This window comes from Rhamphochromis sp. 'chilingali' (genome assembly GCF_963969265.1).
Source record: "Rhamphochromis sp. 'chilingali' genome assembly, chromosome: 12".
NCBI classification, from domain to species: Eukaryota; Metazoa; Chordata; class Actinopteri; order Cichliformes; family Cichlidae; genus Rhamphochromis; species Rhamphochromis sp. 'chilingali'.
The window spans coordinates 35,098,828-35,170,916 of NC_137939.1; the positions used below are offsets into that span (position 1 = coordinate 35,098,828).

General features: G+C 42.0%; 2 protein-coding genes and 1 long non-coding RNA gene across 3 annotated transcripts; 1 reads left to right on the plus strand and 2 right to left on the minus strand.

Annotated features, from left to right (window-relative positions):
* The first annotated feature begins 1,093 nt into the window (after nt 1-1,093).
* Nucleotides 1,094-20,922, plus strand: LOC308406946 (suppressor of tumorigenicity 14 protein-like). The gene is made up of 19 exons (XM_080898277.1): nt 1,094-1,450; nt 4,284-4,431; nt 6,725-6,855; nt 7,454-7,524; nt 7,797-7,990; nt 8,858-8,893; nt 9,045-9,273; nt 9,723-9,859; nt 10,557-10,654; nt 11,281-11,381; nt 13,521-13,654; nt 13,739-13,843; nt 13,967-14,074; nt 14,827-14,940; nt 15,080-15,205; nt 15,289-15,460; nt 16,463-16,734; nt 17,451-17,587; nt 18,343-20,922. The coding sequence occupies exons 1-19, from the start codon at nt 1,409-1,411 to the stop codon at nt 18,502-18,504; spliced, it is 2,517 nt and encodes an 838-aa protein (XP_080754403.1). The 5' UTR covers nt 1,094-1,408; the 3' UTR covers nt 18,505-20,922.
* A 3,387-nt stretch (nt 20,923-24,309) lies between these two features.
* Nucleotides 24,310-28,680, minus strand: LOC308407340 (uncharacterized protein; the record flags this gene model as incomplete). Its single annotated transcript, XM_080898905.1, has 2 exons — nt 24,310-24,852; nt 27,655-28,680. The coding sequence occupies 2 exons, from the start codon at nt 28,678-28,680 to the stop codon at nt 24,349-24,351; spliced, it is 1,530 nt and encodes a 509-aa protein (XP_080755031.1). The 3' UTR covers nt 24,310-24,348.
* Nucleotides 28,681-60,997: 32,317 nt separating this feature from the next.
* LOC308407638 lies at nt 60,998-67,448 on the minus strand. Its single transcript, XR_013973705.1, has 4 exons — nt 66,845-67,448; nt 66,359-66,730; nt 65,910-65,943; nt 60,998-63,396 (listed from the first exon to the last, which is right to left on the minus strand). It is a non-coding gene; the product is annotated as an uncharacterized lncRNA (long non-coding RNA).
* Between the last annotated feature and the right edge of the window lie 4,641 nt (nt 67,449-72,089).

Genomic DNA, 72,089 nt, shown 5'->3' on the forward strand with positions numbered 1-72,089 from the left:
AACTGAGGAATAGAGCAACATTTTCACCTGCAGATCGCTCTGTACTTGAGGAGGCAATATATAAATAACACAATCATTAAAATCACAGTTAAAAAAATAACTTCTCCGAATTACTTTTATTAATGGTTGCTTTAGGGTTATTACATCAGTATATTAATATGATTTAGTCCCTTTTATAATTGGCTGAATAAATAACCCAACAATATGTTTTACATTTATTGATCAAATAAATGAATTTAGCTTTAATAGCAACTATTTTTTGATTTATTTAATTTTAAATGTCAGATTTTCCTTTTGGTTTTGAATCAAATATGGATTTTTTTGTTTTGTTTTTATTTTTATTGTGATGCAGTTTCCATCAGGAGTAGCTTAGACTCTACCAGCTGCAGTACTGTCCCGCTAACAGCTTTAAAGTAATCAGGTTTAATCATCTGGAGGCAAACGGGACACACACCAGATGTGTTCATTGTACAATGGCTACGACAGAATAAATGAAAAGGACAAAAATGCTTTCTTGACGTGATCATTTGTGTCACAGTATCAGGGACATGACCTGAATAAACACTGACCTCTAGTGTTCCTTATTCATATTACAACATTTTACTTGCTGTACATACAACTGGTTGGTTTTTAATACCTCATTTTGAAGTGAAATGCTGCGTGCACATGGGAGATCATCTGATTATTGGATTGAATTTAATGTAATATCATAATAACGCAGGATCTGTTGAATACTGCAGAATAAAGTGCATTGCTGTTTTAGCGCTGTATAAATAAGGTACACTGTACACACTGTATAAAAGATAAGATAAGATAAACCTTTATTAGTCCCACAACTGTGAAATGTGCTTGGTCACGGCAGAAAGCGGACGGCACAAAGTTAAGAGCAGCATAAAATAACAAAAACAATAGAATAGAATAAAATAAATACTATGTCAAAACTGCAATGAAGCCAGATACGAGGTGCATACGCTGATGAGTTTAGCCGCGGCTGATGGGAAGTCTGTAGATGAAGTAACAGGTGTGTGCTCCACCCGCAGCACACAGTCTCCTCCTCTCTGGCCCCCCCATTGATCTCCGCCCTGCCCTGTTTCCTCATTCTCGCTGTAGAACCCGCTCTGACACCGACCCAGAAACACCACCGACTCTGGCCAGGCTACAGCATCTTTAACTAACCTGTCAGAAAAAGACAAAAATCCAAAGAAGAAGAAGAAGAAGAAGAAGACAGCTGTTTACGTTTCTGCTCAGCTGGGAAGAGAGAGCGAGAGAGAGAGGGAGAGAGAGAGAGACACCTGCCGCTGCTCACCTGTCGCCGCCATGACCGCGCTGCGATTTTAGTGTTGGAGAAAAATCGATAAGCGACAAAAGAGGGAAAAAAACGAAAGAAAAGAAAAAGTCAAAGGGACTAATGGATTCCCTGGATTCAGGACAAAAGTTCCGTCCCAAACGGGTAAGTCCAACACCTGTTATGGTAACCTCTCAGTGACGTCACACCAGGAACAGGTTTTAAAAAACATAAATATGATTGATTTATATCGGAATTATGAACGTACTGATATGCACAATGTGCAGAAGGATTTCTGGATTAGCTTTACAACACAGGCTGAACCTGTTCCCACGTCACACTGCGGGTTTTATTAGTTTAAGTGCGATCTGTTCGAGTAATGTGAGCACTGGTTTCTGTTGAACTCCACTGAAACCTGGCGCGCCTCTGGCATTGAACCTGCATATTTTCACTCTTTGAGGGTGGATTTTGGTTTTATTGATTAGTTGTTTAAATGACAGAACGGCGCCTGGTTCAGTTTTAATAATCAAAGAGCTGGAAACGACATCAGCGTTTGTTCTTTTCTGATTTCTGGTGTTTTATATGATAATGAGCTGATTAACATTTTCTGATCAAACATTTACCTTGAGAAACCGACATGGAGATGGATTGAAGCAATCAATCTCAAATTTCCACCCCAAAAGCAGTTATGTTCCAGTGCCTGATTAATGTGGCAACATTATACAGTTTCACTGTAAATGTGTTTGTATGTTTGTTAATGTGAAACCAGAAGTAGACTAAACACTGCTCAGGCATCGAAAGAATGTAGATGGTTTCACCTCCTCCACACCTGTCAGTAAATAATCTGTGGACACAGTTGAAGGTCCCCTGTGATCAGTGACCTGGGCACAAACAACCCCACTGTTAGGCACCCGGTCCAGGGTGTGCACCGTCAGGGTGTGCAACCTTACAACTCTTATCTCACCACCAGTGTTTCTGCAGGTGTGTGGACGTCAGTGGAGTGATTAGTATTTGGACTAGATTGGTTATTTCTTGCCCTTTGCCAGTTGTAACATTAAAAAAATAAGGCTCACAAAGTATTTTCCCCCATGAAAGTAGTAACTAATTAGTAAAGTAATACTGACCTTAACCTCTTTACCAAATGGCTTCAAAAATCCAGAATAGAGCTGGAGCTCATTCAAGAACCTGGTAGAAAAGCTGCGCAAAACTATACTGATATCAATTCTATCTTCTGAAGACAAACAGTGTTTGTTTGGTCAGTCATTCTGGATCTTCTATGTAAGCGTGTAATATCTAGTTTATTAAAGAGATTAATGTTAATCACACATTGTGGTTAGATGTGCACATTATGTCAGGGTTTGTGGAAGGGTTAGTTCACAGTTGCTAGTTGCATAGTTGCTTCACACAATTTTGCCTTTGAGACAAATGATTTTTTGGATTGTTTGAAGGGAGAGCATTTATGTCGCACCCTATAATGAGGCACCAACCAGCTCTTTAAAGCACCGCATTAGAGATCTAATGGTGTGTCCAGGATACAACATGCTGGCATTTCATAACAGTCATAGAGACATTCCTGTGCAGCAACACCCTGCTTGACACAGCTGAACAGGTTTACAGTGCATTGGAAAACACACTGTGTCCTCATTTGCTGCCTTTACAGTCATAAGTACAACTAAAAACTGAAGGTAACACCTTTTCACAAATTTATCATCAACTTTGAACTAAAGTATCAGGTTGGGGCGATGCCCCTGGTGCTTACAGTCTGCTGTGCTCACTGTATATTCTGACTCCACTTTGTTGTAGCACTAGTTAATAGTTCTAGATGTTTTCTCCCATTCACACTGCTGGATCATTTTATTTTCAAAATGTCAGCAGTGACATGAGGGGAGGAAAAAGTTAATGTATGCATATTTGCTTAAGACTGATGGGAAGGAATGGAGGTACATATGCACATGCTGCCTCAAGTTTCTCTTTTTTGTAGTTTTGTGTAAAATGTGCATCAAACATGTTTGTTGAACAAAACAGGCAGTTTTGAAAAGTAATCTGAAAAGCTGTGGCTGTACAAACACAAAGCCTGTGAAAAAAAAAAAACCAAGTTGACAGAAGTCAAATTTACATGAGATGAACTTGGATGAACTTATGTATCTGTCACTAACCTGCAAACAGGAAGCACAGTTGAACCAGGTGCCAAAATACTAAGTCAGTCGCCACAGACTCCCGTATTAAAGAGCACAACTATACAACAGAAATAAACACGTTTACATCTGTTATACAAAATCTGGTTTACCCTGTGGGGCTAGTTTTCTAGTTGTCATAATAGCTGTTTTTATAACTCCTCTTTTTGTTAACTTTAATACTTGAAATTAGGGATCAGATGGAGCACTCCATTTTGCTTGGTGCCTTTTACTGACTATTGTTAATGGACCAGTCAAGGGTGTAAGAGCTGGGATGGGCTCCAGCTGCCCGGAATAAGGATGAGCAAAAGAAGATGGCTGGATTCTCAGTCAGGCTGTGACATGGATATAATAACTTACTCAGGTCACTATGTTTCCCATTAAGTTAGGAGTCCACTCTGTGGTCCAATTTGGACATTTTAATCCTTAAAAACTGCAAACTGCTGGTTCAGGCTTCAAATCTCACAGTGAGTCTTCTACATTTTTATATAGAGTCTGTAGTGAATACAAACATGCTGAACAGCAGCATCTTCAAAAAGCTGGGGGACTGTTGAATTTAGACCGAGCGCTGTGCTGCTGTCACTGGAAAACACCATCCAATACTGCAGTCGAGTAAATAGCCCACAGTCTGCTGTCTACTAACCTGCTATTCCTACCTGATAACGTTGCACGCCAGACTGAGTAAAAAAACACACACAAAAAAACAAAGATAAAAAACAAACTTTGGCCTTGAACAAAACAAAAATGTTGAGGCCACTTTGAGATTTTGTACAGTCCTGAACCAATTGATAAACTTTGTCTTCTCCAACTATCTCTGTATGCAGGACAATGACGTTGAGGAAGCATTTCTGCAGGCTCCAGATCCCAAGGACGTGGAGAAGAAGTCATGCAACAAGAAGGGGGCAGGGATAGGAGTCGCCTTGGTGATTGGTGTTCTGGCTGTGATTGCATTGCTGGTCGGGCTGTTTTGCCGTAAGCTGACTTCATCAAACTACATTCAGCTAACCTGATGCTGGGGGTTGGATTTGAAAATACATATCTGAGCGCCTTGATGTCAGACAGGATATAAGATAAGAGAGAGAAGATAAGATAGAACTTTATTAATCCCTCGGGTGGGTTCCTCTGGGAAATTCAACTTCCAAAAAAAAGCACAGCAACGACCGAAGTTACAGTTACAGAATTGTTATATATATATATATATATATATATATATATATATATATATATATATATATATATATATATACACACACACACACACATATATATAAATACAGAGACAAATATAAATAAAATATACAAAGGGGATAAATAGAATAAATAGGAATAAAAAATAAAAATACAAGTGAATTGCACATTTCAAGTATTGAGTCTATTGCACTATTGACTATTTACAAAAAGTATTGCACAAGGTATTGTACAGTGAGGTGAAGAGGCACTACAGCTTAGTTGTTCCTCCTCCTTTGTCCTCCTGTTTCCCCTCCCTCTCCCCTCCAGAGAGGAGTTAAACAGTCTGATGGCGTGTGGGACAAAGGAGTTTTTAAGTCTGTTAGTTCTTGTCTTTGTGAGAAGCAACTCTTCTGGTTGTTTATGGCCGTGTGCAGAGGATGCCTGGCATTGTTCATAATGTCCATCAGTTTCTTTAATGTCCTTTTCTCTGCCACTGTCACCAGAGTGTCCAGCTTCATGCCGACCACAGAGCTAGCCCTCCTGATCAGTTTCTCCAGCCTGGATGAGTCCTTCTTTGCTGTGCTGCTCCCCCAGCACACCACAGCATAGAAAAGTACTCCAGCAACCACCGACTGGTAAAACATCCTCAGGAGCTTCCTGCAGATGTTAAAAGACCTCAGCCTCCTGAGGAAGTACAGTCGGCTTTGGGCTTTTTTATACAGGTGCTCTGTGTTGCATGACCAGTCCAGTTTATTATCCACCCACAGCCCGAGGTACTTGTACTTGTTGACCACCTCCACCTCCTCCCCCTCTATCTGAACTGGCAGTGGACCTTCTCTGGACCTCCCGAAGTCCACAACCAGTTCCTTAGTCTTTGAGGTGTTGAGTTGCAGGTGGTTTGTGTGACTCCATGCGACAAAGTTCCTCACCAGACTTCTGTACTCCTCTTCCTGATCATCCCAGATACACCCCATGATGGCCGTGTCATCTGCAAACTTCTGAATATGGCATAATTCAGAGTTGTAGCAGAAGTCAGAGGTGTACAGGGTGAAGAGAAGAGGGGACAGCACAGTTCCCTGTGGTGCTCCTGTGCTGCTGACCACAGTGTCAGACGTGATGTCCTTCAGCCTGACGTACTGTGGTCTGTCGGTGAGGTAGTCGGAGATCCAAGCCACCAGGCAGGGGTCCACCTCCATCCTGTTCAGTTTTTCCTGAAGCATACAGGGCCGGATGGTATTAAAGGCACTGGAAAAGTCAAGAAACAGTATCCTGACCGTGCCTTTTCCCCCATCCAGGTGTGAGTGGGCTCTGTGTAGGAGGTACAGGATGGCATCCTCCACTCCGACACCCGCCTTGTATGCAAACTGTAGTGGGTCCTGGGCATGTTGTACCTGTGGTCGGAGGAAGTTGAGGAAGAGCCGCTCTAGAGTCTTCATAAGATGTGACGTCAGTGCCACCGGTCGGAAGTCATTCAGCTCATTGGGCCGGTTCTTTTTGGGGACCGGGACGATGCAGGATGTCTTCCATAGGGCGGGCACTCTCCCCAGTCGCAGACTGAGGTTGAAGACTCGTTGTAGCGGCTCCCCAAGTTCAGCAGCACACGCCTTAAGCATCCTAGGACACACCTTGTCTGGCAGGTGTAAGGTCTAATTGAAACAGAGCAGCTACCTGGACTGGATTATCTCATTAATAGTGTTACGTCCTCGCTGCGTATGACTCTGGATACTGTGGCTCCTATGAAAACAAAAGCTTCAAATTCAGAATAATTGACTCCCTGATATAAATCTCAATTACACAGCTTGATGCAGATAATGGAGAGGAAATGGTGTCTCGCTAATTTAGAAGATCTTCATTTATTGGAAAGAAGAGTTTGTCACTATAAAAATACCCTCGGCAAAGCCAGGACGTCTCACTAATGAGTGAAGAAACTACCCCAGCTTTCCTCTCACGACTGTAACAGTGTTATTTGTCCTGTAAGAGAGAGAGGTCCAGTCCACAAGGGAAACTCACCCATAAAATTGTCATAACAATTATATACAGTTGTGATCAGAATGTTGTGTATAAAGATATTGGAAACATCTCTGTGTGTCTTCAGAGCCCCAGCATGTGAAAATGAAGAGAATTTATATCGGCTCCATGGAAATCAACAACAAGCAATTCCTGCCACAGTATGAGGAGCCTGGCAGTTCTGAGTTCACTAACCTGGCTGCTCAGGTCTGCAAACAGGTGAGACCTGACAGTTCCAAAGCATCATGGGAATTTTCCATATATGCGGTGTTATACATTCATCATGAGACCTTCAGGTTTGCTCTGTGATAGAAATAAATATTTAGAAGACATACAAGAACAATCTGAAATATAGATGCATGTATAGTGGTGTGTGTGTGTGTGTGTGTGTGTGTGTGTGTGTGTGTGTGTGTGTGTGTGTGTGTGTGTGTGTGTGTGTGTGTGTGTGTGTGTGTAATTGGTATCTTGGAGTGCAGCTGTCTTCATTCACCAGCATCCATTACACCCTCAACTTAGAAACACAAATTTCTAACATAGAACCCTCCAACAACTATCAGCACTATCAGTAGGCAGAGGTGATAGCACTCCTACACTTCCAGTGAGACTAATCTTTTCAGGCCTTTTAATAGGACCTACTTCCCCAAAATCCATTACAGCACACTCTGCGTCACTACATGATTGTGTGCTGCGAGTCTGAGTTGTAACCTTGATGTTACTTCTAACCACTTCTGCTCTGTGTCTTCCTCTGTCACCTGTTTCTCTATTTGTTGAGGCCATAAAGGTAATAGGTGCCATAATGTGACCTTTTTCTCTTCAGCTCAAACTGATGTACTCCAAAAACTCATTGCTGGACAGATACTTCAACCATTCGTCCGTTCAGGCCTTCAGGTACTGTGAAAGAGACAGCGTGTACCAGCCAGCCACAACAATATCACCAGTGACGGGAAAAGTGAATATCAATGAAGATCTTTTAAGGGGTCAGAAATAAAGGCAATAAGTGCAGTCCACGCTCTGATAGTTCAGAGAGCAAATGGACCTACACAGTACTAATCTGATTGTTGTATTGAGGCGGCTGATTGGTACATAGCTGTAATGCGCAGTTGCTTCTCTGTTGCACTGAATGAAGCCTGTACAAATCCTCTGTGTGTCCTGTTGTGCAGTGAGGGCGACAGAGGGTCGAACACCATTGTGGCTTATTACGAATCAGAGTTTGATGTCCCCCCACCCCAGCAAGCCTCGCTGGATGAAGCCATCGACTCTATGCAGCCTCCAGCAGGAAGTCAGGAGGGCGGAAAAGGACGATTCCTGCTGAAACCCACAGACGCCCTGAGTGTCAACGACATCGTGACACAAGGTTTGACGGCTCACAGATTAGTTTTCTACAAGGTTGTTCATCCAAAACAATTTTCAAGCTTTTTTTTTTACATCAAATTATTATTAGCTTTGTATTCACTATGGGCACTTAACCACCAGCTGTTCTCCATATGTCTGTTCTTCATCTGCCTGCACTGAAAAGTAAAATCTACGCTCTGATATGACCCTTTAAACCTGGAGCACTGTGCTGTCGTTGACAACTCTTGGAAAAATTAGTTAATTAATTAAAAAAAAATTTATTAAATTAATTTAAAAAGTATATTTAACTTACATGCAGACATTTTAACGATGAATGGTTCTTCTTCTAATGGTTAATGGATTCTTCAACTCAGCTCTTATCTTTTCTTATGGGGAAACATCTTCTAGAAGCTTCTTTGTCTCATACAAACATGATGCTGGACACTGTTAAAGACTGAGGAGCGAATAGATTCCTAAAGTGGTGAAACTGCATAAACCCTTGGAGGATATATAGTTATATGTAGTAAGAGTCATAGTCCTGGTGTATATGTATAATCATAACTATAACATTTGGTGACAGACAGGAGCTTACTTGTGTCTCACTGCGATTCACAAATGATCAAAAAACTGCAGCACTGCTGCTTGTACAGCAAAACTAAGCAGTAAGCTTTTGTTTCCAATGACGACAGTGAGACATCAAGACGTCCCGCTACGATACGTCTGTTCTCAAATATTGACGCTACATCTGCTCTGAATTCTTCCTCCAAGGTTTTGTTAAAAATATCGAGTAAAGTTTAATCAAAAACGCAAAAATGATTATTGTTGTTTTAATTAGTAACGAGGAACTGATATATGTGGTTTACTAACACATTTATCTTTGTGTTTACAGCTATAGATCCACGCTTGACCAAAACCAAGCTTTCAGGTATAAACCAGTTTCGTGGTGGGAACTTCTTTTTTTTCTGTAATTCTCTATGTAAAGTTTGACTTGTTAAAATGTTCCAAAAAAATTAAAGTTGCTTGTTTCACAACTGGTATACTTCATCCAAAACATGTTCTTCTCGTCATATTTTCAGAGAGGAAAAGCATCGACATCCACATCGAAAACTCCGGGCACGTTGAGTCTCCGGGATTTCCAAACTCTCCGTACCCTTCAAACGCCTACCTGCAGTGGAAGTTTCGGGCAGACCCGCAACACCGAATCCAGCTCGACTTTGATGACTTGATCCTGGAGGACGACTGTCAGCGAGACTTCATCAAAATCTACGACTCGCTCGTCCCCATAGAGAAACGCGCTATGACAGAGTGAGACGAACGATCTCTTCCTAGAATTTAAAGTGTCAGCTATCTCAGAGAAAACAAGACAAAACAGGCTGATATTCTTATTCTGTGTTTTAATAGCTGCTCATTTTTAACACAAAGGGATGTTCAGACTAAAGTAACCGGGTTCCTGAATATTGTTTACCCTGAAACACTGGCTCAGGTTAAAAAATTGGCAGAGACTATGGAACGAATGTAAAGATATGGAGATATATATTTAGTTGTTTCAGAGTGACCATAATTGGACAGGATACGGAATGAGGAAATCAGAGGGACATGTCAGGCATACGCAGAGGAGGGAGAGGGCATGCCTCGTACAACACCAGTTTGTGTTGGGGAAAAGGCATTAAAACGTTTTTGTGCCGACACATGCGTTATGCACCCGGCCCCAGGAGCACTAAAGGTTTCTTTCTGTCTCTCCCTTGTCCGCTCAGACAGTGTGGATACCCTCACCAGCCGCTGTCCTTCATCTCCTCTGGAAACGTCATGCTGCTGATGCTGGTCACTAATGAGGAGAAAAACTTCCCCGGCTTCAGAGCAAACTACTCTCCGATTCCTCAGACTACACTAAGTAAATCAAACGTCTTCTGAACAGCTGTCAGCTCTTTGTGAAATATTTCCACAGGGCATGAAAGACTTGAAATGTGTGACTTAAATGTGTGTTGGGAAAAAAATGCAACAGCAGCAGAAATCTTAAGACTGCCTAATGTTTCCAGCCCAGAGATTACAGTAATAATTTTTCAATCAGTACATAATAATAATAGTAATTGTGTTAAAGGCAGCACGGTGGCACGGTGGTTAGCACTGTTGCCTCACAGCAAGAAGGTCCTGAGTTCAATTCCACCATCAGGCCGGGTTCTTTCTGTGTGGAGTTTGCATGTTCTCCCCGTGTTTGCGTGGGTTCCCTCCGGGTACTCCGGCTTCCTCCCACCGTCCAAAGACATGCAGCTTGTGGGGATAGGTTAATTGGATAATCCAAATTGCCACTAGGTGTGAATGTGAGTGTGAATGGTTGTCTGTCCCTGTGTGTTGGCCCTGCGACAGACTGGCGACCTGTCCAGGGTGTACCCCGCCTCTCGCCCTATGACAGCTGGGATAGGCTCCAGCGCCCCCCGCGACCCTGAAAAGGATAAGCGGAAATGAATGAATGGATGGATGTGTTAAAGGTCAGATCTAAAGGATGCTATCTCGACATAAACTTTATTAATTCTGCAGCTAAAGTCTTTGTAGATGATCTAACATGTCAGTATGAACTGTGCGTCCCTCAGACTGTGGCGGCACGCTGACTGGAGAGAAAGGCTCCATCTCTTCACCGTTCTTCCCGTCCAACTACCCTCCTCGCACCACATGTGTGTGGAACATCGAGGTGAGCCTTCATTTTACTGAGGCTTCTGCACAGCATCCTATTTGTTCCTACGACCGCACTCCAGCAGACTCATGGTAACAGACACCTGAACAACCAGCAAAGACCAGCAAACTGCCAAAACACCTGTTTTTATAGAGGCGCTCACTCTGGATGATGCTCAATTACTCGAGTACTCACTCTCTTAATAGGAGTGTACTTATTTTTCTATGCACTCTTGCATTTTGGCTTGATTATTGTTTAATTAATAATTTGCAGGACATTTAGTGATTGTATGCAACTTTAAATTCTGCCTCCAGGTGCAAATGCTTCACTGCCAACCTGAACACAAACTGAATTTCATTCCCTCCACTGAAAGGACACTTTTCAGTTAGCTGACCTAGAACCAAACGAACTTTTCTCTTACACTGACCAACTGAGTCTTTAGCAAAACAATATAATTATTATTTATAAAGATAAACCCCATAGATGATGATGATGACGACAATGACATTTTTCCATCATTGCTCATTTTAAATTTATTAAAAGCACAAATCAGAAAATCTATTTATTGGACTTATTTTTATTAGTTGATCATGTTTTAAATATTTTACACTCCTGTTTCATTTGTTTTTTACTTTGTTTTTCAGGTTGCAAACAACAAATTTCTGAAGGTTCTGTTCAATAAGTTCTCGCTGGGAAATAAAACTGAAGGTTGCGGCCATGACTATGTTGAGATCAATGGTGAAAGGTCAGTAACGAGCAGTGTTATGCCTTTTAAAGAAAGATTATTCTTAGTATACAGTGCTGTTAAAAGGTCTTACATTACCACCAATGTCCTTATATTTAGCTTGAAGAATGGGAAATAGCTGAAGTGAAATACATGGAAATACAGTATATAGCTACGTTCACTCTGCAGGTCTTCGTGCTCTATTCCGATTCTTTGATCAAATCTGATTTTTTGTCTGCTTCTTCACACTACAAATAAAATGTGACAGCAAACGCGCTCTAGTGTGAACCCTCAGAGAGCTCCGCATGCTCAAAAGAAGACGTCACACACAACGCGCTCTGTTTGGACCCAGACCAAAACAGCATTGTGTGACTGATGGCCCTTAATATAAAGACTTGTTTCGGATTTTACGTTTCCCAATTTTGCTTTAAGTTATAAAGTTATTTTGTTATTTACATATGGCCTAATAATGATCATTATTGCTGTTTTAGAGGAGCGGTGCTTCACAGGATAGTTGCAGATTTCTGTCAGAATCTGCAGATTATATACAAAGAAAATGTTTGCATTTCTCCAACGTTGTCTTCGCAACAATTTCACTGGATGGCCAGGAAGCGTTCACGATGTTTTCTCAGGTGCTGATAATTGGTGTCTGTCTTGTGTCGGTGACGTAAAAGACGGATTTAATGCGACACCACCTCCACAGGACAAGACTCAGCAGTCCATCTGCATCTTAAGGTCAAAGGTCACTCTTTTGAGGATGCCAATGTCCACATTTTGGACAGAGAGGACAGATGGTTTGAAAGAGGAGTGAAAGAAGCCATCTATGTCCACTGTGAGCAACCATCTTTGAACAGAGGCGGGGTTTACGACACCAACTGTCTGCAATCTATAATCCAGTTTTGAGATCCCTCCCCAGACGCCTTAACGCCCACTCACATCCTGGGCCATCTGACCTCAGGAAATCACATGATAAGGTGGGGCCAGGTTTCACAATGAGCTCACCCGAAACTCTGGCTGATTGGGACCCACACTCGCTTTCACACCTTGGCTCAGGCGATTAGAGGATCATCAGGGGTCCTTTTGTCCCTCTGTGGGGGGTCACTCCCACTAGGTTTATATCTGGGACTCTCCACCATTTGACCTTAGAACTGAAGAAGCTTCTCGGATGAGAGGTGAAACGTCTTCAAGTAACTTAAAGAAGTCCAGACGCTTTTCTTTCCAAACTCCTTAGACAGATATGTATCGGATTCAGCACCACATACGAAAGTGACCCAGGTCGAATTTGAAAATCAGATTTGTGCCGTTCACGATGTCACACCATGATCGGGTATGGTCAAAAAAGTCGGATTTGACACGCTTTCGCCTGCAGTGTGAACGTAGCCTATGAGGCAAAAACCTGGAATGGCTACTTTTTATTCTTGGGCAAGTGTTTTTATCATTTCTTGAAGTCGTCTTCAGGAATAGTTCTCCAGGCTTCCTGAAGATCATTTCAGAGGTCTTTGGATACTTGCTGATTATTCTGATTTCTGTCCAAATGTTTACTGACTGTTGCAGTAATGTTGCTGCATGAGTTTGTTGCCTTGATGTTTGAATGGTTGATGAGTTAGTCATGATTAGTCACTTATGATTAATGAGTGGCTTAATAAACCAAAACATTTTGTCCCAATGGTCGGGTACAAGGACCGGACTGAGAATGACAGAAAAAGTAGATAAGTGTACTACTGTAAATGCTGTGTAGACAATCATACTGTCCAATACAATAATTACAGTTTTATAACTGTTTACAACTGTTTAACCATATGTATAACCTGTACATAGCTTGTACACTCACTACAGCTACAGCCGGTACATACTTAAAGTTATAGTATCTTCATAACATACCTTCATATGTGTAACATACCTATAATAGATCTATATCCTGTATTATATCTATATTATTGCAAAAGCCCTTTCTGGATGGATGCAAACTGCAATTTGTTGCCTCACACTTGTGACATGTGCAATGACAATAAAGTAGAATTCTGTGTGTGTGTGTGTGTGTGTGTGTGTGTGTGTGTGTGTGTGTGTGTGTGTGTGTGTGTGTGTGTGTGTGTGTGTGTGTGTGTGTGTGTGTGTAAAATATGTAACCTAGTTACATTGTTTTGTGTTTTTTTGTTATAGGCTGTGTGGCAGCGACTTGAAGAGCCCAGTGTTCACCATCAACAGCAACAAGATGACCATTACATTTAAGTCGGACTCCTCCTACGTTGATCAGGGCTTCACTGCTGAGTACGAGGCCTTCACCCCGAACAATCGTAAGGATACATGCTTAATTTAAGGACTGTAGCGTTCTCTGAAGCCGGCGAACAAATGAGGTAATATTATGTTTGTCCTATCAGCTTGTCCAGGAAGGTTCACGTGCAGCAACAACCTGTGCATCAATAACACTCTGCGGTGTGACGGCTGGGGCGACTGTGGAGATGACAGCGATGAGATCAACTGCAGTGAGTCCAAACCGTCAAACTTCTTTCTGTCTGAAAAGAATGAAATTAAAGGAGCACATCGAAAATGGTCTTTCACCTTTTCTGTCCCTAACAATGTTGGGTTCTCTTTGTGTGCCTCATTAGAGTGTGATGCGTCTCAGATACAGTGTAAAAATGGTCACTGTAAACCAAAATTTTGGCTGTGTGATGGGGTGGACGACTGTGGAGACAACACGGACGAAGAAAACTGTGGTGAGTGCAGCGAAACAATAAACTGGAGCTATTTCAGCAGTTGATGTTTATTTTAAACATCGCTTAAAGTTTATTGCACTAAAAACTCAGGCAGTGTTGTCAGTGACAGAGGATATCCCAAATATGCTCTTGTTAGATAAGTAGGTCTGACTGCATTTGCACTAGCCCCACCTGCCTGCCAATCAAATCCTTTATATTTGGGAGGGGCAGCCAATCAGAAGAAACCTGAGGAGATTAAAAAAAGGAGAATAAACTGAGGGTCTGCATTAAAAAAATGTATAAAGACATTCAAGTTGAGGGAAATAATAAAAGCCAAAAAGATGTCTTTTTTCAATAAGTACTGATACAAAGAATTAGTTGAAACTTCACCAAAGCAACAGGCAAATTTTATCACTCTTTTCTCCATACATTTTAAAGTAATATGTGCATAAACAGTACTGTAATAAAAACTGGACTATAAATGCAAGGTGGCAGATAATGCAAGAGGTTGTTCTGCCGGTAAAGCCAGTTTTGTTGAGGAATGTAGGAAGCCCAGCAGGCAAATCAGACCAGAGGGTTGTGCAATCACATTTCCATAAGAATCTGTTGACATGCAGAGGCAGTGTATGTGGAAGAAAGGTGGAAGACTAGCCTGTGTTTGTCTTTGTTGAAACTGACTCCTTTAAAAGAGCTCTGGAATTAAAATAGCAACAGGTCAAATTAAACACTCGAGTGGAGGGTAGTAAATAAGTGATTTTTCTCTTGTTTTACAGAAACATGCAAAGGGCAGTTTTCCTGCAAAAATGGCCGCTGTATTGCAGAGAATTTGAAGTGCAATGGAAAAGATGACTGCGGTGATGCGTCTGATGAGTCCAAATGTGAAAAATGTAAGAAGTAAAGTTCAAATAAGAACTTCTGAAAATGTATGGTTTTCATGAAAATCTTTAATCAAACAGCATTTTGAGGTAAAGGATACCTGTGGGTCAGAGTTGCTCACTGATACTGCACGTGTCTCTCGTCTTTCAGCTTTGGTGCTGCAGACATGCTCAGAGTTCACCTTCCAATGCAAAAACAAACTCTGCATCAGTAAAATGAACCCAGAGTGTGATGGAGTGCAGGACTGTACCGACGACTCTGATGAGGATAACTGTGGTAAGTTAACCACACACTTGCCTACAGATGGTTGTGGTATGGAGTTTAGCGGCGGTAACGCCTGCACATATGTGTGCTTTCAGAGTGCGGGATAAGGCCGTACCGCAGCTCTCGCATCGTGGGAGGACAAGCATCTCGGGAGGGCGAGTGGCCCTGGCAGGTCAGCCTCCACTTCAAGGGAATGGGACATGTGTGTGGAGCCTCTGTGCTGAGCAACCGCTGGCTGCTGACCGCCGCCCACTGCGTTCAGGACAAGTAGGAGCTCCTCTATCTGAAATGACGGGGCTGAGTGTTTACTGATATGAAGTGTGATTAAAAAGTTCCAGAAACAGACCTCAGAAAAACCAAAAACCTTATTTAAATTTTGCCCATCTCTCTCTCCTGTTCTCACCACTTACACTGAGTGCTCTCTATTTTTAATGTGGACGTCAGACTTGTGCAGACATCAGCTTTTGTTTCAGACCAAAATTCTCTGTTAAGCATCACCGTTGATGAGAATTCAATCTCCAACTATAACAGAGACATTTTGTCCTTAGAGGCTGAATTCAGACTTTCAAAGTGTGAATATGTCATTACAAGTGAGCAGCAAGACCAGCGGCCTGTGGAGCACTCATCATCCGTGGCACTTTGTACTGTGAATCCCTGTTTAGATTGTGAACACTGTGTCAGAGATGAACTTTAGGTAGAAACGACTGGGACTGTGGTTGTGCCGTCATCTGTCAGCTTAGAGTGCACTGAAAACACGAGAGCCTTACTGATACTGAATCAATCTTTGCTCACCACCAGTGCTGTTCACCACATTTGAGTCACTGTGACTTTTTCACCGCTGTTGAAATAAAGGACACTCCTTCAACTAGATTGCATACACTTTGTAGAGGCATGGGTATAAGTGGGGGACATGTGTAGAGTGATCGAAAACTATGAGATGCACTCAACTGTTTCTTTGCAGTTCAGAACCCAATAACTTCATATATATCACAGAAGCATGATTACAGACCGGCTGTTTCAGTATCACTAACTACAAAATAATGTCTTTTCCTGTATATTATACATCCTGCTCATTTGATCTCTAACTACTCCTCCCAAAACCAGACACAAGTCACATCCTTTCTAGTGGAGCTCTAGCTTTGAATTTTGTGTACCACAAATTTTACAGTTTTTTGTTTTTTTTAATGTACTTGTATATGCTTTTTAATGTAAAATCAGACAAATGACATAAATGAACTGAAAGAATTCCTTGGCTGTTTTTTCATGTAGATTCTCTCAGGCTAACCAATGGGAGGCTCTTCTGGGTCTTCACGAGCAGAGTCAGACCAGCAAGTGGACCATGAAGCGGGGCGTGAAGCGGATCATCGTTCACCCGGGCTACGACCCTGAGACCTACGATAATGATATCACTCTCATGGAACTGGACAACAGCGTCACGCTCAACCAGAACATCTGGCCCATCTGCCTGCCCTCCCCCGCGCATGACTTCCCAGTAGGAGAAGAGGCTTGGATCACTGGCTGGGGAGCTACCAGGGAGGGAGGTGAGATGATGAGAATGACGAGAACACAGCTTGTCTGAAACGTCCGAATATCCCACACTGGAAGTGTTGTGGAAGTTTTTAAATGTGTCTGCAATGAAACGTTCCCACAAACAAACTTAACTGATCCCACAGATGTGTCTGCCCAGCCAGCCAGTGGATTCAACACTAAGCATTGTTCTGAAAGACCTAATAGTAAAGATAACAATGTTCCTCAACATAAAATTCACCCTACCACAGCACTTCACTCTCAGACTGCTGGTTCAAATGTGCGATATTTACATGTAAAATGAGATGCACAGCCTTCATTTTTCAGGCCCTCTTCCACGGACCTTTCAGTTTGCAGACACACTCTCTGCTTTTAAGATTAGGCTTAAAACGTTCCCTTTAGACAAAACCTAAAGTTAGAGAGAGAGCCTAAACTCTCCCTCACTGCAATAGGACTGCTGGGAGCTTCTCAAGTTGCCCTGTGTTTATACACCACTTTACATTTTACAGGTATAAGAGTATTTTTGTACCCTAAAAACTGTTAGCCGAAAATTTAACATGGCACGGTGCACAGTGTGTCCGTTAAAATGTTTTTGGGTAACTGGATAAGATGAATAAAAGAGGTGACTGATCTAAAAAACAAAAAAATAAACAACAAACTTTAAGCATCTGAAAGTCAGATCATGACAAAGAACCAGAGCGCTGTTAGAAGTAATTTTGCTGTCTATCAGGTTCCGGGGCGGCTGTACTGCAGAAGGCAGCAGTCCGGATCATCAACAGCACAGTGTGCAAGAGTCTCCTGACAGACTCGGTGACCGACAACATGCTGTGTGCTGGAGTCCTCAAAGGAGGCGTGGACGCCTGCCAGGTACAAACTCGAATGCTTGTAATAGACAGATGTTTTATTTAAAACAAATAAACTACATTTCTGTGTTTGTCACACTTTAATGTTTCAGATCAAACGAATTTGAATATTAGACAAGATAACACACAAAATGCAGTCTGTAAATAAAGGTGTTAATTATTAAGGGGAAAGTCCAAACCTGCATGGCCCTGTGTGAAACAGTGAACCTAGTAACTGGTTGGGCCACCCATGGCAGCAGCAGCTGTAATCAAGCATTTGCAATTAATGGCAATCAAAGTAATTTACAGCGCTGTGGAGGAAACCTGGCTCTCTTATCTTTGCAGAATTGTGGTAATTCAGCTACACTGGAGGGTTTTCAAGTAGGAAATGCCTTTCTAAGGTCACGCCACAGCATGTCAGTCAGATTCATGTCAGGACTTTGACTACTCCACTCCACAGTCTTCACTTTGTTTGTCTTAAGACATTCAGAGGTGGACTTGCTGGTTTATCTTGGATCATTGTCCTGCAAAACCCAAAAGTACTGGTATAATGTTCCTTTTCTGAAATGCTGTTACTTTAACGCCAGATGTTATGGGACACACGCCTCCCAAAAAGTTCAGTTTATGTCTCATCAGTCCACAGAGTGTTTTTCCAAAAGTCCCAAAAAAGGGGATCATGTCGGTTATCGGGGATCGGTTAATATGTCCTTTTTTAATGCTTATTGGGACTCACAGAAAACCTTCAAGCTGAAAATAATCTCTCTCCTCTCTGATTCTCAGGGTGACTCTGGTGGACCCCTGTCTTTCACCAGCACCAAGGGGCGGGTCTTCCTGGCTGGTGTGACGAGCTGGGGCGAAGGCTGCGCTCGCAAGAACAAACCTGGCATCTATACCCAAGTTACCAAATATCGCAACTGGATAAAAGAAAATAGTGGAGTGTAGGAACAGGAACGTGCACAGGTTCTCTGGATTACGGGTGTTTCTCTTGGATTCACTGTGGAATGCGCAGCACCAAAACGGCTCTGCATGTATTTTCTCTGCAGCACATGCACAAAACTTTGCAACATCCAACATAAACTGTCTTGTTGAGAATTGCGAGTTCCTATCAGGACTTTACCCTTACATCAGAACATATCCATTCTCATCCACTGCCTGTTTTTATATGAACTGCCTTGTTGTTTCCAGAGTGTAAAAGCTGCACTTTCACCATGTTATTTTTGTAAGGATATTAATCACCCATCAGGTCTGCTCTTCTGTGCCCTGCTAATTTGCACTGCTTTTGGTAAATTGTGGTGGAAGTTTGTGATGCATCCTGGTCCCACATATGTTCTTTGTGAAGGTGAGCTGGCTTGTAAAAAATGGTGCTTGAAATATTCTCGGGGCTTAATAGGATATTCATAATGGAATATTGTGAATATTCATTGCTTACTTACATTCAAATTGCAAATATCTTCAAGGCTCAGGATTTCTATTTTAATTATAACAGAATTACAAATTTAACTGATTTAGTTGAACAGGATAAAGGCTTGAAGGTAAGGCCAAATCAGAAATATGATCTCATAATAAAAGGTTTACTTTGGGGGCTCAGGGTTTTTTGTCATTAGCTAACCCAGTTCTTCAAATTCATCTAGAAGTCTAATTTATTTATTAGGGAGAAAAAGTTCTCTGTTAATGTTAATTAACTTTTAAATTAACATTTGAAGTAAATATAATGAGAGGTGGCACTGGAATAGAATAGAATAGAATAGAATAGAATAGCACTTTACTGTACTGTACATGTATAACAAAATTATAGGTGCTCAATGCCAACTGTGTAGTTTAGAGCACTGTGCCGCTACATACGTCCGAATGCTTCGACATCTTGAACATAAAGAGGTTCTTCTACAGGTGGAGTTTATATTGCAGCTACACAACATTTAATTGAGGAATAAATTTAAAAATGTTCCAAATAAGCAGTAAAATGCTGTAAGTTTGGAATTCAGATGAAAACTTGAAAGATAAAACACAGCAAAAATAAATGCATTCAAAATTTTGAATGAGGGGATAAAAACTTTCATCTAAAAACTTTGATCTAAACAAAATGCTACATCCAGAGTCAGCTTTCTGGGAACTCTGATGTATTTGTGTATCAGAGGTGAGCTTTAACAGAAAAGGAGCTGACAGAACAAAACCTCCAAAATTCTCATTTTAAATGTTGTTTTTCTCTAGATTAGAGCAGTTAGTAATGTGAGATAGTAGAAGTTACCTTTAAAAACCTTTGTACTTGTCATTTTTGGGGGCATTTTATAAGTTTGTGTTGTTTTTTAAGGTTGTTAAAAATTAAAGCCTTTGTTGTCTTTCTTTAAGCAGCACTTCCCTAAAGAAGCTGATTTTGCCACAGTCTTATCTTTTGTATTTACACTCTTTGCTGTGACGTGTCTTTTGCTGGCTGTATTTATATATGCAGCGTATATATACATCTCAGTATAACAATAATAATAATAACAATAACAATGATGATAGTAAAGAATATCACTTAGCAGCATTACTCCACAATGTAAATGCTCAGATGTGCCCACTCCAGATCGGGGATGAGTTCCTGCCCCAAGTGCAGGAGTTCAAGTATGTCGGGGTTTGTTCGCAAGTGATGGGAGAAGGGAGCCGGAGGTCGACAGATGGATTGGTGCTGCAGCCACAGTGATGCAGACGCTGCACCGGTCCGTCGTGGTGAAAAGAGAGCTGAGCGTAAAAGCGAAGCTCTCAATTTACCGGTCGATCTACGTTCCTCACCTATGGTCACGAGCTGTGGGTAGTGACCGAAAGGACGAGATCGCGGATACAAACGGTGGAAATGAGCTTCCTCCGAAGGGTGGCTGGCCTCTCCCTTAGAGATAGGGAGAGAAGTTCCTCCACATCAAAAGGAGCCAGCTGAGGTGGTTCAGGCATCTGACAAGGATGCCTCCTGGCCGCCTCCTGGAGGTGTTCGAGCATGTCCCACCGAGAGGAGGCCCCAGGGCGGACCCACGACATGCTGGAGAGATTATATCTCTCGACTGGCCTGGGAACGCCTTGGTATTTCCCTGGATAAGCTAGAGGAAGTGGCTGGGGAGAGGGAGGTCTGGGCTTCTCTGATTGGGCTGCTGCCCCCGCGACCCGGCCCCGGATAAGCGGAAGAAGATGGATGGATGGATGTTTTATAAAGAACAGAGAAAAAATGTGGTTGGTCTTGTTTTGTCAGCCTAAAAATTTGTTTTTCTTTTGAAGAATAATGTTTTTTCTTTCTTTTTCAGTTTTAAGCTGTAATAAACTCACATGGGGATTGTTCATGTCAGTGTTTACTTTTAGGAAACAGCTGCCAATAATCATGCAATAAAAACTTTAATGAACATATATATTTATACTATGTGGCTCTTTTGTTTTTCTTTATAGTTAAATATAATATGAATTTAAAGCTACACCACACCCACTGTTGTTAAGCAAATTAATACGCTCACCTTATTTCCATGCACAGTTCCAAACCATATCAACTTAAATGTTTACTGGAATTTAATGGACATATAAGCCAAATTCAGCTGGTAGTTATAAGCTGCTGACATCTACTAAAGTATCCAAGAGTACAAGGTGAGAAGTCGTCCACTAAATGGAAAACTGGAGAAAACTCCCTGACAAATATAAACCAGCTGAAGGCTCAGGATTAAAGATTTTAAGCATGCTGAGGCGATTGCGGTTGGGGTTTTGTGCTATATGAATAAAATTGAAGTGAATAGAATAGACTGGGAGATTTCTTAAAATCTTTTCTGAACGGATTCAATAATAATGAATTGCATTTATATAACACTTTTCCACTATTCATTCACACACTGGCGGAGGCAAACCACAGTTGTAGCCACAGCTGCCCTGGGGCGGACTGACAGAAGCGAGGCTGTCATATCGCGCCATCGGCCCCTCTGGCCAAATGTCCATAAATGTTTATCTTGTTTGGCCCGCGACCTAAAATGTGCCATTGAGTTTGACACCCCTGCTTAAGCAGTGGTACTTGAAGAAGTATGGAGCATTTTAAGAAAGCGATGAACTCTGTAGAAGAGGGCAATGTACCATCGCATGTATCCAAGTATTCAACTGCTTTGCAGGCCAGAAAAAGCTTTTGAGGCGACTGTGAATACAAAGACACAGCACTGAGTGACTCATGCCCTCTCCTTTTCCATGGATGACTCAAAGCCAGCGAGACCTTGCCGCCTTGGGTCATGTTGTTTCCTGCGACTCCTTGTTTCCCAAAGGTTGGTACGATGCATGAAGCAGCAAAAGTTACAACAAAGGGAAAATCAAAAATATATGTAGTGCACAAAATTGACTTGGGTAACAATGTGCATGACTTCCAGGTTTTTGTGAAGGTTGATGCTCCGACAGTGTGGGTTACACGGAGCTTAAAAACTGTCCAAACAAATACATTTTGTATGAAAAACTAGAAGGTGGATCGCACAAATTTCTTGAATAGTATGTACCCCACAGCAAGCCATATTATGTCTGATAATCCGAGTAATCACACTGCTAACTTTAAGCCTTAAAATACCTAAATGAATGGCACATATCCCACATGCAATTATTCAAATGGGAGAAATTGAAATTAAAATCATTTTGGACCAGGCTGTAAGTGTGTTTATTCTAGTGTAAATGTCAAGATGGGATTCTGTAGTGATTTATGGAGCCAGCCGATATTTGACCATTCCACCCTGGGAGTCATCATCTCTGCTTCTCTCTTATTATTCACAGCTGAACCGTGCACTGTATGTAGCAAAAGTCTCATTGTTATTCTATTAATAACAGAATGCGGGTGTTAAAGACAAATGTAATGTGATTACAATAACGTGTTTACCTCCAGCACTGTCAGCAAACATCGACTCTTTACTGGAGCAGATCATGAATTATATGAAACTGAATGCTTCACACTCTCTGGTTCTGCTGCCTCAAATTTCAAACTCTGTTGAGAAGTCATGGTACAAATTTATGTCACATAAAAATGTGCTGGTTTACTTTGTTTGAAGAACTCATAACTGTTTATGATTGTCTAAAGGTGCAAAACAATGTCTTATAATCAGGATGTTTGCAGTTTTATATGTGCACATACTTTGAAAACAGGAAGTGCTTGGTTTCCTGTTAGTACTGTATATTTTCAGAGGGTATAAGCAGGATACCAGCAGATCGAATCAGAGATGGAGGCCTTAATCACAAATCTTGCTTCGGGAAAACGGCGTACCTACATTGTCATCATTGTGATCTTTACCATTTCTGTTTTATTTAGCGGCAACTTTGAATGCACTTGCAAATCACAAGTGTCTGACTGCAGCATTTACATGTTTCTGCCTTCTATAATAATATTTCTCTTAATGCTGTGGACCAGCAGCTCCTTTCAGAGAGTCTCTAGATTCACATGTGATGGTACATGTGGCTCTAAATGCTGCAGGTTTTGCGGTTCGTTTCTCCGTCGCTTTTTAAAGGCATCTTTGGTTAGTGTGCTGTGGGCTGCATATCTGTTTTTCAGTGGAGACTGGTATGTCTGCTGTATGAGCCATCTCTCTAACAGAACAGAAGAGGCACAGTTACCCTGCAAAGACAAGTGGAAGCTCACTATTGAGGAGCGACTACGCATCACTGAGCTGAACAATGAGTCCAGGGTTAGTGGTATTTTCTTCCTTTTTCATCTGTTTGAACCTGTCATATTAACACAACAATATGAATGCATTTTGTGTTTCTTTTTCAGAGAGTTGGCTACTTTTTGCTCATGTTTGTCAATGGAGCAACAGCACTGATATCATTAATTAACTGGAGAAAATGCTGTAAAAAAATATCAAGTTGCTTTGACAGAAGAAAAACCTATTACAAACTGATTTTGGAGGAGGAGGGCTTGGTGCGGAAAGACCTTTTAAGGAAAAAGGCCAAAGAAAAGCTGACTGATTTCCTGAAGACAATGATTGAGGAAGGACAATGGGAAAAGTGTTTCAATGCTGCAGAAGAACTGATTAAAAGGGAAGAGAACTCACCATTTGAACTGGAGGAGGTCGGAACAGTACAATTTCAGGTAAACGCACTTTAGTTCATTTTTTACACGACAAAACAAATGATTAAACGCAAAGTGGTGTATAAGTGTTTGGCATTTTATAAACCTTCCTCCCGAAATCTGAGTTAGTAAGTGGTTACAGGATTCTCAATGCAGTAATCCATACTTTTGATGAAATTTTACCGCAGAAACATCATTGGAATCAGAGAAATAGCAGAGAAATATATAGATATATTAGGGGTGCAACGATACTCGTATCGATATTGAACCGTTCGATACAGTGCTTTCGGTTCGGTACGCATATGTATCGAACAATACAAAATTTTGTAATTTATTTTATCAACTTTCCTTCTGACGATGCTGTCAGATGTGGCGTTTGGAACTATTTTGGTCTTCATGTGACGTATGACCCTGAAGGTAAGCGCGTTATGGACATGGGTGGGAACTAGTGTGTTAGCGCAGTTAGCTCGTTAACGTGTTGGCCGTCCAGCCCCACGCACGGGGCGATCCGCGGTAGCTCGTTAACTGAGATTTGCCGTGTTGTGGTGTGTGGAATACACCAGGCACAGACACACGCACACACAGGTAGGTACAGCCAACTTCCACATTTATTCAAGTGTTTGTTGTTTTGACAGCTGACTCAGTCACACAGTCTGACAGCTCACGAGCCCAGCTGATCTCTCCCCTGGTCGCTCCTCCTCGTCTCACTATAAACACAGCGGAGGGAGACCATCATCAGTCCATAAACAACATCAGCTGTTCTTACCGGCCTCGCAGCGCCGCCCTGATGAGCCTTCCGCTCCACTCCTCCCCTGCAGCTGCGCCCGGGGCCACGCCTCCGCCACACACCCCCACCACCCGTTCGAGGCCGGGGAGCCGTCCGGCCGAGCCAACTCCCCCCCCCCCCGCGAGCGAGAGAGGAAATCGGCCACTGCCATCTGCGCCCCCGGCCTATGGATCACCTTGAACTTAAAGGGCTGCAACGCCAGATACCACCGGGTGATCCGGGCGTTGGCATCCTTCATGCGGTGGAGCCACTGCAGCGGGGCGTGGTCCGAACAGAGGGTGAATGAGCGTCCCAGGAGGTAATAGCGCAGGGAGCCGACCGCCCACCGGATGGCCAGGCACTCCTTCTCCACGGTGCTGTACCGGCGCTCGCGCTCTGCTAGCTTCCGGCTGATGTATAGGACAGGGCGGTCGGCCCCCCTTACCTGCTGGGACAAAACGGCTCCCAGCCCTCTGTCCGAGGCGTCAGTCTGCAGAACAAAAGGGAGGGAAAAGTTAGGAGTGTGAAGCAGCGGCTCCCCACAGAGAGCCTTTTTCACCTGCACAAACGCCGCCTGGCACGGCCCCGTCCACTGGACCAGATCCGGGGCACCCTTTCGAGTGAGATCGGTCAGGGGGCTGGTTAGCTGCGCAAACCCCGGCACAAAGCGACGATAGTAACCCGCCAACCCCAAGAACCGTCTCACCTCCTTTTTCGTCCTGGGGCGCGGGCAGGATGCGATAGCCGCCGTCTTCTCCACCTGTGGACGCACCTGCCCGCCCCCCAGGTGGTACCCCAGATACTGCACCTCCCTCCGTCCAACCGCGCACTTCTTCGGATTGGCCGTGAGCCCCGCCCCCCTCAGGGACTCCAGGACCGCGGCCACCCGCAGCACATGCTCCGCCCAGGTGTCGCTGTGGATGATCACGTCATCCAGGTAGGCGGCAGCATACGCTGCGTGCGGACGCAGTACCCGGTCCATGAGACGCTGGAAAGTGGCCGGGGCCCCGAACAGGCCAAACGGAAGTGTCACGAACTGGTACAAACCGTACGGAGTGGAGAAGGCCGTTTTCTCCCTGGCCTCGGCAGACAAGGGAATCTGCCAATAGCCCTTGGTTAAGTCCAGTGTCGTGAAAAAGCGGGCCGTGCCTAACCGGTCCAGGAGCTCGTCGACCCGAGGCATGGGGTAGGCATCAAAGCGTGACACTTCGTTCACCCTGCGATAGTCGACACAGAACCGTATAGACCCATCCTTCTTCGCCACCAGAACGATGGGGCTACACCAGGCGCTGTGCGACTCTTCTATTACTCCCATCCTCAGCATTTCCGCCAATTCCCTCTGCACGATTTTTCGCTTGTGCTCCGGGAGCCTGTAGGGCCGTGAACGCACCGTCACGCCAGGCTGCGTCACGAAATGGTGCTCGATGAGGGACGTCCGGCCGGGCAGGGGGGAGAACACGTCCGCAAAACGCTGTTGCAACGCGACAACATCCGCTCTCTGGGCCTGTGTGAGATGGTCATCACAAGCGAGGGAGGCGGGAATGATAGAATTTGGCACCTCAGGCCCCAACTCATCTCTCTCCTTCACCAAGCTCACCAGAGAAGCGGTTTCAACCTCTCGCCACAGTTTGAGGAGATTGAGGTGATAAATCTGCGTGGCTCCTCCCCTGTCTGACCGAGCGACCTCATAGTCCACGTCCCCGACTCGCCGTGTGACCACAAAGGGTCCTTGCCACTTGGCGAGCAACTTCGAGCTGGAAGTAGGGAGTAACACAAGCACTTTATCTCCCGGTGAAAATTGCCTGAGCCTAGCCCCTCTGTCATACAGGCGTTGCTGACGCTGCTGAGCCTGGAGCAAATTCTCCCGTGACAACCTCCCCAAAGTGTGGAGTTTTGCTCTCAGGTCCAACACGTACTGAATCTCATTTTTGGCGGGGCTCGGACCGTCCTCCCAGCTTTCTTTAATCAGGTCGAGCACCCCACGTGGCCTCCTGCCGAACAGCAGTTCAAAGGGAGAAAATCCCGTGGAGGCCTGGGGCACCTCCCGCACTGCGAATAACAGAGGGTCTAGCCAGTGATCCCAATTGCGTTCATCCTCGTTAATGAACTTCCGAATCATGGACTTTAAAGTCTTATTCAGCCGCTCCACCAGCCCGTCAGTCTGAGGGTGGTAGACGCTGGTCCGAATAGATTTAATGCCCAGTAATTCGTACAGTTCCCGCAGTGTACGAGACATAAACGACGTGCCCTGGTCAGTCAGTATCTCTTTCGGGATTCCGACTCGGGAGATGACCTGAAACAGTGCCTGCGCCACACTCTTTGCAGAGATGGTGCGCAGCGGAACTGCTTCCGGGTACCGCGTTGCGTAATCCACCAAGACTAACACAAAGCGGTAGCCGCGTGCACTCCGGTGAAACGGCCCGATGAGGTCCATGCCGATGCGCTCAAACGGGACCTCAATGAGGGGGAGAGGGCGCAGCGGCGCCTTCGGTATGGCCGGCTGGTTAACAAGTTGGCAGTCCGGGCAGGACGCGCACCAGCGGCGCACATCCGCTCGGATGCCCGGCCAATAAAATCGGGCCGTTATTCGCTCCAGAGTTTTCTCATAGCCCATATGCCCTGCCATGGGGTTATAGTGGGCCGCCTGGAAAAGCGTTTCCCGGCGGCCCTGCGGCACCAACAACTGGGTGTGTGTTTCCTCTGTCTGAGTGTCACGACTCACTCGATATAATCGGTCGTTTAATAAGACGAAACGCGGGTAGGTCTGCGCGGCCTCAGGGCGCACCACGTGACCATCAATAGCCATCACTTGGTCAAAGGCTGAGCGTAGGGTGCCGTCACGAGACTGCTCCAGTGGGAAATCACCCATGGGGGACACTTCCGGGGCCGGCGGGACGTCCCGTGAGGGACCCGCCGGCTCCTCCCCCCCGGAGTCAGTGTCGGACGACCCCGCGTCACCGCTGCACGCCGCGCACACGCTACACCCCGCTTCCGGTCGTGATCGCACCCCCGCGTACTGTCCCAGTAGCTGATGAAACCCCGGCCAATTGGTACCCAGAATCAGGGGGTGCGACAGGCGCGGGCTAACCGCCGCCGTTACTCTATGCGTTTTGCCCTTATACTTTAATAACAGCGGCACTATGGGATACCTGTGAACGTCACCATGCACACACCTCACCTCCACCCATTCTGCCTCCAGCAATGCCCCGGGGCGAACCAAGCTTTGGTGTACGAGGGTCTGCGTGCAGCCCGTGTCCACCAACGCCTGGCGTATACCCCCTCGAGTCCTTACCGGAATACTGTATGTCCCTCCTGGACCGGGGGAGGGTGCTGGGGCGCCAGCAACACGAAACACCTGCCCCACTTCCATAAGCGGACAATCCCTCCTCAGGTGCCCCGGCTGCCCGCACTTCCAACACTCCGGCCCCGGCGTCTGTGCTGCTCTCCGTGGCTCGGGGGCGGCTCCACTTGGCTCGGCTGCCCTGGACGGCACCAACGCCGCGAAAGGGTTAGTGGGGCTCAGCGCCGGCAGCCGCTCTGCCTGCCCTGGTGCCGGCACACGGCGCCTCGGGGCCGGCACCGGGGCCTGTTTGTTCGGCCTCCGTCCGGCGTCCCCGGGTTCCCCTGCTCCAGCGGCAAGGTGGTCCTCCGCCAGCGTCACCGCTACCTCCAAGCTTGCGGGCCGGTGGCACCGGACCCATCTCGCCGTCTCCGCTGGCAATCCCTCCGTGAACTGCTCCAGCACCACCTTGTCCACCAGCTTCGTCTCCCCCTCCGATGTTCCCGGTTGCAGCCAGCGTACCGCCGCGTCGCGCAGCTGCCGGGCCCAGGCGAATGGTCGGTCCGTTGTAGCCAGCCGACAGGCCCGGAACCGCCGGCGGTGGTCTTCGGCGGTGAGCCCTAGCCTGTCCACCACCGCCCGGCTCACGTCCGCGAAGCTGCTCCTCGACGCCGGAGGCAGACTCAGGGCCGCTGTTTGTGCCTCCCCGGACAGCAGGGGGAGCAGCCGCGGAGCCCACTCCTCCCGCGGCCATTGGCAAGCCTCCGCCGTGGCACGGAAGGTCTCAAAAAGAACCTGTGGGTCGTCCCCGTCCCCCATCCGGGGCACCGCCACCGACAGTGGCGAGGGCTTCGGCGTGGCAGCGGCCCCGACCAGCCGCTCCAGAACTTGCATCTGCCGGTCCGTCTGCTCCCGCAGCGCGGCCAGGTGGGCACGCTGGTCGGCCGCCTGATCCCGGCTCATCGTTGCCATCTCCGCCAGCATCTGCGCCAAGAATTGCAGAGGCTGGGCGGGTGGCGCGGCCTGTGGGTCGGACATTTCCCCACCGGCACTTTCCTGGGTTTCGGCACCACTTGTGGAATACACCAGGCACAGACACACGCACACACAGGTAGGTACAGCCAACTTCCACATTTATTCAAGTGTTTGTTGTTTTGACAGCTGACTCAGTCACACAGTCTGACAGCTCACGAGCCCAGCTGATCTCTCCCCTGGCCGCTCCTCCTCGTCTCACTATAAACACAGCGGAGGGAGACCATCATCAGTCCATAAACAACATCAGCTGTTCTTACCGGCCTCGCAGCGCCGCCCTGATGAGCCTTCCGCTCCACTCCTCCCCTGCAGCTGCGCCCGGGGCCACGCCTCCGCCACATGGCGTTAACGTCATTTCAGATTAACGCTGACAGCACTAGTGGGAACACAACGAATATGACTGCACATTTATGCCGACATCATCCTAGTGCAAAGACAAGTGGAAGCAGACAAAAAGAACAAGCATGCATGCTACAAACTTTAGCCGAGTCATTTAGACAGCCGTTAGCACATGATTCTCCTTATGGGGACCTGATATGTTTAATATGCTGCTGAGAATATAGCCCAGAAGAAGCGGATAGTATAGCTTTTATTTTGGAAAGAGACATTTCTCTGTAATAAACTCTCTTTTCCAAAGATGAGAGATTTCTCCATCAGATAGATTTATTTTTTTATTACTTTGTTGTTTCAGCAACATTAAATTTAAAAACTGTACTTTTGAGTTAAAATATATATTTATAATTTTAATAAATGATAAATTAAAAAGGCATGAACATTTTTTTTGTATCGAAAAAATATCGAACCGTGACACCAAAGTATCGAACCGAACCGTGAATTTTGTGTATCGTTGCACCCCTAATATATATATATACATCATCCATCCGATTTGCTAAATTCCGATGTTCCAATAACTTCCATGGCCATAGATGTAAAATCAAACACCTAGTCATGCAGACTACTTCTTTAAATGTTTGCGAAAGAATGGATCACTCTCACTCTCTGGAGGTCACCAACTTCCTGAATCAGTCACTACAGACCTTCAGATTAGCTCAATAACAGTACATAGAGAACTTCATGGAATGGGTTTCCATAGCCAAGCAGCTGCATTCAAGCCTTATATCACCAAGCACAAAGGAAAGCATTGAATGCAGTGGTGTAAAGAAAGTCACTGCTGAAGAGAAATTATAAAATAAATTATAATAAATTATACGTCACTGGCCACTTAGTTCCAGTGAAAGCAACTCTTAATGCTTCAAGACATTTTGGACAACTTCATGCTCCAAACATTGTGCGACCAGTTTGGGTGCACCGGTGCCGAGACGTCTGCTGCCAGAAACTGAAATAAAGCTACTTTTAACTTCTTCCTGCTTACAAGGGGTCAACACAAGGGGTAGCTCCCCACTCTCTATGCGGCAGAGTTTTTACGCTGAATGCTCTTCCTGACATAGATCCAGAGGGGTTTGTGTCTCCATCTGTGTTTGAGCAGGAAATCTTTTTCTTAATTGGGGATTGTTTAAACCCCTGCACTAAAAATGCACACTTTTTTTGACTTAAATGAACATTTTCTCTGGCTAGTATCTCTGCCATCACTTTTCTAAGGTTGAAACACTTGCATCTGTGTAGCAGTCAGTAGAGGTCACTGCTGCATAGGCTTTTACTTTTTCATCTAAGCTGTTGCAGTTCCTCGTGTTTCTTTCACTTTAGTTCATCATATTTTCCTGGTTTCTACAAATTGAAAAGGCCCATGTTCTAATAGTAATCGAGTATTTATTGATTTGAAGACTTGTAACCGGAGCAGATTCTAGCCTATATGCAAGGATGTGTTGGCAGATATAACAGGCAAGTAGTTTTAAGTTAGAGCAGCTGATTAATCAAGTGAATGTTGCTGGTTTGAGACTGTTCAGATGCTGGCATCTCTGAAGTGAGATTCTGGTTGAACATAAACACTAAATGAACTTTGGATTAGATGGACAGGTCTTGGGCTGGCTGAGTCACATTTGCTCACAGCTAAACCCTTCTTTCTAATGAAAATCTCTATATTTCTTTTCTTTTTCAGCACCGTAAATCATCTGACTCAGAACAAAGGCTACTGGAGATTTGAGAAGGCTGACCAGATGAATGCAAAGACATTAAGAACAGTTATTGCACACAGTCTTTTACTAACAGCAGTTATTTTGTTTTTTTAAATGTACGTCACTGCTTTTCATATTTGTATTAAAGAAGCCAGTAAGACTAAAAGAAACATAAATGAACGATGTATCTCCATCTGCCACAGCTGTGCGAAAAATAAACACACAGCACCTGGAACACAAAACTTTGAAAATGCAGAGCTACATAAATCAGACACCTTTTCATTTGCCACCAGTTGGGACTGAACCAGCTAATATTCATCTGCACTAAGTTGCAGAATTACTTCCTAATTACCAGTGTTGGGCAAGTTACTTTGAAAAAGTATTTAATTATATTTACTAGTTACTTCTTCAAAAAAGTTAGTAACTGAGTTACAATATTCTAAAAGTAATCAATTACTTGAAAAGTAACTATTGCGTTACTTTAGAAAAAGTTTAACCCTCAGGGGTCCAGGGTATAATTGGCCATTTTTAACTACTTTTGATTTTCCCTCCACATTTCACCTTTAAAAACGATTTACTTTGCCTTGTTTGGTCTCATCCTTTTCAGCACAACCTCACGTGTCTGAATTTACAGTCATGTTTTCATTTTGACAGACTGTATTAACACAATTGAGCTAAAATCAGACAAAAAACATAAAATCAGAGTAGAAAAAGTTATATTTTTTACTGTAACAACCACAAACATGTTTGATGAATCATAATTCATAACTTTAAATCCAAATATAAATTGTCAATTTTAAAATCCTATGCACAAGTTTAGCTAACAACAGTTATTTGCAGCCATTTACCTTTTACTTCTTTTTTAAAATAACCATTTCAAACATTACAGAACAATCAGCTGTTCTTCACTAAGATGCCACAAATTATTTGTGCCACTCCAAAAAAATTATTTCTGTCCACTATAAAGGAAACATCACAGCCTGATACCTGCAGGTCTGACAGCAGCAGGTGTGTCACTCCTGTTTCTACCTGGAGACAGCAGTCGCCTCATTGTTCTGACACACAAAACTATCCACAACACTACACACTAACTACACAAGACAACACATTAACTACACACTGCAAACACGCTAAACATCACAAATCTCTCACATCTCAAAACTCTCTCTCTCTCTCTCTCTCTCTCTCACTCCTAAAACTTCCCCTGTTTTTTGGGGGTTTTTTTTGCTCATGAGCAGAGCGTGCTCGCTGCGCTGTCCTTAGAGCGTAAACGTGACAAAACTATTGAGGAAAAAACACTGCGTATATATTGTTTATCGTGACTCTGGTTTTAAGTGGCCTATCAACAAAATTTAAAAACTGGTATATGTCACCTTGTTGCTTTGTCTTTAAGCGGTCATGTGATTGTCTTACCATGACTACTTTATTCTTCCTCAGTCAAACAGCAGCACTCATGCGATTGTTTTGCCCCCTTAGCTCCAGGTGTTATGCTAGACCAGGGGTCGGCAACCCTAGGCAGGGGTTAACAAGGGTTAACTGATGACACGGCCATAACTGGACTGGCCATCGGGCATACCGGGCATTTGCTTGGTGGGCCGATGATTTTTTTATTTTATTTTTTTTGTAACGGTATAAACAATGAAAGGTGGTGGATTGGCCAGATGCTGGCCGGTGTGTAAAAATAACTCAGTTGTTTGGTGGTGGCTATGGAGGAGCTTCCACAGATTCAGTAAGAAGTGGTGGAGGCCAGCTGTGGTCGACTCCTTTGTCACGTGGTGTGAACAGAATCATCTGCAGCTCAACGTGGCAAAGACCAAGGAACTGATCGTGGACTTCAGGAAGACCAGGAAACACTTGACCCCTGTTTCAATCCAGGGGGTCAGTGTTGACATTGTGGAGGACTATAAATACCTTGGAGTTCACATTGACAATAAACTGGACTGGGCTAAAAACACCACAGCACTTTACAGGAAGGGCCAGAGTCGTCTCTATTTTTTGAGGCGACTGAGGTCCTTCAACATCTGCCAGAAAATGCTGAGGATTTTCTATGAGTCTGTTGTGGCCAGTGCGATCCTCTATGCTGTTGCATAAAAATATTGACAAATTCACACACACACACACACACACACACACACACACACACACACACACACACACACACACACACACACACACACACACACACACACACATTGGAGCCATTCAGGGATCATTAGCAATACAAAATAATACTTTTTTTTGCCTTAAAAATGCATCTGCAACACACACATAGACAAAACCTGGTCTGTGCTCTGCATATGGCTTATTTACAGAAGTAGAGCAGTGGCAGTAAACATGAAAGCTTTACAGTTTTACTATTATTTTCATTCATTAGATTTCTTGGATTGCTAATTTCAGGTTGGTGAGATTGTTCCAACTTTATGAATGGGGAATTTAGTTCCATGCCGTCTACATATAGAGGGATGTAGCTTTAATAGCGTAATACCCCGAACAGAACAGTGATCAGAGGTCATTAACTGGTCTCAGTCATGGTGGGAATTGCTAGCCACACTCAATACAGAACAAACAGCTGCAGTTACATTATAAATTAACAATAATAACGGTAGATCAACACAAGACAACTGGAATAGTTGTAATAACACTGAATGCAAGATCAACAGTCCTATGAGCCCTTGGGTTCCTCCCCTTGGCCTGCTACATAACCCCCACCTGAAGAGGTTGGTCATCCCTGACAACTGTGTCACCCCACACAAAGTCTTTCTTTCAGTGTCCTAGAGCCCATCTTAGGCGAGCAGGCTGATTGAGGCCAACGGGGGGAGAGTCATTCTGATCAGGACGCGGGGTCCAGCTGGCACCCCTTGTCCAATAGCAAGTGAGGCCAACAGAGAGAATATCCACATGACTACTCATAACTTGAAAAGTAATCTTAAATGATGTTGCAAGCCACAAATGTCAACCTGACACCTTAGCATTCTCATACACAGGCCACACAAAAAGGCCAATGTGACAACAACAATATTTATAGAAAACAAAAAGTGTTACTGCAAGCTACACACAAAATATGTGACAACAAGTCGAAATGCATTACAGGGAGTGCAGAATTATTAGGCAAATGAGTATTTTGTCCACATCATCCTCTTCATGCATGTTGTCTTACTCCAAGCTGTATAGGCTCGAAAGCCTACTACCAATTAAGCATATTAGGTGATGTGCATCTCTGTGATGAGAAGGGGTGTGGTCTAATGACATCAACACCCTATATCAAGTGTGCATAATTATTAGGCAACGTCCTTTCCTTTGGCAAAATGGGTCAAAAGAAGGACTTGACAGGCTCAGAAAAGTCAAAAATAGTGAGCTATCTTGCAGAGGGATGCAGCAGTCTCAAAATTGCAAAGCTTCTGAAGCGTGATCATCGAACAATCAAGCGTTTCATTCAAAACAGTCAACAGGGTCGCAAGAAGCGTGTGGAAAAACCAAGGCGCAAAATAACTGCCCATGAACTGAGAAAAGTCAAGCGTGCAGCTGCCAAGATGCCACTTGCCACCAGTTTGGCCATATTTCAGAGCTGCAACATCACTGGAGTGCCCAAAAGCACAAGGTGTGCAATACTCAGAGACATGGCCAAGGTAAGAAAGGCTGAAAGACGACCACCACTGAACAAGACACACAAGCTGAAACGTCAAGACTGGGCCAAGAAATGTCTCAAGACTGGTTTTTCTAAGGTTTTATGGACTGATGAAATGAGAGTGAGTCTTGATGGGCCAGATGGATGGGCCCGTGGCTGGATTGGTAAAGGGCAGAGAGCTCCAGTCCCACTCAGACGCCAGCAAGGTGGAGGTGGAGTACTGGTTTGGGCTGGTATCATCAAAGATGAGCTCGTGGGGCCTTTTCGGGTTGAGGATGGAGTCAAGCTCAACTCCCAGTCCTACTGCCAGTTTCTGGAAGACACCTTCTTCAAGCAGTGGTACAGGAAGAAGTCTGCATCCTTCAAGAAAAACATGATTTTCATGCAGGACAATGCTCCATCACACGCGTCCAAGTACTCCACAGCGTGGCTGGCAAGAAAGGGTATAAAAGAAGAAAAACTAATGACATGGCCTCCTTGTTCACCTGATCTGAACCCCATTGAGAACCTGTGGTCCATCATCAAATGTGAGATTTACAAGGAGGGAAAACAGTACACCTCTCTGAACAGTGTCTGGGAGGCTGTGGTTGCTGCTGCACGCAATGTTGATGGTGAACAGATCAAAACACTGACAGAATCCATGGATGGCAGGCTTTTGAGTGTCCTTGCAAAGAAAGGTGGCTATATTGGTCGCTGATTTGTTTTTGTTTTGTTTTTGAATGTCAGAAATGTATATTTGTGAATGTGGAGATGTTCTATTGGTTTCACTGGTGAAAATAAATAATTGAAATGGGTATATATTTGTTTTTTGTTAAGTTGCCTAATAATTATGCACAGTAATAGTCACCTGCACACACAGATATCCCCCTAAAATAGCTAAAACTAAAAACAAACTAAAAACTACTTCCAAAAACATTCAGCTTTGATATTAATGAGTTTTTTGGGTTCATTGAGAACATGGTTGTTGTTCAATAATAAAATTATTCCTCAAAAATACAACTTGCCTAATAATTCTGCACTCCCTGTAAAGGAGACTTTGATTAGCATTAGCAGATGATATGAAAGCAATCATCACTGACAAAGTACAGGGAGAAAGATGGAGAGAATGTGTTGGTGTTGCTGGAGGAATGACTGAAAACTCCAGTGAACCAAGACTCTCTGATCAGCAAAAAGAGAGAATTAGACAATGGCTAATGGAACAATAACAACAGGACCAAGACCATCAACAACAGCCAAGGCATGAGTTGCAGCACCTGGAAGGATGAGGAGCACAACCTGATGGAGGAGCAACTGGAGAGATAACTACAGCAACTGCAAGAGATGAAGCTTATGTGCTTAAGTTCAATAAAGAAGGTCTCTAGTCACTCATATGTCTGCTCCCCAGGTGTTTGCAGCTAGTCTAAGCTTTACATCAAGCTAAAGATAAACAACTGCTGAAGTAGCTGTTGGTTTCATTTAACATTTTCTGGTTCCTTTTCAGACTATTGGCTCTTTTCTGCTCTTTGGTATCATTTCTGTGCCCTGTGGTCAATAATTTAATGGAAGAGACCTTCGAGCTCAGAGAGGAAACATTTGTATTACAAACTGACATTGGAACAGCAGGAAAGTGTTCTGAAAGGTAAGCTGAGGAAATATGCAGGTTGAGCAATGAAGTTGAGACCAAAATACGTGCTGAACAATGGGAAGAGTGTTTCAATGTTGCTGAGGAACTGATTAGAGCGGGTGCTACACCGAGGATTTCTGAATAAGGAGCACGAGCAGCAAAGAACCAGATTAAATAATCACACTGTTAGATGCTTCATTACATTATTAATAACCTCTAATCAAAGCTGTAATCAAAAATGATTTCTTTTTTTAACACTCATGTGAAAAATTCTAAAGTACACAGTTTTTTTTTCACTTCGGTGGCCTCAGAATCTCATCTCTGCTTTTTGCGGATGATGTCGTTCTGTTGGCTTCATCGGGTGAAGACCTCCAGCTCGCACTGGAACACTTCGCAGCCGAATGTGAAGCAGCGAGAATGAGGACCAGCACCTCCAAATCTGAGGCCATGGTGGAGGGTGGAGTGCCCACTCCGGGTCGGGGATGACTTCCTGCCCCAGGTGGAGGAGTTCAAGTATTTCGGGGTCTTGTTCGCGAGTGATGGGAGAAGGGTGCTGCGGCGGATTGGTGCTGCGGCCACAGTGATGCAGACACTGCACCGGTCCGTCGTGGTGAAGAGAGAGCTAAGTGTAAAAGCAAAGCTTTCAATTTACCGGTCGATCTACGTCCCTACCCTCACCTATGGCCACGAGCTTTGGGTAGTGACCGAAAGAACGAGATCGCGGATACAAGCGGTGGAAATGAGCTTCCTCTGAAGGGTGGCTGGCCTCTCCCTTAGAGATAGGGTGAGAAGTTCAGCCATCCGGGAGTGGCTCAGAGTAGAGCAGTTGCTGCTCCACATCGAAAGGAGCCAGCTGAGGTGGTTCGGGCATCTGACAAGGATGCCTCCTGGGCGCCTCCTGGGCCCCCTGGGCAGACCCAAGACACGCTGGACAGAGTATATCGCGTCCTGGGCCCCGGGGCAGACCCAAGACACGCTGGACAGAGTATATCGCTCGGCTGGCCTGGGAACGCTTTGGTGTTCCCCCGGATAAGCTGGAGGAGGTGGCTGGGGAGAGGGAGGTCTGGGCTTCTCTGATTGGGCTGCTGCCCCCGCGACCCGGCCCCGGATAAGCGGAAGAAAATGGATGGATGGATGTTTTATAAAGAACAGAGAAAAAATGTGGTTGGTCTTGTTTTGTCAGCCTAAAAAATTGTTTTTCTTTTGAAGAATAATATTTTTTCTTTCTTTTTCAATTTTAAGCTGTAATAAACTCACATGGGGATTGTTCATGTGTTTACTTTTAGGAAACAGCTGCCAATAATCATGCAGTAAAAATAAAAACTTCTCTACTTAGGCTGCTGCCCCCATGCCCTGGCCCCAGATAAAGCGGTAGAAGATGGTTGGATGGACATTTTTTTTCATTGTAATTATTCATTTTCTTTCATTTTGTTAATCGTGCATTTCAACCTTTGTATGTTCGATCAGTATACTCTGGTCCTAAAAGAAGAAGAAGAAAAGCTTAACACTATAAAACCCAACATATCAAATACTGGCCATTCATTTATATACATATAATATATATCATGTGATAAATTGAATTTGAATGGAAATTTACTGGTTTAATTAAAAAAATTTTAATCTTGAGCAAAAATTGTTGCATGAAAAAAATCCCCAAAAGGTCATTCTGTTCATCTGGACAGCTTTTTCAGGGGGTTTGATATGCAAATTGTCATGACCATTGATCAGTGTCTGTTGATCAATGGTCATGACAATTTGCATAATAATGACCAAGGAACTGACATTGCGCAAATGTACTGTTTATAAGGTTGGAGAGACCTGCCGTCAGCTGAGACTGAAGAAGTCACTTGAACGAGTGAAGAAATTTTCTCCCACTGATGAACAGAATTAACTTTGTAGATTTCCTTACCTGGATGATTGAGCATGCATACAGATTAATAAATAAATAAAAACATAATCTCATTCATTTCAGTCTTTAATTCATTTCAACAAATAATCAACACAGGTTTTATGGTAATTAGAATGCTGTAGTTTTGTAGTATTTAGAGGCAGTCCTATGTTACTCAATGATGTGCAGAATCATTTAAAGAATTAGATTACTGAACAGTTACAGTAATTACTCAGTAATGTGATTCAGACCACATAAATACGAAGGATGCAGGATAAACTACGTAGCAATGAAAGTTTATCTGCTTATAAATTCAGATCATTGCAGCTTTTATCTCTAAAAAAAATGTCAGGATATTCAGTTCCTGGGGTTGCAGAGTTCACAGGATACTGCTGTGTAGCATCTTTTTGTCTATAATGCCTCCCTGAGGGTAAAAGCTCAAAGTGCAGGTAGTTATCATTCACAACTCAGGGAGGTTTCCCCTTTAGGTTTAAATTCACCAGCTGAGACCACATCTTACTTTTAGCTCTGACAGCATTGTGAGTAGATTATTGCAGATGGCTTGGGCATGAATTGAGGCTGCTTTGTTGCAAATATGGGGAAGGAGCGACAGAAGAAGAGATCAGAAGAAATTCTGATGAGAGGGGGGAACCTGAATAAGGTAGCGATGGGGCTGGACTGAACATAAGCTCTGGTGGTGAAGCATGCTGGGAGTTTCGAGGCTTGAGGTAATGGGCCTGCCAGATCAGCTTGAGTTTATCATAAAAGCAGGAGATGGAGAGGGGGTTGACTTACTGTTTGTTTATTTCATTTGAACTGAACTGCTGTAACATGAATCCAGTTGAATTTCCACCTCAGCATGCATTCAAGTTGTACAGAGTCTTGCTAATGATCTACTAATTTTATTCAGGTGTGTTCAGGGATGCATGTAAAAGTTTCAGGACACCGGCCCTCGAGGACCAGAGTGTGACAACTGTGACAGATGATGCTGGTGAGAGCACATGAGAAATGAAGGGAGCATCTTGAGGAATTATGAGGGGAAGGATTTGGAACCAGTGGTTTGGGAGGATGAACTGCTGTTAAGTCAAATTGTTAAATGTGTCATTGTGGTTCTTAAATTTGTAAAGCCTTAGTTCACGCAGTAGGATCAAAGCCATCCCTTTGTCTTTGACCACCTCTCCAGCCACTCTGTGCTGGGGGAGGTTTTATTGTAGATGCATCCTATCTGAAAGATCTGTTTCTTCTGTTGTAAGCTTCCTGCTTTTATGACCCTTTTGGTGAGCAGGAGGTCAAACAAACGCACCCCCATGACACACACGCATACACGTGCACACACATACACACACATAGTGCCTTGTCTTTGTAACCAAGGGGGGTTTTATGTAGGGTGGTGCTTACTTGTGTTGTATTGTGTGAACTGTAACTGTAATGGGAATAAAAGGCTACGAGGACAGCTGCTCGTTCAAGGATTTGGGCTAGAGACAGGTGATGAACATGGCTCCACTGCCTGGTTTTGACCAAAGCTTCCCTCGTTAGTGAGTTAAAGACCGGTTGAAGATGTTCTGTCTTAATTTCGCTCATCATGAGGAATAAGTCTCTAAACTAGCGGGGCCTGTGGAAACACAGACTCAGCAACTGCTGTAGCAAAGAGAGGCATGAATAGCATTTGACTGAAAAAAAAGGCCTGAGCTGTAAACTTGGCCACATGTTACTGAGAGCTGCTCTGACTGTCCGGTGCCACAAAGGTTAGCTGCTGCTTTTTGTCAAGAAGGGAGCAGTAACAGAGAAACTGGCACCCTGGTGTAGTAATGAAACTACAATGAAACTAACTCAAACTAAACTGAATTTAAAAAAAAAAGTCTGATGGATTCATAATAGATGATATAGCAATTCTTAAAAAAAGGACTTTTATCAGTAGGTCATGAGCCCATAACTAGGATCGTTTCTATTCAGAAGCTTTGGCTGCAATAGCTGCTGTTTTCAATCTTTGTTTTTATCTCTTCATATTTACATAGTTTGATTTTCTTTGTTTTTCGTGTGAAAGCTCTCTTAGCTAGATTGGGAAGCCTTGGGTTGGTCATTGAGTTGATAACCACTTTTGTGCCATCACTTACACAGATTACACATAATGGGGTAACTTAACCCAGATGTGTAAAGATATTATGTGTTGTGAGGCAACAGTGCTAACCACCGTACTGCGCTGCATACAGACGAGTGAGGGGAAATGTAAACAGCATGCACTGCAGAGCTGGAGAAGCTGGCACCTTCAAGATGAAAAGGTATTAAGCAAACCCGTGTGGTTTTAATGCCATTTCCTCCTTGCACAATAAGATGTAGAGTATGTGAACATAAAACGCCTCCCTCCCGTCTCTGTATCTGCACCATCTTCACAGCTAAATACTTTGTTATTTTCATGTATTCTGAAAGAATAGAGGGAACAATTTATGTGTGAATTTTAGTGTAAATATTCAGCATGTCCTGGTACTGGGTGAAATCTGTTATGTCAAATAATGCCTGCATCCTCCCAGTATACACAACGTGGCCTTTGCTGTCTGCAGTTCTGTTTTAGAGACCCATAAGAGCCATTTGAGAAGTTTAGTTACAGATTTCAGCTAACTGTGCATTGTATTTTTTGTTCCGCCCTTTTCCTACTTACAAATTTGTTTTATTGTCAACTTGCTTCTGACTTTCACTTTCACTAACTCTTTAGGTTTATGCACTGAATAGTAGGAAATACTAGGAAAAAATTAGGAAACATTTTTAGATTGTGGTCCACTGAAAACTGACAGACCCACCTCAGCGACGCTGATGGGATGAGACCATCCTCTGTCATGTTGTAGCTTAACAGAAAATTAAAGCTTAGATACAGTTAAAGTGATGTAATCTATCTCAAGTCACCTCACTATTTTCAGGATATTACTAGAAAATAAAAGGTGAAGGTCTGTGAACCTCTTAAGCCCCAACGCTCCCTGATACGGGTGCAAAAGGCAGGAGATCAGGTAGGCTTGGGGCATTAACCTGAAATTTATTGTGCTGACACACAAGAACAAGGTTTGGAATTCACTGATGGTCTTTTTAACATCCATGTTTGTTATTGTTTTTCAATCTGGAGGCTATTAAGGCTTAAACTTTAGCGTCAGACTTCACAACAACAGTTGCCTCAAGGCGCTTTATATTGTACAGTAGATCGTACAATAATACATCCAAAGATTTCGGTTTTGGTGAGTAAGGTATTAATATTTTATTAGATTGTTTCTGCACTGATGAACAGCTTGTTACCTAAGTCTTCTATCATTAGTTTGTAGCTTAGTACTGTAAAATGGTCACTTCCGGTTAAAATAAAAACAAAAAACAAAGAAATAACAAACAACTGGCAGTCACACCTGCTCTTAAATTGAGACCTGATAATGCCAAATCTAGCTGATTGTACAGTGAGCACATCCATCATTTAAATTAGTGTATAAAACATTAAACTAAGGGAAGCACAGGCATGATCACGAAGGAAAATTGTAGCAAAACTCTAATTTAATAGACAACAAGAAAACGTTTAAAGATTGAGATTTTATACATTAACAATAACTCAATGAAATGCAAATATGCTTTAAGAAAAAAAAACAGGAAATCCACGGTTTCCTGTGCATATATGCTTCGAAGGTATATACTGTTGCTCTGAGCAGATGCAAGATGCAAACCTCAGCCACTTTACATAATCTGCTACACTGACTGCTGTTTTGGGTCATCTCCATGAACAAATATCAAGCCCATCTACTGCAGCCTTTGCCAGTTGTCCCATGATGAACAGCAGAGTACACCCTGGGCAGGTCTCCAGTGTATTACAGGGCTAACACAGGGAGACAGACAACCTTCATTCATGCTCACATCACAACTGCAGGAAATACATGAATTGCATGTCTCTGGTCTGCGGTAGGAAGCCAGAATCCACAGAGAGAACCTGCAGGGAACAGGGAGAACATGCAAAACCAGCCCATAGATTCAACCTTAGGACCTTCTTGCTGTGAGGCAACAGTGCTAACCACTGCACCACCATGTAACCCCATTTTATCCATAATTCAAATAATAGTAATAAGAATGGTAAAATGTATTACATATGTAATAATTTTAAGTTATTTTCATTTTTTATCATTGTATTTAAAAATAAAAAAAAACAATATTATTCTGATGATCAGAAATGTTGCACAGAGAGCTGATTTTTCAAGAATACCTCTAAGCCCTCCCCTTTTCAGAAGAGCTTTCTACATTGTACAGTTTGATTTTCTCTTCTTTTTTTTTCAAAATGGAAATGCTTGTGGTCTTCTTGATGCATCTTTACATTTCAAGCTGCAGCTCTCATCAGAAGTAAACTGTTGTCCAAAGATGAAGGACTTCCTGACAAATTTTCCCTTTCGGGAACTCAGCATCTTTGTCACCATCGTTGGCAGCTTTACTTACAATCTTTTGCTTGAGAGAGATATGGCGTGCACCTGCAAACAAGGAACTCCTGACTGTGGCATATACATGGCTCTGTCAACTTGTATTATCTTCATCTTAATACTTTGGACAGACAAGAAATTTAAGACAGCCTGCAAGTTTACGTTCGCGTGTAGATGTGAAAGTTCAAAAAAAGATGGTGACTCACCGTCACCATCACCTGCTGCTGTTGCATCACAGGAGCAGGAGCAACGGCAGGAGCAGACTAAATGCTGTAGGACAGAGTTATGTGGAGTTCTTCTCACTCGTATTCTCAAAGCAGGCTGTGTTGGTCTGCTGTGGGTCGTTTCTGTGCTCATGGATGGAGACTGGTATGTTTGCTGTAATCTAGAAAAGTCTAATAATCGGACAAACTTAGCATGCAAAGACAAACAAAACATCACAGCTGAGGAAAATATAATCATCATTGAAATGAAAAATTACTCAAGGGTGAGTAGTTCTTACCTTATTTTCAGGTTGTACATTGTTCTTATTCTGACCGATCAGCCTGATGTCTTCACGATTCCTTTTCAGAACATTGGCTTCGTTCTGCTCTTTGGCATCATTTTTCTGGCAGCCCTGATGTCACTGTTCGACTGGAAGAGATGCTGTGAATGCTGCTGTAGCAGAAGAATTGTATTTGACACAGTGATCTTGGAGGAGGGAGAATATTTACTGAAAGAGATTCTCACAGAAGCAGCAAAAGAAGAGCTAACCAGAACAATCTTTAACCAAATAAGTGAAACTCAAAAGGACTGGATAGAATGTCTCGACGCAGCTGCAAACATGGTTGAAAAGTCAAGTGAACCAAAACTTTCTAAAAAACAAGAACAACTAAAAGATGAGCTACAGATGCGGCCGCAGGAGATGCTACCACCACCGAATCCAAAGCTTTGTCTACATCAACATATGCAGCGCTGATTGATTTTATTTTGTGAAATGCTGAATCATGGTGCAGTTTCCTGAAATCAAAATTTCAAAGTCCAGCTAAAAGTATATCTTGTTTTTACAGATTCATTTCATTTTTACTATACAGTTTAACATTTTTAACATTTTATATGAACTACGCCGGGCAGCTTTTTACCTCTCTCTTCCTCTTTTTTTGTTTCTTTGCTGTATGTTTTCTTTTTTTTTACATTGTTGTATATTACATTGTATTTTGGCAAATACGGCTGCAAATATATAATAATTGTTGCAAGAAGACAAAACATTATTTCTGTCAATCTTCCTGTCTGTTACTGCGATAAAGGTGCGTGATGATGAAATATTCATAGGATGTGATATCAATACACGGTCAAATACGCTTGCAAGTTTATTATATCGCTATTGTCAGAGTCGCTGTACACTACAAGTTGTGACTAATAAAAGTTTGATTTGAAATGACTTGAATATTTTTCATGATTTTACTAATCTTACAATTTAATACGATCATATAAATTGTATTGTTTGAGATATTCAAAGTTGGTGGGAGATCTCTCCTCTCCCTGTTTTTCAGCTACACAACATAGCAGGGGTGAGGAACTCCAGGCCTTGAGGGCGGGTGTCCTGTACATTTTAGATGTGTCCTTGTTCCAACACAGCTGATTTAAATTGCTAAATGACCTCCTCAACATGTCTTGACGTTCTCCAGAGGCCTGGTAATGAACTTGTCATGTGATTCAGCTGTGTTGACTCAGGGTGAGATCTAAAACCTGCAGGACACCGGCCCTTGAGGCCTGGAGTTCCCCACCCCCTGCACACTACATTGCCAAATGTATTCACTCAACCATCCAAACAACTCAATCCAGATGTTCCAATCACTTCCACAGCCACAGGTGTATAAAATCAAACACCCAGGCATGCAGAACATTTGTAAAAGACTGGTCACTCTCAGGAGCTCAGTGAACTCCAGTGTGGTACAGTGACAGGATACCACCTGTGCAACAAGTTCAGTCACGAAACTCTTAATGCTTTAGGATACCACCACAATTTGGACAATTTCCTGCTCGCAACTTTGCAGGAAAAGTTTGGGGATGGCTCCTTCCTGTTCCAACATGTCTGAGCACCAGTGCACAAAGCAAGCTCCATAAAGACATGGGTGAGCAAGTCTGGCCTTCACAGAGTCCTGCACAGAGCACCTCTGGGATCAGAGTGGAGACTGTGAGCCAGACCTTCTCGTCCAACATCAGTGTCTGCCCTCACAAATACGCTTTTAGAAGAACAGTCAAAAATTCCCATAAACACTCGTAAAACGTGTGGAAAGCCTTCCCAGAAGAGCCTAAGCTGTTATAGCTGCAAAGGGTGCGCTGACATCCAATAAACTCTATAGATTAATAATAAGATGCCACTCAAATATATGTGTGAACAACACGTGTGAAGGCAGACAAGCGAATATTTCTAGCAGTATAGTGTATGTGCCATATTGACAGGGGATTCCTAAGAATCTCCCAAACAGGTCACATAGACATGTGGTTTGCTTAGTGATCCTAAAAAGGGCACATTTCATGTAGCTGATCACACTATGTACAATTTTCTTTTAACACATATACTCGTCTGTCTGATGTTCTGTGGCATTTAGGGGTCAGTTAAGTCTGGCCTGACTTTGGTACCACAGCTTCTACAGAGTCAGTTGTGCATTGGTACCCTTTGAGAGCCACCCCACATCTAGACCGCTCTGAGATATGCAATACGTATAAAGAACATCCACAGTTAGGCTGCAAAGACAAAGAAAACATTACAGCTGAGGAACGAGTCCTGATTGCGAAGCTGAAAAACAAATCCATGGTGAGTAAAGTTGTTGTTCTTCACACATCATACAGTACCACTCTGTGTTGCTCTCTCGACTTATTGTGTTACATAAGAGATATCAGGGGAAATATATTGACTTTCTCACTGGGATAAAAGACCCAGTGTTATCTCATTTCTTTCTGATGCTAACGTATGCACCTTCAACCTACTTTCATTGCTCTAAACTCTGTATTTTCCTTGTTCTGCATTTCCTCAGTTCTGATGTATCTCCACGTCTCTGCTGCTGCTGAGTATCAGTTGAGTGGGATGAGACTGCACTTTGCTGCAGAAATGATATTAGCTGTTCCTGGTATTCAAAATGCAGTTATTAAATAGTGAGATACTTTGAGAGCACATAAAAATCAGATCCCAAATATCAAGTGGAGATAATTTATCTGAATTTCAGGAGTGGGATCACACCTCATACACTCCCCTTCCAGTCCTGGGTCTATATTTGCCGCCTGCACTGTTGTTAGTTGGAGCACTTGCCGTGACTTTGTTATCACCTTTGCTTGATGTGTTGATACACAGGTGAAAAAAAATACCTTTACAAATGTGCGACCAAGACAACAGAAAAGAAATTGGGCCTTGCTTCAGGTGTGTGGCAGCAAACCTGGAGACTCGGCTCCACCCGGGGACGGAAACCCAGTAGAATCCACCCTCCATGCAACATGCAACTGAACACAGAGAGAAACAAAGACCTGCCCTGACCCTGACAAAGCCTAACTGAGCACCACTATTTTAATAATGACGTTGCAATGCAAAGAGAGAGCTAAAAAGAGCTGTGAACACAAACTATAACAAAACAAGCAGCTCTGCATTTCATTGTTATACAGAGATATGACAGTACATATAAACTAATTCGAAAACAGAAACTTTGTGGCATCTGTGGTGCAGATGTGGTTGTAACATCTGCACCACAGATGTGACAGTGTGATTAGTATCTGTTTACTATTGTGACAATAATTTTACTTTTTAGAATTTTGTGTTTGACAGCAAGACAGAAAGAGAACGTGAGAGGAAAGCAGGAAAAAACACATTTGTCTTTTCTATAGATTGTTCTCCTTCCTGTCACCCGGAGTCAGCCTCAGTACGCAATGCTGAAGGAACTTTTAGTTTAGTTTAGCTGAGAATGCACAGCAGAATGAAAGCTCGATCATATTGACTTCTCATTATATCATATCAGTGCTGTATAGTCACACCAGCACTTTTATTTGATGTTTTGCACCCTCTGCATGCTAAGTTACACACTGCACATTTTTTTTAACTGAACCAAAGTCAAAGTGCAAACAGCATAGTATAAAAATAACTTCACAGACATGTTTTAAAGATGTTAAAGCCAAAATTCTCCTCCTGCAACTAGGTTAAAAAAAAAAAAGCAGAAAACAACAGGCTTTAGGTAGTAAGAAAAAACAAAAGATTCACAAAGCTGTGCACCTGTAACCATGAACACTTGTGGTTTATGTTCAAATTTGTTCTCAGCCCAAATAGTTCCTCCTGAATACAGTTTCACACTTCCTGTGTCTTCGTCTTTGTGCCATCTTCATTTCTTCTTCTGAAGTTTTAAGATTCACTCAAACAAATTAATTTGAATTCACTGAATTATTCCATGTGCTGGACCCTGATCTTCATCCTCTTTTGCCCTACAAGTTACAAAAGTTTTTTAAAAAGTCAGCTGTCAATCCCACATCATATGTCTTTGTTTGCATATTGTCTTAAATGATGACAATATTGTCTCCATAGCTTGGTTAGCAACACTTTTGTTTGATTTAACCAAAATCTTTCCAAGTGAAGATTCTTTCTACTGAGATTTGAAGGACTGGGTCAAATGTGAAAGTGGTCACAAAAACATGCATGTTTTTAAAAGGCTTTACATTGTGCTACATTTTGTTCACTCTTTGCAGCTGCAGTGTTATCTGGCTGATTTCTTCAATAGTTTGTAATTTAGAAGCTTTTTCTTTTTCTTTTTTTAAGAACAACATACAGAAGAAATATTCAGAGAAATAAGAAAAAATGCTGGAAGAACTTCTCAAGATCAAAGCCCAGGAAGATAAAAAAGAGGCTTCAGTTATTCTTCTGTGTACAGGAAGAGCACAGTTTCCTCTCAGAATATTTAGTTTAAGTTTCAGCTCTCAGCAGACGCCAACTTCAGCACCCAAGATGAAGACCTTCTTCCCAAAATTTGCCATCAAACAATACAGCACGTATGTCGCAATGATTGTGATTTTTGTTCACAATTATGTGCTTGACGAGGATTTAAACTGCACTTGCGATGCTGATATAACAACCTGCTCTTTCTACTTGGTTCTACCTTTTTTAATTTTATTTTCTTTACAACTCTGGACAGACGAGCCATTCAAGAGAGTCTGGAAATACACATGTCCTACATGCACATGTTGTTGTTGTTTTTGCAAATGCAGGTGCAAACTTTTCTTGGTTTTGTGTTTACAAATTATGAAGGCAGTTTGCATTGGTCTGCTTTGGGTATTGTCCGTGTTCATCGATGGAGACTGGTTTGTTTGCTGTTGCAATACGTATAAAGAACATCCACAGTTAGGCTGCAAAGACAAAGAAAACATTACAGGTGAGGAACGAGTCCTGATTGCGAAGCTGAAAAACAAATCCATGGTGAGTAAAGTTGTTGTTCTTCACACATCATACAGTACCACTCTGTGTTGCTCTCTCGACTTATTGTGTTTTTTTACTCCTTTATCTACGATAAAGCTGAATATCTGCAGATATAGGGAGTTTGTAATAAGTTTATTTCACTTAAATTTTAGATCTCTTTCACTAATTATACTTGTAAATTACAAGTATAAATGGATGGTATGGATGGTTACATCTGACCTTGAAGAGTCCAGTTACCAATACAGGAAGACTTTGCATCAGAGAGCTGCTGAAACCATCCAATGTTTGGAACAAAACAACCAAATGTTGATATGTTTTCACGTGACTCTACACACTACACTTAATGAGCTGTTTTCTGTATGATTTTCATATCATTGTGGTCCAAATCCCTGGTCCACCTTTCTTTACAACATTGCTTCAGTTCATTGAGGTTCACAGATATTTGTTGATGAACGGCTCTCTTCGGGCAGTTCAGTCAGGTTGAGGTCTGGAGTTTGACTGGGCCAGAGCAGCATGTTGGTTTTTTCTTTTTCAACCACTCTGCTGGAAATTTGCTGCTGTGCTTGGAATCTCTTTTCTGTTGTATGACTCAGTTGGGGCGAAGCTTTAGCTGTCAGCCAGACAGCCTCACATTAGGATACTTTAGCATACAGAGGAAATCACGGTTCCATCAAAGCAAGGTGACAAGACAAGTGGTTGCTAAACAGCCTCAAACCCTCACAACTCCACCACCATGCTTGGTAGTCGATTTCAGGTGTTCACCACCTAACCCTTGGGTCGCATTAATCCAAAGGATGTTGTTCCAGAAGTCTTCATCAGCTGATGAGGCTTTTGCACTCTAGTCTGTTCCACTTAATTTTTTTCTCTCTACTCTGACTTCACACCTACTTTATAGGAAGGGGTTAATTAGCAGATGCACACCAGATTTGCTGGTTTTTGTAACTGTACCGTCAATTGTCGATGAAACTGATGAGTTGAAAAGAAAAAAAGAACACAGACTGGATTCTTTCCAGATATCACCTGTTTAACTAAATACATGCCCTCTTTTACAGTTTTGTGATTTCAGAATATGAGTTTAAAATATAATCTTTGTTGCTTCTCCTTCAGCTTATTGGCTTGGGTGCACTCTTGGTTGGCTTTGTTTTTGTTACCTTTGTGTTACCACTTGGATGGAAGAAATGCTGTGAAAAGAGAGAGAATTGCCCAAGTTGCTGCGACAGAAAACTTCTCTACGACCAAATGATTTTGGAAGAGGAAGAAAATGTACTCACAGAGATGATAAGAAAAGCAGCAAAAGATAAGCTGACCGAAGAAATGCAGAAGAAACTTGGCAGTGGAACATGGGGGGAATGTTTTGATGTTGCTGAAAAGCTGATTGAAAACAAAACTCCACCAGGACAGAAGGTAATATCATGTTGCTCTATGAAGACTCCAGTGACTTTTTAAAAAAAAACATGTAAACCACTTCAGTCCAGATGTGACTGAAGAACAAGTAAAATACATGATCCTCTGTTCTGTGCTGACTTTACTTTGTTTTTCTTTGTTTTCTATTCAAACTTAAGTAATCTAAGTTGTGTGTGTGTGTTTTAAATTTAAACAGGAGGACAAACTAATGGAGGAGTCTGATTCAGAAAAACGCACAACAGAAATGTGAGGAAATTATCGTCACTGCGACCGTCTTATCAGAATTCAGAAGTTTCATTTTCAGTTTATCAGAAAAAAAATATGTCTGTACGTCACAAGTGAAAGGAAACTATAGTAAGATTGTTATGTTATGCTTCTAAATACCATGTTATGGTGATACATGTATGTTTCATATATTTCAAAGTTGTTTTTTTTATGTCACATGAGGGTAGATTTTTAATGGTGCTATTTTTACGCTATGATATTGTTTGAATTTCACAAATGTGAGCATGTTATAAGGAGCTTCTACAGAAAGCCTTAGAGTCATTGTGCATCACTTGGTAGCTGACAGCTTGTCTCTATCTTGTAGCCTTTGGTTGGCTTGGGAACACTTTCCCTTTATATTTGGATCAGCTGTAGTCTTCACTCTCCCTCGTGGCCACTTTATCACTCTGTTAGTTTAGTTTAACTTTTGACCTGCTGGCTTCACACTGACGTTGGCTATTTTGTTTCTAGTTGCTTTATGTGTGACCGTCTCTTTAAGCTCAAATTTTACCAGTAGCCTATTAAAGACATTAATAAGATAGTTTTCACTGTTCCTGTAACATTTAATGCCACCTGTGTATAAACAACATGCTCAAAGAAGCTGTGAAGTTTCAGGTTTGACAGAAATCATAAAAATGAAGCTTTTGGGTCTAGAAAGAGAAAAACAGAGATTTGGATTTTAATGTGCTAAGCTGATATTTTAATAAATACTTTCAAATGAAATGCACAATTTGAACTGTAATATGTGTTTCAGTAAAAATGAATAAAAAAAACATGAGCTTTGCATTTTGTTATTTGTCGTTCCTTTTTTCCACTGAACATTTAGCTGTTTGTGCTGTTTGTGGTTTAATACGAGATCGGCGGTGACATTCTGCATCTCAAATGTTTTCATACTTCAAGTTACAGGTAATGCTGAACTGTAACTGTTTCTGCTAATTGTGTTATCTGTATCTATAGGTTTCCAGAGGTTTTTAAGAGATGATTTCAGACCACATGAAGTCAGATGTTTTGGACACCAAAAGATTTCAATGGTTTTCAGCTATTATGTCAGTTATTTTTTTATTAAATAGTAGGAGGTCCTAACTGATGAATTCAATATTTAAGTATTTATCTAATTATCAGTTTAAAAAAAAAAGAATCTACTGACAGATCTCTTATTTTGGCGCCTCCTGGAGGACAAATGCTCAAAGTGCAAATATTTTTGCCTCATCATCCAGGAAACTTTGGTCCATATTGTATGTTTATATATTTTTTTATTATTATTAATTGTCAAAAACAATTATTATGTATATTTAGCATATTCCTTCAGGTGTTGTGGCACACAGACTCACAAGGATGGCTTTTCAGTCTGCACTGCATCGAGAACAGATTCTGTAATGGCGATCACTGCATGGGCTCCTGAAAACCACTGAGTGTGAGTATATGAGATGGTGTCTCAGATACTGCAAGGTGGCCAGGTCCAAAATTTGATGTTTGGAGACAACATTATGATCTGTTGTTTGAGTGACAGCAGATGGAAGGGAAGATGGAGATGTGGGGCCATGTACTGCAGAGAAGAGGAATGAGAGTCAGTAGATGAAGACAGAAGATAAGTGTGTGAATGGGAGGGAGAGAGTGCACGTAGGGCGGAGTTGAGATGAGTGCAAGGAGTAATTTGTGAAAAGCAAAGTTTACAAGGTGGGAGTGAGACCTTGTATGTATGATGTATGGTTTGTCTGTTTCCGGGACAAAAAGACAGGAGGTAGAGTTGGAGATGTTAAGATTTTCATTTGAAGTGACCAGAATCACTGGATTAGAAATGAATGGGTCAGAGGAACAGAGGACAAGTTAGAGAGGCAATGCTGGTGAGGTTTAGACATGTGGACAGGATTGATGGAAAGGTGGAAATATTGGACAAAGCCTTACAGCTCCATAAAACTTCATCATTCTGAGATGGACAGAGGTGGTCCTTGGTGGCGACTCTTGAAAGGAGCAAAAGAAGTCAAAATTCATAAAACCTTAGATATTAAAAAGGGTGTGCTTTTTTTTTTTTTTTACCTTTGGCCTCCAAGGTATTACAAAAAGCCCCCCGAACATGACATGTGGACATCAGACTACTTCAAGATTTATATGTACACTGCCAGCCAAATGTTTGGACACACCTTCTCATTTAAAGGTTTTTCTTTATTTTTACTACTTCCTACATTGTTGATACATACTGAAGGCATTACATATATGAAGCAAGATATATGGAATTACTGTATGTAGCAATGAATAAATTGATAAATAACTCTAAATATGTCTTATATTTTAGATTCCTGAAAGAAGCCAGCATTTGCTTTGTTGACAGTGCTGCAAACTGGCCTTCTCTCAATGAGCTTCATGTTGTAGTCACCTGAAACGGTTTCCACTTGCCTTGTCAGGTTTTACATGTGAAATTTCTTTCTTTCCTAATGAGGTTTGAGACCATCAGTTGTGGAGTGCAGAAATGCAGAGGATTAATTCATCCGAGTCACCAGCCTCAGAAATCGCAAGTTAACATCAGCTCTGATCAGAGCCCAGATAAATGCCACACAGAGGTCCAGTAGCAGAAATATCTCTACATCAACTGTTCAGAGGAGACTGTGTGAATCAGGCCTTTATGGTCAAAAACACCAAGCAGAAGTGATTTGTTTGGGGCAAGAAACAGAAGGAATGGACATTAGACCAGAGGAAATGTGTGCTTTGGTCTGATGAGTTCAAATCTGACATCTTTGGTTCCACCTGGCGTGTCTCTGTGTGATGCAGAAAAAGTAAAAAGATAGTCTTTTCATGCACAACCGTGAAGCATGGAGGAGGAGGTGCTTTGCTGAATTTATTCCAAACTGAAGGCACAGTTTGGAATAATAAACATTATTTATTTTTCAACAGCAAAATGAACCCAAACACACCTCCAGGCTGTGTAACGGCTATTTGACCGAGAAGGAGAGTGATGGAGTGCTGCACAGGATGGCCTGGCCTCCACAGTCACCTGGCCAAAAGCCAGTGGAGATGGTTTGGGATGAGATGGAGCGCAGAGTAAAGGCAAAAGGACCAACAAGTGCTCAGCATCTCTGGGAACTCATTCAAGACTGTTGGAAAACCATTTCAGGTGACGACCTCATGAAACTCAATGAGAGAAGCCCAAGAGTGAGCAAAGCAGTAATTAAAGCAAAGGGTTGATATTTTGAAGACTCTAAAATCTAAAACATGTTTTGAATTTAATTTTTCTATCAAAATATCAGATATGTTGAATGAAGAAATCACTTATATAAAATCCTTCTAATGAAGCAAACAACAACACATCATGCCAAAATCTTATTAAACAGCTGAGAAACAAAGTCTGCGATATCTATCAGTCTGGAAACAATTATAAAGCCCTTTCTCTGCCTCTGGGACCCCAGTGAACCATGGTGGGAGCTATTATCCACAATTAGAGAAAACTGGAACAGCATTTAACCTTCCATTAATAGTTGCTGACCAAAAGTACTTAAAGAATGAATAATGACTCATTAATGACTCATTCAGGAGGTCAAAAGAACCCAGAACAATATCAAAAGAACTGCAGGCCTCAGCACAAAAAACAAAATGGGCAAAATCTACACACATGCAAGGGTTCCAACATGAAAATGACTTCTGAGCAACAATAGTTTAATAATAGTTTAATAATTTATATAGCACATTTAATTACAGCAGGAGCATTGACCAAAGTGCTGAACAAGAATACAACATACATAATAAAATAACTTCGAGTATTGATAGCAAACACCAAATATGGATTAACAAATAACTCTCATGCTGTATTAAAAGCCGGTAAATAAAAATGTGTTTTAAGATAAGATTGAAAAGATTGACAGTAGGAGCCTGTCTGACGTATAGGGGCAAATTATTCCACAGCTTAGGTGCTGCGACTGCAAATGCTCGATCGCCTCTATGAACCAGCCTCGACCTTGGTACGGCTGAAAGCCAAAGATCACTTGATCTAAGAGATCTAAGGGGGTATAAGTCTGCAAGAGGTCAGACAAATACCCGGGAGCCTGTCCATTCAGGGCTTTGTAAGTCAACAATAAAATTTTAAAATTAATTCTGAAGTGGACAGGGAGCCAATGAAGACAGGCAAGCACCGGGGAAATGTGCTCACATCTTTTATTACGTGTCAGAAGACGAGCTGCAGCATTCTGGACTAACTGCAGCCTTGCCAGGCAAGTCTGGCTGACTCCAGCATATAAGGAGTTACAATAGTCCAGCTGGGATATAATAAAAGCATGAATCACCCGTTCAAAAATGATCTCACCTTAGATAAAAGCCTCGGTTTGAAGAAAGACCGCTGTACGACTGAGTTTATGTGTTTTTCAAAGGTGAAATTGCTGTCAAATATAACCCCCAAATTTTTGGCATGTGATTTGACAAAAGGTTCAAGACTGTGCAGGTTAAAATTAGAGGTGCTGGGATAGCCGCTTGGTCCAAACATTATCACTTCGGTTTTGTTCTCATTGAAGTTAAGGAAGTTAGAGGTCATCTAATGGGGAACACAAAAGCTTGTTTTGTATTTGCCAAAACTGTTCATGCTCAAACTCTCCAGTGGGGCTGAATTAATGCAATTCAGCAAAGAAGTCTATTGCGGCCACCGGTGGCACAAGCAGTCTTTTTCAGACAGAGCTAGGAGCATTTAGTTGGATTTCCACTGTCTACTATTAAAATTTGTTTAAGGATCTGAAACATTTAGGTGTGGCTGGCTGCCTCTATGTCACAGCTAAGAGTGGTTAAAGTATCAATATTTTATCATGGTTAGATTGACACTTTTAAATTTGTTTCAGTAACTATACTTCAAAGTACCGTTGAAAGTATTCTGGAGTCCAATAAGGGCTTTTTCAAAATGGAATCAACAGAGCACCACTGTGATGTTGAACAGGAGATTCTCAACATCTCAACAAGTTCTGAAGGCAAAAGGCGCTCCAACATGATACTAGCAAGGTGCACCTAATAAAGTGTCAGGTAAATGTTTAATAAAAATGATAAAAATAATAGAAAATAAACAGATAACAGAGATACCAAATACAGCTGTAGGTATCTCAATATATTTGCTTGTATTTATACTTCGTATTTACACTTATTGAAAAAAATGCAAAAACTGATTAAAAAAACACCTGATCAATATGCAGCACACACTCCATATTTGATTATACACTCAACAAAAATATAAACGCAACACCTTTGTTACTGCTCCCATTCCCCATGGGATGGACGTAGAGACCTAAAATTCATTCCAGATACACAATATAACCATCCCTCCCAAACAGTGGTCACAAATCAGTCCAAATGTGTGGTAGTGGGCACATCTGCTATATTGAGATAATCCATCCCACCTCACAGGTGTGCCACATCAGGATGCTGATCTGACATCATGAGTAGTGCACAGGTGTACCTCAGACTGCCCACAACAAAAGGCCACCCTGGAATGTGCAGTTTTTTGCGCTATTGGGGGTCTGGGGACCCAGAACCGGTCAGTATCTGGTGTGACCACCATTTGCCTCATGCAGTGCAACACATCGTCGCATGGAGTCTATCAGATTGTCAATTGTGGCCTGTGGAATGTTGGTCCACTCCACTTCAATGGCTGTGCGAGGTTGTTGGATATTCGTGGGAACTGGTACACGCTGTCGTATACGCCGGTCAAGCACATCCCGAACATGCTCAATGGGTGACATGTCCGGTGAGTATGCTGGCCATGCAAGAACTGGGACATTCTCAGCTGCCATCTGCCCTGAACAATGTGAACCATGATTCATCCGTGAAGCGCACACCTCTCCAACGTGCCAGACGCCATCGAATGTGAGCATTTGCCCACACAAGTCTGTTACGGCGACGAGCTGGAGTCAGGTCAAGACCCCGATGAGGACGACGGGCATGCAGTTGAGCGTCCCTGAGACGGTTTCTGACAGTTTGTGCAGAAATTGTTTGGTTGTGCAAACCAATTGTTCCAGCAGCTGTCTGGGTGGCTGGTCTCAGACGATCTTGGAGGTGAACCTGCTGGATGTGGAGGTCCTGGGCTGGTGTGGTTACACGAGGTCTGCGGTTGTGAGGCCGGTTGGATGTGCTGCCATATTCTCTGAAACGCCTGTGGAGACGGCTTATGGTTGAGAAATGAACATTCAATGCACGGGCGACAGATCTGGTTGACATTCCTGCTGTCAGCATGCCAGTTGCACGCTCCCTCATTGCTTGTGGCATCTGTGGCATTTTGCTGTGAGACAAAACTGCACATTCCAGGGTGGCCTTTTGTTGTGGGCAGTCTGAGGTACACCTGTGCACTACTCATGATGTCAGATCAGCATCCTGATGTGGCACACCTGTGAGGTGGGATGGATTATCTCAATATAGCAGATGTGCCCACTACCACACATTTGGACTGATTTGTGACCACTGTTTGAGAGGGATGGTTATATTGTGTATCTGGAATGAATTTTAGGTCTCTACGTCCATCCCATGGGGAATGGGAGCAAAAACAAAAGTGTTGCGTTTATATTTTTGTTGAGTGTAAATACTAGGATCTATGACCAAATAACCACCCAAATGCCACAGGTTCCTATTTCAACCAATTCATCTGTCAGTGTAGCAAATACTAAATCTTCATATTTTTCTTTTCATCCATTCAACTTAAGAGTAAATGTGATCATAAATCCTTAATATAGGTTGTCAAAGGATCTTGCAAAGAAAAGCGTCTGGACTTCTGCCTTCTGAGGCCCTGGGACCATTTTTGTACATTTTAGTTTTTCGGTTACAAGCCATTTGCACTGTGTTGAACAGAATATAGCCAAATTCTCTAAAAAAAAGTTTGGCATAATTTCATTTCAAAATTCAAGTCTGACTTCCTTAAATTAGCTTCAGTGGCTAAGCTAACAATACACATCCTCTTAGAGCCCTAGGGGCCGTTTGCGGCCCCATTGACTTCCATTATAAACGCTATTTTTCACTGCAGAATTATTACCGTTAACGTCTTGGTGATTACTTAAGTTTCGGTTTCGTTTTGGACTAGGGGCCTTAGAATTGTAATTTTTTTATTTGTCCACCGGGTGGCGCCCTTGCTTCACATTTGACCCCTGCTGGAAAACAGCGGGCTGCTTAGACAGACCTGCGGGAAAGGAAGCCTCATTCCCGGCGTGCAGCAGCGGCTTCGCCATTTTCGGTCCCTAGGGCCATGAGAGGGTGCTTTTTTTTTTAGTCAACAGGAAATGACGTATTTGTTGTCACGTGGTATCAGACGTGTGTGCTGTAGAAAGGAGTCCCACGCAACATGCCCCGGTGATCGTCGCGACTTACCCCGGGAAGATGCACTCCTTTCGGCCTAGAGGAGCAGCATTGGCCGCCTGGGGACCATTTTCTGGTCCTGAAAAAAAAAATAAAAGTGGATCGAAATTAATGTTGGTGCCAATCTTTGGTCCATCTAAAGGCCTAATTATAATAACAATCAAATATTACTTCAAATGTTTTTTTTTTTGAAAATATTTAGTTTTTTTGTTTTTTGGGGCTAAAAAACAGGGCGCTCATGTAATACAACTGGGATTTAAAGGGTTAAAACAACGAAAATATAATTAAAGCTTTGTATGAATATTTCAGGGAGAAGTAGTTTTAAAAGACTGACCAATTTAAAGTGAAAAAAAATATGAATATATAAAGTTTTTATAGCACTTTTTGGGGAATTGTCCTTAGGCATAAAGGTGGATGCATTTTTTTTAAATCTGCTCCTGCAAAAAAAATAAAAGTGGATCGAAATGAATGTTGGTGCCAATCTTTGGTCCATTTAAGGCCTAATTATAATAACAAACAAATATTACTTCAAATGTTTTTTTTGGAAAATATTTAGTTTTTTTGTTTTTTGGGGCTAAAAAAACAGTGCGCTCATGTAATAAAACTGGGATTTAAAGGGTTAAAACAACAAAAATATAATTAAAACTTTATATGAATATTTCAGGGAGAAGTAGTTTTAAAAGACTGACCAATTTAAAGTGGAAAAAAATATGAATATATAATCTTTTTATTGCACTTTTGGGGCGGGACCATTTTTGGTCCCTAGGGCCTTAAAAGGATGCATTTTTAAGGGCCAGTCAGGATTAAGTTGCTTGAAGACGTTTCACCTCTCATCCGAGAAGGTCAAATGGTGGGGAGTCCCAGATTTAAACCTTGAAGGACATGTCCTGGTCAAAAATGACTCCAAGGTTCCTCACAGCATTACTGGAGGCCAAGGTAATGCCATCCAGAGTAAGAATCTGGTTAGATACAATATTTCTAAGATTTTCAGGGCCAAGTACAATAACCTCAGTTTGATCTGAATTAAGAAGCAGAAAATTAGCGGTAGAGTTGGATGTCTCGAGACCACTTTTATGTACCTGCAGGGGCGCACGTGTTCATGAAGTTTTTAATTTGAGGATCGATGAAACTTGGACAGGAGGACGTGATAATTTCACAGCAGTACAGGACTGAGGCTGAATTTTTAAATAGTCACCATGTTAACAAAAACTGTGATACTTAGATACAGGAAATAATTTTACTGCTTTAGTTTTAGAGGAAGGAAGCTTCACTCTCAGCACACAGGATGGTAAATAAACAAAAACAAAAAAAACCTCTTTCAATGTATTTGTCGTGACCCATCCTGGTAGGTATTGTCGTTTTTTTCATTACCAGTACCTCTCCTGTTGCAGCACCAAAACTTTCCGATGCACTGAAGCTATAGGTGTGCAGTTTTTAATATTTAATATTTTTCTTAATGCTGCTGACAAACACGACATTCCGAAGTGCTGCAAAACACGCTGGGACGCTTCTGTTGTTGTCAAGCGCGTTATCAGAGCCTTTTTTAATTGCTTTGCTGTGGATTGCAGCTGTGTTAGTTCATGGTGTCTGGTACTTCTGCTGTAAGACTGACGAGAAAAACATCAACAACAGAGCAACTCAGGCTTGTTAAATTTGTCAGGCAACTGAAATTACAGCAATAAGCATCCTGAGCAACATCCATTATCATAGCATTTGTCTCAATACTGGCTAAATTATTACCATAATAAGCAGATGCATTTAGTGGAATTATTGAAACAACAAACAGATGAACAGCTGTTCTCTTTTTTTTTTTCTAGGGCAGTGATCCGCCTGCACCCTTTACAATATACCAAGACCTGTCTTGGTTTAGTAACACGTCCATATCGAGTTGTGTATCTGGGTGTTGTAGTGTCTTTGTCAGGGGGCTCCACAGGCGGAGGCTGGGATACCACAGTGCTGTCATGACTGTTGACTGTCGGTTGAATGGACTCCTCTCTTCCTACACTGTTTCTGCCTTCGCGGTGGTGTTGGCGGTTACGATGATAAACTTGTCCTGTAACTGTGGTTATGTTGTAGCTTCTGAGCGTGTCGGCACAACGCGTGACCACAGCTGGTTTCTAGGAACCTTCTTGTTGAGGGAACTAGACCGGTGTGCCAGGATGTAGTTGAGGCAGAGGTCGGGCCGCCCTGTTGAAATAAGTCTGCTGGCGCTGCTGGCAGACTTCTCTCCTCTCACGTACTGTTTGCTGGCAAACTACTTGTGGTTCCAGCTGTTTTGGTGTTGCAGGGAGGATGGAGTGGAGTCTCTGGCTCATGAGTAGTTTTGCAGGCGACTTTAAGTTGTCCACAGGGGTGTTCCGATATTCCAATAGGCTCAAGTAAGGGTCCTTATGTTCAGCTTTGGCCTTGTGTTCTACGTTTTTTTTCGGCTAGGCCGTTGCTCTGTGGGTAATGGGGGCTAGTAGCGGTGTGGGTGAAACTCCATGTCTTTGCGAACTGTTGGAACTTACTTGAAGCCATGTGGTGTAGCTCTGGTCCCTGAGACACCCTTTTGTATTTTGGTTTGGGTTCTTGCTACAAACAACAAGACTATCTACTATTTAGCAGAGATCTGTGCTGTTTGTGCAACAACCACAGTCTGTGGATTCACTTTGCTAGCCTAGCTAACTTAGCATTCCACCCTCTCATCCAAAACAGTGACTTCTGTTGCCGGTCATCTTGTGAAGTATAAGTATTGTAAATAATGCTGTGAAAATAAATTGAAAAAGGAAACAGTTCAAATTTTGCTCATTCATTACAGGTACATATGTGTCCTACTGCTTGCCTGATTTTTATGTCAATACCTGCTATGTGAATGTTTTTTGTCCTCAATTGTAGTCAAGTTACCATTTTCTTTTGGACTGCAGAACCTGCCGCTCATTTCATAGTCTACAATATAACCAGAAGTAGAAATATAAATGTTCTGAGGCTGAATTTTAAAAGTATCACAAGAGAAATTTTACTTGAAAAACAGCATGCTTGTTTTCCCATGATTATAACTTTAGTGAACACAAGCTGCAGCTAACTACTCAGGATGAAGCATCACCTGAACAATATTCTTACAGAACTTTTTAGGGACCTTCAGCACAATTACCAGGATGTTTGCCTTCAGTTTATTTTCCTTGATGTGCACATGCAAAGCCATCGCCATCACTTTTATTTATATGTATTTATTTTGCTTTGTTGTGCACATTTTTCATCATTTTATTTTGCTTGAACACAGTGAGATTTTTCCATCTGCATCCGTTTTCTTTTTTGTGGAATTGTTTTAGGCTATGTTGATGTTTTGCTTCCCTTTTTTTGCATTTAGCATTTTGTGATATCAAATGGATCAAATATTGTGGCAAAAATAAAATGTTTAGGAAAATTCTTATTCATGGCATTTAAACCTAAAAAGTGAAAGGTTGTCATTACACTTTAAAAGCAGCTGTAAGAGAAGGAGGAACTTGGAGAACCTGTAATTCAGACAGCAGCCACTCGAGGTCGCTGCTGCATCACAGTCCTTTCACATACTGTCATTTTACTTTGTTCTGTCTTTATGTTATCTCATGATTTTATAAATATGACTCTTTGGTCAGCAGCTGATGTTTTTTAATGTGTTATTTAAATAACTTTCCTGATTCCTTCCCTTCACTTCACATTTAAATAAGGACATGAAATTACCCTTAGTAAAATGCTCAGCAGCTGACTGGACACTGACTGCTCTTCAGTAAAATCATATACACTCAAATCACACACACACACACACACACACACACACACACACACACACACACACACACACACACACACACAGAGTTAGTTTTGACAAAAGTAAGAACTAAATGTGAAGATTATTGGCCATTCAGACTAACAATTGTTATTTTCTTCTAAAATTCTACATTTAAATTAATTATTTCATTGAGCAGATGATACAAATAACCAACAAACTTGTAGTCAAGCTGAAAAAAAAATAAAAACAAATTTTTACGTTATGCACAAACTGTGTGTCACACAGTGGAAATTTGTGTTTTTATGTTTTATCAGTCTGTGTATTGGTACATAGTGTTGATTTTATTTGCATGAATTTATTGTGAAATTTATATTGCATGGTTTTATCCTCATCTTTATATAATATTATGTATTTTAGTGTTGTTGCACAATATTCTTCTAATCCACTGTGGACGAAGAGGACAATTGTAGGCACTTGTGAGGTGGGGGCGTTCCCCGAGGTGGCCTATCAGCCGCCAGATTGACCTTTTAAAGGGGATAGTGAGCGCAGAGACAAGAGGAGCGACGCACGAAAGGTGAGCAGGAGATAAAGAAACGCGTGTAAGCCGGCACATGTGTTGGAGGAACTGCTGCCTGACTGTGGGGGGCCACGAGTCGTTCGGCGATCCGGTCCCAATGGCAGGAACAACAACAGTGAGTGGCGATGGCCGCAATTCACAGCAGGGCAGGGGTGCCCCTCTGCCTGCATGTGGCTGTGCTACGAGGGAGGCCGTGTTCAGGTGTGGAGTGGGGCGGGACTGCAGTGACGCGCTGTCAGGAGGAGACATGTCTGCGACAGCAGCCCCCTCCTTGTTCTTCTGGCCGGCGTGGTTTCCACCCCAAAGAGAAATTCCTGTCCTGTTTCAGAAGAGCAACATGCTGGACTGTGGGATTATGGGACCGTGGGAGCGAATTTTAAAACTGTGTGTTTAACTCTGTGCCCTGAGCGCTGACTCACTCACTCCCCTCCCTCTTGTATGTGAACGGACTTGGAGGTGAACATTTAGGTCCACCAGCTTTAGCAGCCACATGTGCATTCACAGGAACACTTGTGGTTTAGGTTCAAGGTTCCTAAGCCAAATGTTTCCTCCTGCAAATATTTATTCAAGTTGGTGCATCATGTCCTGTCATCTTATCTTTGCACAATCTTGACTTTTTCCTCTCCCTGGGTGAGGGTGGATGTCTTTGGTATTCATTTATGTTCTTTACTTCTTTCACATCTTCATTTGATCCGGCTGCTTTTTCTATACTTTATGTTCTAAGTTCTACTTAGAGAAGTTAGAAGTTCTACTTAGAACATAAGGTAGAACTTAAGTTTTACTGTTCTAAGAAGTCATTTTCTAACATCAAGAGATATATAATGAAATCTTCTCTGCCACTCTGAAGAAAAACAATAACTTTAAATAGGCCCAAACTCAGTGCTGAAAATGTTGGGAAGCTGTGGAAAATGCAAATAAAAACAGGGTTCCAACTCTCACAAACTCATATTTTACTCAGAGCAATACACAGAATCAGACATTTAAACTGAAATATTTTATTATTTAATGAAAAATATAAGATCAATTTGAATTTGTAGATACATATCAAAAGCTGCGATGGTGGTAACCCACCACTTGAGAAAAAAGGGCTCCTAAAAACAAATCGCTGGATGAAGATTTTGCAATAATAACAAGGATGCCCCTTGGGCGCCTCCTGGGCGAGGTTTTCCAGGCATGTCCCACTGGGAGAAGGCAGACCCAGAACACGCTGGAGAGATTATATCTCTCTGCTGGCCTAGGAGCACCAAGGCGTTCCCCTGGATAAGCTGGAGGGGGTGGCTGGGGAGAGGGAGGTCTGAGCTTCTCTGCTTGGGCTGCTGCCCCCACAACCCGGCCCCAGATAAGCGGAAGAAAGAGGATGGATGGAACATTTTGCAACCTGGGCCGGTTCTAGACAGGCATATATGAGGGGGCAGACGGAAATGTAAAGGAGGCAAAGGATGGCAACAGAGACAGGAAAGGGGTGGGGTGGTGGTGGGGTGCTCTGAATAACTGTTTTTGTCATGTAATTGGATTGTCAGGCATCTACCCTAAGAACTGACCAATGTTGGTGTCCCACCTGAAGACTAAGCCTCTGCTGGTCCAGCTCTTAGGGTCATTGAGGCACGCAACCCCCCCCGCCCTCAACCATGTCAAGGGGGCTAAGAAACTGAAAAACACTTCTCATTATAGCCAACATACTAAAAAGTGTAAGCCAAGTTGTAAAAATAAAGGTCAATTCACCAAGTCTTGAAAAATAAAACTGAAAAACAGGATAAAAAATTACAATAAAGAATAAAGTAAAAAATAATCCAGATCTTTAGAACCAACAAAATAACATTTATCCTAGGATAGCCTAATTTAAATAAATTTGCAAAATAAAGTCAAAATAAAATAAGAGTTATCCATACATTATAGCCAATATTTACAAAGCTAAAAAGAGTTGGCATAGGATTTAAAAACAAAAACAAAAAAAATATGTCTTTTCCTATTTCCTTTTCCAATTCTCGAATAATTTGTAGAACACAACAGATTTAGAACAAAACATTTGAACTTTTTTTCTTCTTTTTTCTTCTCTTGTTTTAAACGTGTTTGCTTTGCAAGGAACTGAACTCTCTGTTTGCAACTGAACAGCTTCAGTCTCATCAATCTACTCTACAACAACAGTCTCCTGCTTCCCTTTCCAAAAACCTTTTTGCAGATTCATCCCAATTCATTTATAATCACATAAGGCTGGATATTAAGAACTTTTATCCGACCTCTCTCTCTCTAGACCTCACGTCGCCTGACAAGGTGTATAACATGTCTGTGGTCACTTGCGATGTTTCTGGAGCTGCATCACTTGATGTTCTTTTAGGTGGATTCGTTAAATAACGGCATGGTGTCTCTGTTTTCTACAGGGCAGAAAAATGTTTTTGTCAGAAAACAAAGAATTGTGTCTGTACAGAGCAAAATGATTATATTTAAACTGGAGTGAAAACCAAAATGAACTGTTTAACTGAATGAAAATAAACAAGACTTGAAAAATGAAATCCAAGAAATGAACATAAAATAAAGATATACTGGAAATGGTTTGACTGTTTAACTTGAGCCTGAGGAGTCATTTACTGAGCCGTGTACAGGGTGTTTTGTGATCTTCTAAAGTTGTACTTTGAACTGTGTACTTCTGGACCCTGTTACAGGAAGCATGCTGAGTTAAGTACATGGATGACTAGAAGAGGAAAAGATTCATCAGAGGAGCTCTGATATCATGATTCACCATGGCAACATGTAAAAAAACAGAGCCTCCATTTTAATAGACTGAGGAATGTGAGCATGTGACACTGTGTCATTTAGAGGGAATAAAAAAGTCTTTTTAATCATGGTCATCATCATCATCATCATCGTCATGAGATATTAATATCCAAACTCAGGTGATTTTTTTTTATTAAATAAAAAACTATTGAAAAACTATTTCATTTTTTAAATAATTATTCAGTAAGAACTTAAACATAACACCTCTGTTTTTAAGAGCATTTCAATATTTCTGTCATTACTGGATTAACCTCCTAGGTGGACGCCAGATTTTGGGATGTCTAGACCAAAATACAAAATTTTACTCCACAAGGGCCTGATATCCACTTACGAGAATGTTATACTGACACTGTTCTATCGAAATTTAAAGAAAATGTCCTCATATGTTGATATAGGGAAAAAAGAAATATCTGGAAATTCTTTGTTTTTACATTCATCAGGTCCCAAACAGCCCAAATAGCAAAGAGAATTTAAAAATGCATGCCATATAAGAGTTCGGGTCTTAGGAGGTTAAAATGTTTTGTCCCCAGTTTAAATATTTACAATCTGATCTCATTTCTGCCTCACTGATATATGACGGCTGTCTTACACCATCTCTGCTATAGAGATGTTTTACTGAGTTACTGTTAATGGTCAGACTTCAACTGTAGTAACTGTTTCAGGTGTAGCTGAAGAAAAATACAAAAAGTTTTTAATTGATGTAAAGTTTAATGAGTTAAGGCGCACATGTGATGAGACGTGTCTGAGCTTTTATAGAACTATCTACATGTCAGTCACTCAATTTAAGATATTTCAGTATAATTTTAGAAGGATGAGACATTTTGTCTAAATCTGAGACTTTTATCATATTTGGATCCATCCTGCAGTGCAAGTGGACTCTGACCATGTAAGAGCACCTGAGCTGCCATTTCAGGGAATGTCACATGAGCAACTCCTGCACATATAAGGTTTCCACTGTTTTCAATCCACAGCCTAGTTTTAAAAATGTTAACTGTTATTATTATGATGATGATGATGATGATGATGATGATGATGATGATGATGATGATATAGAAGTGAGGACAGTGTCAACAACTGGAAAATATTTACACAGTTAAAAAAATCCTAACAGTTCCAAAATGTTCTTGCTATTTAACCTTTTATATATTTATATTAGTATGGTTGTTTTGCTGTCATGTCTCCAAAATCAAGTGTTGCAAAGGACCCAGAATTCTCTCTGCTCTCAAAAAGATTAATTTAGGATGAATCATTAATTTATTATAACGTCAGATTATTATATCTGTAGATAAAAATTTATTGTAGACTCTCGTTACGAAGGAATTCTTTGCCTGGGTCCAAACTACCCTGAATGCTGTGAATATGAAGAGTAAGGAAGGGTAAACCAGAGACTGTTGCAGTGATAAACAGTAAATGTTTTCAGTGCAGAGAAACTGCCTCACAGTCTGTCGTCTGCATTACTGTCGACAGAGTTGTTAAAAAGATGGAGACCATAAATTTTATTTTACAGATTTTATTCTGATTCCAACAGACTGATCATCACATCAGTCATCATAAGTAAAACAAAAGGGGAAATAAGAGGACTGGGAGGTGCTAAATACAGATTTGCTTCACTCTGAGCTTTGATAGCAACTTTATAAATGAAAACATAAATGGTGCAGCAGGAGGGCAGGAGACAAACAACGTGTGAAAGTTTTATACAGTAACACATTGTGGCCAATCTCTAAAGTGATTAAAATTAACTCCAACCCTCAACAGTGCAATATTAAAAATCTCATTATGAGATATAAGATATTTCAACCCTGTGAAAGAGATTATTATTGTTGTTATCATTTTAGTTTTTAAAGTAAATGGCTAAACTGAGTTACAGCTCCTGACAAAATTTAGACATTTAGAGTCTGTCGTGTCTTTATGCAAAAGAGGCTTTGCATGGAGCTGGGCCAAAGCAAGCCCTCAATGTGAGACAGTCTCAGTGAAAACAAGAAAATGCATAGTGCTAACTATGCAGACCACCATCCTCACATCAGTGACAGTTTTTAGTATTATCACTGTAAAAGTGAAGTTAGGTGATGTTAAGGGAGCTGTACGGTGAATTAAGGAGTGTTGGTGCGTTTACCTTGTGCCACTGCTTCAAGTTCATAGTTTTGTGCCTGCAAAAGATTTTTATCAATTAGCAAGAAAGTTAACTCTGATAGAAAAAGTAAAAAACAGAATCTCTGTGCACTAATTGTTCACTCTTCATTGTATTTCTGCACAGTGTTAGTAGTTAGAGCAAACATAGATCATATTTGCAACCAGGCAGGAAACACAGAGTGCTCTAATGATGGTCTCAAGCCCAGATTAATCAGAGAGTTACATCAGGATAGCATAGCAATCTGTGTCTTTTTGGTTTCATAGTTAACTAAACAACAACAACACATGTTAATGCTATTAATAATGAGTAGAGTTGGATTCATGGCGACCTGGATGACTGTGCAGGTCAGAATGCAACAATGAAATAGTTTCATTAATTTAGACTGACAGAGTCTGGCAGCTGTAACATCTGTATATAACAGAGCCTTTTACCTGCTGATGTGCTGCTGCTTGATGATGCTGCCCCCCTCTGCTGGAGCTCCCCTCACTGATCCAGTTGATCTGCTGGTTGGTTGCTTCTGGTTTTTGATGTTTTGCTTTACTGATCATTTGTTGAGCAACGTTAAAACAGCCGTCCCAGTCTTTCCTTTTTATGTTGCTCGTGATTTCTTTAGTCAAAGTCTCATTTGCTTCTTTCCTCAAAAGCTCCTCCAGAACCTTTTTCTCTTCTTCCAAAATCAGTTTGTAGTAAAAAGTTTTCTTGTTGCACCAACTGTATTTTTTTATAAACCATTTTCTCCACCCACTCCAAGTCATGAAGAAAGCGACAACAGTCATGCCCAGGAGCAGAGAGTAACCAGCAAGCTGAAAAAGAAGCAACAAACATGCAAAACATAACAGCATTAATGTGTGTTTGCTGTAAATTTGTAAATTAAAAGTAGAATAAGAGCACATATATATACAAGAAGAAATCCTCACCTTTGACTTGATTTGCGCTTCAGTTTTTTGAGCTTCTTCTTCAGCTGTGTGGCTCCCAGGTTCACAGAACAGCTTACTCGTGTTTTCATCAGTGGTACAACAACCATACCAGTCTGTGAAAATCAATACAGCTACAATCCACAGCAGGCTGATTAGAAACGCTCTGATAACGCGCTTGAGTACAAGGCATAAAAACGTGGATGGATGTTTCGCGGTGCTCCGAAATGTCTGGTCTATCAGGAGCATCAGGAAAAATATTAAAAAAACAGGCACGACGACGATTTCATTGCATTCAAAAGTTCTGCAAGCGCACATCATACTCCGCAGAAAGAAAGCCATGGCGACCATCCCGATGACTGTCCCGGGGGTACCGATTTTTTCAGTACGAACATATTGCAGGAGTTTTTTAAACATCTTGAGCAGTTAGGTGCCTGCTGAGGCTGCAGCTTCTGTCCTGTAAAATTACAGCCACGGAAATATTTCCTGTTTTCACACCAAGTATCACAGACTCTTTGAAATTCAGTTTAATATCTCAGTCCTATAGCAGCTGTGAAATGTGATGTGAGAATGTCCTTCAGTCCAACTGACGATAAGAACCCTCTTCTCCCACCCTCACATGAACGCTGCTCCCACAGGCAGCAGGACGCTAACGCAACGTGACGTCATGAGAAGGCGTTTATACAGCATTCAGTTCAAAACCATTTAAACTGTCGTGTCAATGAATTTCACGCTTTTCGTTCAGCATCTAAGGTGATTTAATCCACATAAATTTTATGCTGTGAAGAAATCACGTGTCACAACGAACTTTTTATTAATAACGAAAAATCCCAGAAGACAGAAGTGTGACAGATGGCAGAGAGACATGTTATGATGCATGGTTTAGGGCAGGAGGCAGAGCTGGAGTTGACAGATATATTTTAACTTAATGTTTGCACTGACTTTAAGTACATATGCTAGAAAGACTTCGTTCATTTGAAATGCTTGGACATTTGGCTAACAACAGCAGCAAGTCGATCTATAAGTGCTCTTTGGTTTGTCAGCGTTTTACACTGAATCTATCCCCAACACCACAGGAAGACAAATGTTTCCTGTCTTTCATACCAACTATCACCGGATGATCTCTAATTTCCTGCTTCTAATTAGGAAAGACTGAGCTCAGTCTGGAAGATTTTTAGGACAATAACCTAGGTTATTGTCCTAAAAATCTTCCAGGTCAACAGTTGCCTTCAGACCCTTTATTTTAAAAGATAAAGACCCTAAAATAATGGTGTAGGACAGAAACGTGGTTTCGAACTAGATACTTACTTCAGTAAGTAAAATGACAGTATGTGAAAGGACTGTGATGCAGCAGCGACCTCGAGTGGCTGCTGTCTGAATTACAGGTTCTCCAAGTTCCTCCTTCTCTTACAGCTGCTTTTAAAGTGTAATGACAACCTTTCACTTTTTAGGTTTAAATGCCATGAATAAGAATTTTCCTAAACATTTTATTTTTGCCACAATATTTGATCCATTTGATATCACAAAATGCTAAATGCAAAAAAAGGGAAGCAAAACATCAACATAGCCTAAAACAATTCCACAAAAAAGAAAACGGATGCAGATGGAAAAATCTCACTGTGTTCAAGCAAAATAAAATGATGAAAAATGTGCACAACAAAGCAAAATAAATACATATAAATAAAAGTGATGGCGATGGCTTTGCATGTGCACATCAAGGAAAATAAACTGAAGGCAAACATCCTGGTAATTGTGCTGAAGGTCCCTAAAAAGTTCTTAAATGTTTCAGTACAAAAAAACAAGTTTTTTTTTACAGCACTTTCTTGATTTGTTTTTTACACATTTCTCACACTTAAATGTTTCAGATTATTAAACAGATTTTAATATTAGACAAAGGAAATACAAAATGCAGTTTTTAAATGATGGGTTTTTTGTAAAGGGGAAAAAGTTATCTAAAGCTAACAGAATGTTCATTGGGCAGCGCCAGAGGAGGCTGACAGAAACAGCTCACTCCTGTCACACTTATTATGCTTCCCCCCTATTTCACTAGCTGTTGGGGTCTGAGGTCTCTACCAGAGAAGCGGTTTCACCATCTCCCCATGTTTTTAAGAGGTTGATAAAACTGAGTGGCTCCTCCCATGTCTGACTGTGCCACTTCATAGTCGGCATAGCCCACTAGCCATGTGACCACAAAGGGCATCTCGATGCATGCTCAATCATCCATGTAAGTAAATCCCATAAATTCATACAACTCTTGCAGTGTGGCCCTTTAAACATCCACAAAGCTGCCCCTCGATGCCAGCTGCAGGCTCACTGTTACCGTTTGGGCTTTGCCCTATAAGAGGGGCAGCAGCTGCAATACCCAATCCTCTGGAAGCCATCGTTGCCTGAAACTCCTCTATGAAAGACTAGGTAACGTCCCCCTGTCCCATCTTGTGTAGCACCACTGCTGAAGCAGGAGGGAGTGAACAATGATCCCAGACTGAGTGATCATGTTTTCGAGCACCTGCATCTGCTGCTCAATCATGGCCATCAAAACATAGACACATGAGAAGGTGGCTGTAGCTCAGGTGGCAGAGCAGGTCAGCCACTAATCAGATGGTCGGTGGTTCGATTCCAGCCAAATATCCTTGGGCAAGATACTAACCCCATGTTTGCCTACTGGTGGTGGTCAGAGGGCCCAGTGCTGCCAGTGTCCGGCAGCCTCGCCTCTGTCAGTGCACCCCAGGGCAGCTGTGGCTACAATGTAGCTGCCATCACCAGTGTGTGAATGACTGAATGTAGTGTAAAGCGCTTTGGGGTCCTCAGGGACTGAGTAAAGGGCTATACAAATGCATTTATATCAGGGACCATTTGGAGCCAGAAAGTGGCTGAGTTCTTACAAACTTCTCTTTCTAATCACCATCTTTCTTCTTCGTTTTACTATCTCCTCATGTATAACTTACTAACTCTCAGCTGTCAACACTGTAAAGCCCCAGTGTTTACCACCCGGGATGCACAGAGTTGATTGACTCCAAACGGTTTATCCATTTATTAGAATGTTTTGATTTTAAACACACATTCCAAAGGGGACATCCTCGATTTGATTTTTTTTCCACAGAGTTTTCAATGTCACAGTTGCAATGTTCAAGATGTGACTGTCTCTGATCATTACTGCATATTTTCAGAAGTATTTTGTTCATCTGTCAAAAAAAAAAAAATACAAACCAAATTATCAACAAGTATCATGTCAGTGATAGCAACGTGTACATTATCATTATGGTCATAATGTGAGGAAATGATGGAGAACTTCTCTAATACAATTTCCCAGATTATTGACCACATTTATCCTGTCAAACTGTAATGTATGCTGCCCACCAAAAGCTCCCCGGAGAAACAATTCAAAGGTAAAGATGCCAAAAAGAATCTACAGGAGCGATGAAAGAATTTATTAGTCCTTTATCTTTCCAGGTAAAAATTTCCCTTGAGGTTAAAATCTCATTTCCAAGAGAGACTTGGCATCATGGTCATGGCAATAAATTACATTTTGAAAACTACAAAAATGCACTTTACTGCTACAACAATCAAATCAAATCAGCCAGCCAATCATCTCCCAGCTAATCAACTGGTCTAATTCTGCTTTTTATTTTCATTCATTGATAAACTGAATCCCTCCAAAACCATACCAACTGAATTTCTTTCAGTAAATAATTGTGATGAATTTGGATCTTTCTACAACAACAACAACATTTCTAATATTAGAGGTAATATCCACATTCTGTGGAGCTGAGTATTTATACATGCATGTGGTGCTGCTCTCTCTCCCACTCTCTTTCTCTCTCCCTTTGCTCTCTTGAGGACTCAGATGCTGCTCATTATCCCCAGTTGGTACCTGGGCTCACTCAATAACCTGTATGGATTTTATGTAGTGCAGGCAGGGGTGGGCAACTCCAGGCCTCGAGGGACAGTGTCCTGCAGGTTTTAGATGTGTCCTTGATCCAGCACAGCTCATTCAAATGGCTGAATGACTTCCTCAACATGTCCTGAAGTTCTCCAGAGGCCTGGTAACGAACTGATCATTTCATTCAGGTGTGTTGACCCAGGGTAATCTCTAAAACCTGCAGGACACTGGCCTTCGACACCTATAAAGCACAGTTCCTGTGATTTGGTGCTGTACAAATTAAATTGAATTGAATTTAACCAATTCAGACATTATAAAGGCTAGGTTAGGCTTCCGAACAATCTGAAACCCATCTCCACAGGTGTTACTGTGGAGATGGGAGACAAGCCCTGCACAATTCCAATCAAAGCTACTTATTACACCAGCCAGCCAGCAATTGTGATCGATACTTATTTTGAAGAAAAATAATGTTAACATTCGTGTTGCTCACAATAAGTCAATTTAAAAAGAAAAACATTAGGAAATGATGCTGTGTTTACTGTAGTAACCACGCAGGTTTACCGCCGTTCGTGGGGTCAGTCGACTTTCCTTCTGTGCACAGCCCTCAACTTTGGTTGTGTTTAGCTGATTTTTGAACTTTCCAGGTGTTCGTGTCACCAAGTCTGTTCTTCGTACTATCAAGCTAGAACCTGGCATAGTTGTTCTAGCTTGATAATGTTCTGAACCATGAACAACCTTTCCTGTTGTTTATTCTGCAATGAATGCTGCATCCTGTAACACTGGCATGAAGTTTTCCTGTGAGTCTGGTGTTTTGGTTAAAGTGTTTCTGAGATATTCAAACCAGAAGCATAAGGGAGAATTTAAAAAAAAGGAAAAGCGAAAAACTGATTTTCCACTAAAAATGTTAAGAGATCACCTGTAATTATTGGATTTGTTTTCTTAATATGTTTTAACAGTATAAATATATTCCTTATGGCAGCACAGTATGTGAGTAATGGATCATAGTGAGGATGACATCACCTGATGCACCAAATAAAGTTTTCTGGTGAAAGTTGAAAAAAAAAAACCCCAAAAAAAACCAGAATAGCATCGTATCTGGCGGCGCCTAGAAGCAGTCTGTACGCCACCTGTTGAAAATGGGGTGACGCGCTCCAAAAACTCGTTTAGTCATGTTCGCATGATCTGGGTGTTTTGAACCTGCGCTTCAGACGCTCAAGACAGTGTTGAAACATCTATTTCGAGCTTACCATCTCTATCTACTGTGATAAAGTCTACTCTCCACTGCTGTGTAATCAATTATTGTAAATGTAAATGTTATCAGGAAATGATCAGACAGGAGAGGGTTTTCAGGAAACACTGTTAAATGTT

Coding starts and splice junctions, on each gene's coding strand:
- LOC308406946 (XM_080898277.1), top strand. CDS start 1,409: ATGGATTCCCTGGATTCAGGACAAAAGTTCCGTCCCAAACGG. Junction 7,525..7,796: donor TCGTCCGTTCAGGCCTTCAG/GTACTGTGAAAG, acceptor CCTGTTGTGCAG/TGAGGGCGACAGAGGGTCGA. Junction 15,206..15,288: donor CTCTGATGAGGATAACTGTG/GTAAGTTAACCA, acceptor GTGTGCTTTCAG/AGTGCGGGATAAGGCCGTAC.